The 63,052-nt window shown below is 47.6% G+C and overlaps 1 protein-coding gene and 1 pseudogene across 1 annotated transcript; both read right to left on the reverse strand.

Annotated features, from left to right (window-relative positions):
• Positions 1 to 24,213: 24,213 nt before the first annotated feature.
• LOC143963829 (protein mono-ADP-ribosyltransferase TIPARP-like) lies at positions 24,214 to 27,188 on the reverse strand. Its single transcript, XM_077473559.1, has 2 exons — positions 26,974 to 27,188; positions 24,214 to 24,692 (listed from the first exon to the last, which is right to left on the reverse strand). The coding sequence occupies exons 1-2, from the start codon at positions 27,186 to 27,188 to the stop codon at positions 24,242 to 24,244; spliced, it is 666 nt and encodes a 221-aa protein (XP_077329685.1). The 3' UTR covers positions 24,214 to 24,241.
• A 32,244-nt stretch (positions 27,189 to 59,432) lies between these two features.
• LOC143964635 (U2 spliceosomal RNA) lies at positions 59,433 to 59,523 on the reverse strand (annotated as a pseudogene).
• Between the last annotated feature and the right edge of the window lie 3,529 nt (positions 59,524 to 63,052).

Consider the following 63,052-nt stretch of genomic DNA (forward strand, 5'->3'; position numbering starts at 1 on the left):
CCTCCTAGGAGAGGCACTCTCCCAGGGGGGTTACCTTGCGGGCATGCTCCCGAGTCTAGCATTTGCGCCCATCGACACGAATGCCGAACTTGGCCCCACCCCCCTGGGCGCAGATTTGAGTGGCAGCAGCAGAAGCCAATGGCCGCGCTGCTATCAATCTATCCAATCAAGAGCCGAGATCCCGTGGAGACAGGGACAGCTCGTCCTTGCCAAGGGAAATAGAGCTCAGGTAAGTAAAACAGGGAGGCTAGGGGGCTGGTCACTGCCAGGTGTTTTTTCACCTTAATGCATAGGATGTGAAAAAAATAATAGAAGGTGAAAAAAACAAGCATTTACAACCCCTTTAAGGACCGAGACCGAGACCGAGACTCTCAGGTTTGGTGTTTACAAGTTAAAAACTGTTTTTTTTTGTTTTGCTACAAAATTACTTAGAACCTTCAAACATTATATAGCGGCCACAGCGGCCACACAACGGTCTTACAAGCGCACTTTTTTGGAAAAAAATACACTTTTTTTTAAATTAAAAAATAAGACAACAGTAAAGTTAGACCAATTTCTTTTTTTTTATATTGTGAAAGATGATGTTACGCTGAGTGAATTGATACCCAACATGTCACGCTTCAAAATTGCGCACGCTCGTGGAATGGCGACAAACATTTAACCTTAAAAATCTCCGTAGGAGATGTTTAAAAAATTCCACGGGTTGCATGTCTTGAATTACAGAGGAGGTCTAGGGCTAGAATTATTGCTCTCACTCTAACGATTGCGGTGATACCTCACAAGGGTGGTTTGAACACCGTTTTCATATGCGCACGCTACTCACATATGTGTTCGCTTCTGCGCGTGAGCTCGGTGGAACGGGGTGCGTTTATAGCACCCCCAGCATATTTCCATCTACAAATACAATACACTGTTCAGACCTCAGAACAGAGGGGTATGGGCACATCGGCATGTCCCATCTCAGACTTCCTCCTCCTGTGTACATGTAAACAGAGAGGAGGCGGCTTCAGTCGGCTTCGCTGAGGGAGACAGCCAGTGAATAACGTTCCGAGAGAGAGTGGGAGGAGCTGCAATGCAGAGGGCTGGAGGGGCGGAGTCACCTTCTGAGCCAAAAGCCAGGGGAAACCTATTTCAGCACAACAAAGGAGAGACGCAGATCAGTGGGTTGTGTGGACCATGCCATGCCACTGTCCACAGGTGTCACCCCTCTGGCGGACGTCACCCGAGTGCGGCCCACAACCCCCACACACCCCCCCCATCGACGCCACTGCCTGGGGATTCTGCCAGTAACACACTTCCTGTCCTAGGGTGTCTCCATTCTGGATGGAGGAACAACAGAGGCACCTTGGACAGCAGCATTGGCAATCTAGGGAGAGGGTAGGGTTAGATGTACTTTAGCGATTAAAGCAGAGTTCCACCCGAAAGTGGAACTTCCGCTCGTTGTACCCCTTCCCCACATTTGGCACCTTTTTGGGATGGAGGGGAAGAAGGATACCTGTCTTTCACAGGTATCCTGTCCCACTTACGGAAACCTCAGCCGCAGGCATTGACGTCACCGCCCGGGCTCCCTCCCCGACTGCCGGGCCAGTAGGAGAGAGGAGTGTAGCCTCGCACATGTGCAGTAGGGTTCCCGGTGTGAAGCCCTTAGGCTTCCCTGTCGGGTTCTCTTAGACCCCTTTCACACTGAGGCGCTTTGCAGGCGCTACATCGCTAAAAATAGCACCTGCAAAGTGTCCTGAAAGAGCCGCTGCTGTCTCTCCAGTGTGAAAGCCCTGAGGGCTTTCACACTGGAGCGGTGCGCTGGCAGGATGCTGAAAAAAGTCCTGCTGCCAGCATCTTTGGAGCGGTGAAGGAGCGGAGTGTACACCACTCCTTCATCGTGCCTGCCCATTGAAATGTATGGGTCAGCACGGCTAAACCGACGGCAAAGCGCCGCTGCAGCAGTGCTTTGCATTGGTTTTAACCCTTTCTCAGCCACTAGTAGGGGGGATAAAACCGCCCCGATAGCGCCCAAATAGCACTGCTAAAACGGCGGTAAAGTGGTGCTAAAAATAGGGCCATTTTATTGCCGGTGCCCGCACCACCCCAGTTTGAAAGGGGCCTAACTCGCAATGGCGGTGGCAGCACCCGACAGCTGATTAAAACATCAGCTGCGGTGCCGACATTGCTGGACTCTAGGACAGGTAAGTGTCCGATTATTAAAAGTCAGCAGCTACAGCATGTGCAGCTGCTGGCTTTTAATTTTTGCAGCCGTGGGCGCACCTCCGCTTTAAGATGGACCCGACTAACAAATTAAAGTAGTAAAAAACCCTCAGCTATTTAGTTTAACACATTGCACAAAATAAGATTAACATGCTTAACATTCTTCAGTAAACTATTTTGTTAAAATTCTTACCCCAGCACTTGCAATTTACAGTTTTCCGTGCTGCTGGCTCCGGCTCTCTGAACTTTCAGTCTTCAATAATTAACAGAGGACAGTGCAGCCTCCAACCAGTCTTAGCCCTTGTACACACGGTCGGACATTCCGACAACAAAATCCGACGGATTTTGTCCGAAACTTGTATTGCATACACACGGTCGGACAAAGTTGTCCGAAAATCCGATCGTTCTTAACGTGATGACGTTATTTCGTTAGGACGGGACTATGTTCAGGCTAGTAGCCAATAGCTTTGATCTTGGAATTTGATCTGAGCATGCGTGGCACCAGTGGCGTAACTAGAACCTTCAGGGCCCCGATGCAAGAAACCATAAAGGGCCCCCCTGAACCCCAGCCAGGGCCCTTCCCTCCGAGTTTGGCGGTGGAACTCCAGGGCGTGGTACCAGGTATGACCTTTGTGAGCCCTGTAGTTCCACCACTGGTATCAGTAGTTTTTTTATTTTTATTTTTAAAATTTTTAGGTGCCCCATTGGGGGACTGTCCCTAGGCAGGATGGGGTCCCCGTCCCCAGAAGAGATGAGGTCCTTTTCTCCAGGGCAGATGAAGTTACTGCCCCCAGGTGAGAACGGGTCCCTGTCCCCAGGGGAGGAGGGGGTCCCTGTCCCCACGTGAGAAGGGGTCCCTGTCCCCAGGGGGAGATGAAGGGGGTATGTAATAGTGTGTGGGGGATGAGGTCTTCTCACTCACCATGACCAAGCTGTAGGTCGCACACTCATCCATGTTGGCCTGGGCTCCATCCAGTGTGCTGGACGGGTGATCAGCATATCTCCCAGAAAGACCTTTCATCATCTGTGTATGACGGGGGAGGAGGGAGGCTGGAAGACAAGCCTGCAGTGTCCTCTGGGGGGCTCTCATAGGGCTGCACTGCATCTGCGTGCTTAAAGTTTGTTTACCCGGGAGAAATATGCAGTGTAGTGTGGGCCGGACTCGGGGGGCGGGACTCTGGCTGGGGATAACAGACATCGGACTGAGCGGCAATGCATGGAGCAGGAGAGGGGTACTCTGAGGAGCCGGCCGAGGACACAGGTCATGCGGGGAATGCACAACTAAAGAGCAGCCAGTGCGATAGTCGAGCATGGAGCTCTGCTAGTCACCCTCCACCTCCACCACCTGTGTGCATGGTGCACTGGTACCCCTAGCTGCCTATGCTGCTGCCGGCCATATGTAGAGGGGGCTGCATGGGCCCCCTGCAGCACAGGGCCCGGTTGCGGTCGCGACTGCTGCACCCCCTATAGTTACGCCCCTGCGTGGCACTTTGTCCGATCGGAATTCTCTACACACAATCGGACAAAGTCCGATCGGATCATGTTGTCGGAAAGTTTTATAGCCCAGCTCTAAAACTTTGTCCGTCGGATATTCTGAGGGAAACAGTTCGATGGAGCCCACACACAGTCGGATTATCCGACAACGCAGTCCGATCGGACATTTTACGTTGGAATGTCGACCGTGTGTACAAGGGCTTAGAGTGGAGAAAGAAGGGAGCAGGGGGAGAGTGACGTGCCATCCTAGAATACAGGGTTGTGAGTTTGGCCGCGTACACACGCGGGGACTGTTCGCTCAACTTTGTCCGCTGAACAGTGTTTCAGCGGACAGTCCGCTCGTGTGTGGGCTTCAGCGGACAGTTTCAGCGGACTGTCTGCTGAACCAAGTTTTTCGAAATTTCCGAAAAACTGTCCGCCGAAACTTGGTTTCAGCGGACAGTCCCCTCGTGTGTAGGCTTGTTCGACAAACTAAGTTGCGCGCATGCTCAGAAAGGATTTCCACGTCGGAAGGTTGCATTGCAGTGTATTGGACGTCGAAATTTTCGACCCGTCGTACGTGCCGTATACGTCATCGCGCTAGGTTTCAGCGGACTGTTCGTTCTTCGTGTGTAGTCAAGTCCGCTCATGCAAATTTTGAGCGGACTGTTAGTCAAACAGTTTGACGAACAAAGTTGAGCGAACAGTCCCCGCGTGTGTACGCGGCCTTTCTTTTGATGCAAGGAGACACAAATCTAGTCCCTGCATGCAAGGTGGCTCCGTAAATGCTGGAAGAGGAAGTAGCCACCTTAAAGTGGTTGTAAACCCTTTACAGCCACTTTAACCTACAGGTAAGCCTAGATTAAGGCTTATATACAGTATTCCTAGCTCAAAAATATAATGAAGTTGAAATAATGGCACTAAATGGTGATAATATATCCAAAACTCTATGCCTGTGATATATGCTATAGACCAGTGATGGCGAACCTTGGCACCCCAGATGTTTTGGAACTACATTTCCCATGATGCTCAACTACACACTGCAGTGTAGTTGAGCATCATGAGAAATGTAGTTCCAAAACATCTGGGGTGCCAAGGTTCGCCATCACTGCTATAGACTATCCTAAACTAAACGTGCTAATAAATCATTTGCAAAATACACAAATATAGTGGGTGTTACTCCACCAAACCTCGATACATAATTGTGTACATAAGTGATGAAAAGAAAAGCAACAATGTATATAACAAATAATAAATAGTGATTCCAGTTAAATATAACAACAAAACAATGTGTTAATAAACTAGTGAAGACACCCTGTGAATGACAAGTGACAATATTCCAGTCTCTTATTGAAAAATTAAATGATGAACTATTTATGAAAAACTATTATAAACAGTCCGATGAATGGCGTAGCGAAAAAAAACAGGTGATTGATCTGATTCTAATCTTCCACTACACAAACTGTGCTTGTGCTTCCACTCCCCTTATCCAAAAGAGAAAATTGAAAAAACTATGCCTACTGATAGGTGGCACTGATGAGGAGACACTGATGAGGTTGCACTGATAGGATTACTGATGGGTACTGATAGGTGGCACTGATAGGTGGCACTGATGAAGAGGCACTGATGAGGCTACACTGATAGGGGACACTGACGGCCACTGATAGGTGGTATTGATAGGCAGCACTGATTTACACTGGTAGGTGGCCCTGATGGGCAATGGTAGGTGGCACTGATAGGTGACACTGATGATGAGGCACTGATGGGCACTGATTGACGCACTGCTGGGCACTGATGGGCAATGGTAGACAGCACCCATGGGCACTGGTAGGCAGCACTGATAGGTGACACTGATGAAGAGGCACCGATAGGAACTGATTGGCAGCACTGGTGGGCACTGATAGGTGGCACTGATGGGCACTAGTAGGTGTCACTGATGGGCAATGGTAGGCAGCACTGATGGGCACTGGTAGGCGGTACTGATAGGTGATGCTGATGAAGAGGCACTGATGGGCACTGATAGGTGACATTGATAGGTGACACTCATGAGGAGGCACTGATGGGCACTAATTAGCAGCACTGGTGGGTACTGTACTGATAATCAGGACACTGATAATCAGTGTACATGTCCCTTTTACACCAGCTGATTATCAGCTCTCCTCTCCTCACGCTGTCAGTGTGAGAAATGGAATGCCCATAACCAGCTTCGGTTTACATCGTGATCAGATGTGATCGGACACAGCTGATCATGTGGTAAGGAGCCGCCGATTGGCTCTTTACCTCAATCTGTGATCAGCAGTGTCTGGAGGACAGGACATATGATGCCCTCCCAGGAACTGAACTGTATCCATCATTGGGCAAGTGGTTAAAGTGAAAAAAAAAAGTTTAAACATGTATACATTAAAAAAAATAAAAAATAAAAAACGGATCTAAAACCAGCAAAGTTTAATTCAGAATACAAACAGCAGTAAATATAAATAACCTTCAGATTTTCTCCCATAAATAGATAGATTTTATATTTCATATAAAAATATAAAGCAACTTTCAAGTAATTCCAGACGACGGATCAACAAAACACCCTTGGCAGTTCATTCGCAGGCTTCTTATAAAGCAGGATGAAATTCCAAACATGACCATTACGAGAAAGTCTCACTCCTTTTCCTGCAGTTTCATTTTAGTACAACGTATTTAATTTCACAAAGAATATATTCAAAACAATGTCCAGTCTCGTCTTGTTGGTTACAAGAAAATGATAACGGTTCTGGGATTTCCCGCTGCTGGTAGACATCTAAAGCAGTCACAAAACACTTATTTGAAGCGGATCTAAACCGAAGAACAAAAATGCAGTACAGTACAGTAGAGCAGGTCATTAGTCCCTGGATGTGATGGCCGCATTTATTTTCTTTTTCTTCCAGGCATTTCCACCTTGAATTTCACTTGGTGGTTCTTCCAGAAACACACTTCATGTCCTAAGGGGACAACGCTAACTTGTTTGTACTGCATTTATGCAATGTTGTCTTCCTAGGACAGAATGCGTTTAAGCCCTTGTACACACGGTCGGACATTCCGACAACAAAATCCGTCGGATTTTGTCCGAAACTGGTGTTGCATACACACGGTCGGACAAAGTTGTCGGAAAATCCGATCGTACGTAACGTGATGACATTATTTCGTTACGATGGGACTGCGTTCAGGCTAGTAGCCAATAGCTTTGGTCTAGGAATTTGATCTGAGCATGCGTGGCACTTTGTCCGATCGGAATTTTCTACAAACGATCGGATCATGTTGTCGGAAAATTTTATAGCCCAGCTCTAAAACTTTGTCGGTCGGATGTTCCGACGGAAAAAGTCAGATTGAGCCCACACACGGTCGGATTATCCGACAACACGGTCCGATCGGACATTTTCCGTCGGTGTACAAGGGCTAAGACTTCAGAACACCACTATAGCCATGAAAGCCTTGTTAGGGGACTTCCTTCAACTGGTTGACAACTTCCTAAAAATGAAGCTCCTGGGGTGACTACAAGCGGCTTTGATGTCACACACTTGTCACAGATATGGTCCACTTTTTAGTGAAGTGCAGCGGACCCTGGAGCAAGTGTATGTAGACAGTAAGTGCTGAAAGAAGCCTCCAAGTGAAGCAGTGGTAATGAGAGTGTAGAAGGAGTATGAGCCATATCAGAACATCAGGAGTTACTACAAGAACATAGCTACTACTAAATGTTATCCAGTAATGCCGCGTACACACGATCGGAAATTCGACCAGCAAAAGACCAACGAGATTTGGATTTTTGCTGAATTCTCACCAGTAAAAGATTGAGAACATGTTCTCAATTTTTTGGTCGAAAAAAGTTTCGATCAGAAATTCCGATCGTCTGTAGCAAGCTCGTAAACGATTCGACGCATGCTCGGGAGCATTGAACTTAATTTTCTCGGCTTGTCGTAGTGTTGTGAGTCACCGCGTTCTTGACAGTCAAAAGTTCAGCGAACTTTTGTGTGACCGTGTGTATGCAAGCCAGGCTTGAGTGGAATTCCGTCAGAAAAACCATCCAAGATTTTTCAGGTGTAAAATCCGCTCGTGTGTACGGGGCAAAATGTAAATGACCACAAATGGCATTTTCTGTTCACAAAATGTCAGTTTTTGCTGCAGTACACTCAACACATGCTAGGGGGTGCACCACTTCACTGGCATGTTTAGTGCATCCCCCCAATCATCCTTATTAAAAGAATTTTGCTTTTTTAACCACTTCAATACTGGGCACTTAACTACCTCAGTACAGTGCAGTTACACCCCCTTCCTGACCAGACCAATTTTCAGCTTTCAGCGCTATCACACTTTGAATGACAATTACTCAGTCATGCAACACTGTAGCCATATGAAACTTGCGTCCTTTTTTTCACACAAATAGAGCTTTCTTTTGGTGGTATTTAATCACTAGTGGGGTTTTTTTTTGTGCTATAAATAAAAAATGCCGTAAATTTTGTGAAAAAAATGCCTTTTTCTTTTTTTCCATCAAAATTTTTTGCAAATTAGTAATTTTTCTTCATAAATTTTGGCCAAAATTTATACTGCTACATATCTTTGGTAAAAATAACCTAAATTAGTGTAAATTATTTGGTCTTTTTTAAAGTTGTAGAGTCTACAAACTATGGTACCAATCACTGAAAATTGATCACTTCTGATCAGGCCTTCTGATCAGTACATCAGGTGTATCTCATTTCTTGAGACACTAACAAGTCAGGAAAGTACAAATACCCCCCAAATGACCCCTTTTTAGAAAGTAGACATTCCAAGGTATTAAGTAAGTAGCATGATTTTTTTTTTTTTTGTTGTAATTTTTTCCCACAATTCTTTGCAAATTGACGTTTTTTTTTTTTTTTTTTACAAAATTGTCATATTATCAGGTTATTTCTCACACACAGCATATGCATACAACAAATTACATCCCAAAATACATTCTGCTACTCTTCCCGAGTACAGCGATACCACATGTGTAGGACTTTTACACAGCCTGGCAACATACGAAGGTCCAACATTGAAGAAGCATCTTCAGGCGTTTTACGAGCATAAATGACACATCTCATTTCTCAACCTCATATTACACTTTTGAAGGCCCTGGAGCACCAGGACAATGGAATTGCCCCCAAAATGACCCCATTTTGGAAAGCTAACACCCCAACGTATAATCTATGAGGCATAATGAGTCTTTTGAATGGTTCATTTTTTTCCAGAAGTTTTTGGAAAATGTGGGAAAAAATGAAAACGCATTTTTTTTTACACAAAGTTGCCCATTTATCAGATATTTCCAACACATAGCATGTACATAGCAAAGATGACACCCCAAAATACATTCTGCTACTCCTCCTGAGTATGGCGATACCACATGTGTGAGACTTTTACACAGCCTGACCACATACAGAGGCCCAACACTGAAATAGCATCTTCAGGCGTTCTACGAGCATAAATGACACATTTCATTTCTCAACCATCTATTACACTTTTGAAGGCCCTGGAGCACCAGGACAATGGAATTGCCCCCAAAATGACCCCATTTTGGAAAGCAGACACCCCAACGTATAATCTATGAGGCATAATGAGTCTTTTGAATGGCTCATTTTTTTCCAGAAGTTTTTGGAAAATGCGGAAAAAAATGAAAACGCATTTTGTTTTACACAAAGTTGTCCATTTATCAGATATTTCCAACACATAGCATGTACATAGCAAAGATGACACCCCAAAATACATTCTGCTACTCCTCCTGAGTATGGCGATACCACATGTGTGAGACTTTTACACAGTCTGTCCACATACAAAGGCCCAACACTGAAATAGCATCTTCAGGCATTCTACGAGCATAAATTACACATTTCATTTCTCAACCACCTATTACACTTTTGAAGGCCCTGGAGCACCAGGACAATGGAATTGCCCCCAAAATGACCCCATTTTGGAAAGCAGACACCCCAATGTATAATCTATGAGGCATAATGAGTCTTTTGAATGGTTCATTTTTTTCCAGAAGTTTTTGGAAAATGTGGAAAAAAATGAAAACGCATTTTTTTTTACACAAAGTTGTCCATTTATCAGATATTTCCAACAGATGGCATGTACATAGCAAAGATGACACCCCAAAATACATTCTGCTACTCCTCCTGAGTATGGCGATACCACATGTGTGAAACTTTTACACTGCCTGGCCACATACAAAGGCCCAACATTCAAGTAGCACCATCAGACGTTCTAGGAGCATAAATGACATATAGTTACCTGGCAACCTATCATTTTTGAAGGACCTTCGTATTTCTAACACATAGCATGTACATACCAAGAATTATAATCCAAAATAAATTCTATTGTGGAAAGGGTAAAAAAAAAAAGCATTACCTGTGTAGTATCCACCAGAGCGCTGGTCCAGGCAGCAGGCAGGGATGTACTTAGCGACAGCAATGGTAGTTATCAAGGCAGCCGGCAGGAATATTGTCTATAGTCAGCACAAGGATATTGTCAGCATGGCAGTCCATAGAAATTGTCCAGACAGAGAGAGCCATAATATTGGTCCTGGTACACCGTTACCTGCAGACACTCATTATCGCACCGCTCTCCAGCCCTTCATAAACATACTGCCTCTTGCTACAGCTAATTATTTGCATAGTCCAGGTAGCGGTGTGGTCCGTTCATGCGGCAGGCAGAGGCATGGTGGCAGTAAGTCAGCGGCAGGCTGAGGGCCGCAATCACGTAAGACCTGTGCACATGGGCACAGGGGTAGAGGCTTCGACCCTCCCAAATCTCTATGAAGCCTCCGGACTCCAGACCCTATTCCGAAAACCGGAAGAAACAATAAAAATTGTTTCCTCCATCCGGAAAAACATTTCTGGAGCCCCTCACATGGGAGACCCCTGTGTCCTAGAGTAGCAGGGCAACAGATCAGTCCAAGCGGTAGGCAAAAGCATAGTCCATAAAACAGGCCAGGGTCAGATGACGTGAAAGCAGTCCAAGCGGTAGGCATAAGCGTAGTTGGTAAAACAGGCCAGGGTCAGTTCACGTGGAAGCAATCTAAACGGTAGGCAAAGGCATAGTCACAAAACAGGCCAGGGTCAGTTCACGTAGAAGCAGTCCAAACAGTAGGCAGAGGCATAGTCAAAAAACAGGCCAGGGTCAGTTCACGTGGAAGGCAGTGGCATGGTTATTTGGGGAAGCATGAAAAATGGTCAGCACAGATAATGAAAATGGGGAAATGGTTAAAAATATGGGCTAATATTTTAGGGATGTATGATAAAGTTTGAAGCATTCACCAATGCAAAGGCCAGGTTGGGAGGGACAATCGGGACAATGGTAGCTGGTATCTTTTCGAAACCCTTTTTTGGTGCACACGCGACATTTTTTTTGCCGTCTTCGGCCTGTTTCAGATGCTGGAATTCTGAAGGGGAAGTGGCGCTCACGAAGTCGGCAAACAGCCTCAGAGCGAAGGTCAACTAGGGGGGGTCTTTGGTGATAGATGAGGGTCATGACAACTTCTTCGATGAATTTTAGGAAGGGGGCGGGGCTTTCCATGGATTTGGTGTAGACTATGTAGGAATTATAAATGGCCAAATGGATTAGATAGATTGCTACTTTCTTGTACCAGAATCGGGACCTCCTTATTGACAAATAGGGCTGAATCATTTGATCGTTGAAATCCACTCCCCCCATGTAGAGATTATAATCTTGGACACACGTTGGCTTTTCAGTGGGACCTCGTCTTCTTTGAACATCAATTGTAGTGTCCTCATGGATGGTGGACATCATGTACACGTCCCTTTTATCCTTCCACCTCAAGGCCAGCACTTCGTTGCATCTCAGTGATGCTCTTTCCCCCCTTCGCAGCTTTTTGTTTGCCAGTGATTGTGGGAAGCCCTTTCTATTTTTTCTGGAGGTTCCGCAGGCAAGGGTTTTTGCAATGTATAAGTGTCTGAAAAGGGGCAGGCTGGTGTAAAAGTTGTCAAGGTATATGTGATATCCTTTGTTCAGAAGTGGGTATGCCAGGTCCCATACAATCTTTCCAGTTGTGCCCATGTAGGCCGGGCACTCAGGGGGCTGGAGCTGGGAATCTCTTCCTTCATATATGCGGAACGCATACAGATATCCCGTGGCTCTCTCACATAGTTTGTATAATTTTATTCCGTATCTGGCCCTTTTGCTAGGTATATATTGCTTTATTCCTAGCCGGCCTGCAAAGGGTACCAGGGACTCATCGACACATATATTTTGATCGGGGACATAGAGTTCTGCAAATTGTTGGGAAAAGAAATGTATCATTATGACAAGTTTATATAACTTGTCATAATTTGGATGATTGTGGGGAAGGCACTCGGTGTTGTCGCTAAAGTGAAGAAAGCGCATTATCTTCTTGTATCTGGACCTGGACATTTCGGCAGAATACATAGCCATGTGGTGGATGGGTAGGGTGGACCAATAGGCATGTCCTTCACTTTTTTTTGTTATCCCCATGTTCAGGGTGAGGCCCATAAAAATTTTGAATTCCTCCAAATTGAGATCTCGCCACTCAAAGGGACGGGCATATGATGAGTGGGGGTTATTGGCAATATACTGCTGGGCATATAAATTTGTCTGGTCCACAACTAATTGCAGAAATGTGTCGGGCAAAAACAGATGAACAAAATCGATCTCTGAAAAATTTTGGGTGTTGGTCTGCACACCTGGCTGTGCTGTGAAAGGGGGAATAATTGGTGATGCCGAGTTGGAAGGCAGCCATGTTGGGTTGGCAAGACCATCTGGCATAAATGTAGAGGCCCTGGCTCTTGGGGGATGTGACACTCTAGTAGTCGGATTGGAATTTCCTATGCTGGTACTCAGGCGTGATGTGCCAGCACTGGTACTGGGTCTGGGCAATTGTTGGTGAGGCCCATCGCCGGCGGCAAAGCTGGTACTAGGCATTTGATCCCGGGGCCTAACGCTGACAGCAGCGCTGGTACTGGGCCTGGGAATTTGTTCTTGGGGCCTATTGCTGGCAGGAGCTCTGATACCGGGCCTGGGAATATAATCCTGGTTTTCAGAGGGCCTTGCCCTTTTAGGAGGGACCCATTCTTCCTCCGAATCAATTTCCGATTCACTATTCGGGTTAAATGCCGAATTTGATTCGGAATCAGAATCGGAATTGGAATCTGATGAGAATTCCCCGTTGCTCTCATCGGTCATGGAGAGGATCTGGAACGCCTCCTCGCTGGTGTATACTCTTCTGGCCATGGCGCTGATGGCTGTGTGACAGGTGACGTTCACTGATGGGCTGTGCGATGGGTGGCAGGTGATGACGGTGTGACAGGCCACGGATTGTGACGGGTGATGGTCACTGATGGCTGGCAGTCACTGATGGGTGATGGTCACTGATGGCTGGCAGTCACGATGGGTGGCGGTTGATGGCTGGCGGTCACTGATGGGTGACGGGTGACGGCTAGCGGTCACTGATGGCTGGCGGTGACTGATGGGTGGAGGGTGATGGTTGGCGGTCACTGATGGGTGACGTGCAATGGCTGGTGGTCACTGATGGGTGAAAGGCGATGGCTGGCGGTCACTGATGGGTGACAGGCGATAGATGGCGGTCACTGATGGGTGACAGGCGATGGCTGATGTGTGACGGCTGGTGGTGGCTGATGGATGGCGGGTGAAGTCTGGCGGTCACTGATGGGTGACGGTTGATGTCTGGCGGTCACTGATGGGTGACGGGTGACGTCTGGTGGTCACTGATGGATGACGGGTGACGGATGATGTCTGGTGGTCACTGATGGGTGACGGGTGATGTCTGGCGGTCACTGATGGCTGACTGCAGGCGGTGGCTGATGGGTGACGGGTGACAGCTGGCGGTCACTGGTGGGTGACGGGTGACAGCTGGCGGTCACTGATGGGTGACGCCTGGCGGTGGCTGATGGGTGACGGTGAAGTCTGGCGGTCACTGATGGGTGACGGTTGATGTCTGGCGGTCACTGATGGGTGACGCCTGGCGGTGGCTGATGGGTGACGGGTGACAGCTGGCGGTCACTGGTGGGTGACGGGTGACAGCTGGCGGTCACTGGTGGGTGACAGGTGACAGCTGGCGGTCACTGGTGGGTGACGGGCGACAGCTGGCGGTCACTGATGGGTGACAGGTGCACCGCTGACGGTCACTGATGGCAGTCTCCTATGTGACAGGTTCACTTTATTGGGTGACTGTGGTGACTGTTGGGTGACAGATGACAGTGGGGGGGGGGGGGGCGATCTGACAAGTGTGGTGTTGGTGTAGACACTACAGAACACAGATCGATAACTCACTGCTCCAGGCTCTTCTCTCCTCACACTGGAAACTGGCAGTTACCGCTCTGTGTTTACATTTAGTGATCGGCTGTGAAAGGTTCACAGCCGATCACATGGGTAAACAGCCAGCCAATGGCTGTTTACCGGCATCGGTGACGAGCAGTGTTCCCGGGGAACACGCCACCACCGATGTGAACGAGCAGCGCGCTCCTGATCCCGCGCATGCGCCGTTTACAGGCGACGAGCACTTGCTGTGATCGGCCGTGATGAAGTCACGGCCGATCACGTGGTAAACAGCCATGACCAATGGCTGTTTACCACCCTCGGTGGTGAGCGGTGTCTCCGTGACACGCCGCCACCGAGGGAACGGGGATGCGCGCGCACGATCGCGCGCATACCCTGTTTAAACGGGAGGCCGTCATATGACGGCCTCCCGCCGCGAGAGCTGCGCCGCCTGGCCGTCATTTGACGGCCGGCGGTCGGCAACTGGTTAAACACCTTCCTGCCCAGACCAATTTTGAGCTTTCAGCGCTGTCGCACTTTGAATGACAATTGCGCGGTCATGCTGCACTGTACCCAAACGAAATTTTTATCATTTTTTTCCCCACAAATAGAGCTTTCTTTTGGTGGTATTTGATCACCTCTACGGTTTTTATTTTTTTGCGCTACAAATAAAAAAATACCAAAAATTTTGAAAAAAAAAATGTTTTTTTTTTGTTTCAGTTTCAAAACTTTGTAAATAAGTACGTTTTCTCCTTCACTGATGGGCACTAATGGGGCTACACTGATGGGCACTGATAAGGCGGCACTGATGGGCACCAATGATGTGGCACCAATGAAGTGGCACTGATGAGGTGGCATTGATGGACACTGATATGTGGCACTGATAGGCGGCACTGATAGGTGGCACTGATAGGCGGCACTGATAGGCGGCACTGATGGGTGACACGGATGGGCGACACGGATGGACACTGATAGGTGGCACAAATTGGCACTGATAGCTGGCACGGGTTGGCATGGATGGGCGGCACGGATTGGCATGGATGGGCGGCACAGATGGGCATGGATAGGCGGCACAGATGGGCATGGATAGGCAGCACAGATGGGCATGGATAGGCGGCACAGATGGGCATGGGTGGGCACTGATAGGCGGCACAGGTGGGCACTCATAGGCGGCACAGGTGGGCACTCATAGGCGGCATTGGTGTTATACTGTACTAATGGATGCCAATTAGTGCCAAACAATAATGCATGCCAATCAGTGATGCCCACTGTGGGCTCTGATTGGCATCCATTATGGGCACTGATTGGCATCCATTGTGCTCACTGGCATCCCTGGTGGTCTAGGGAGGATTACCTTTTCCCTGGTGGTCTGGTGGCATCCCTGGTGGTCCAGTGTGGGCATCCTCGGGGGGGCTGTGCTGATAATCGATCAGCACAGACCCCCCTGTCAGAGGAGCAGCCGATCGGCTCTCCTCTACTCGCATCTGACAGACGCGAGTGAGGAAAAGCCGATCACCGGCTCTTCCCATTTACACTGTGATCAGCCGTGATTGGACACGGCTGATCACGTGGTAAAGAGTCTCCGTCGGAGACTCTTTACCGAGATCGTAGTTGCCGGGTGTCAGACCGACACCCTGCAACAACGATCGCCGCGATGCGCGCCCCCGGGGGCGCGCAGCGGCTCATAATCCTGATCACGTCATATGACGTCCGATCAGGATTATGAAACCACTTTGCCACTGTCAATTCCCTATAGGGCGGGCGGCAAGTTGTTAATGTTTCACTTGAAACATTATTAAAACCCCTTCATCCTGTTGAACGGAATGTTTTTTCTTATTGCATTGGCACATATCCCTTTTGGCACTTGAAAATGGCCAGAATAGATTCAGCCCCCATTGACGTCCCACTAAACAATCCTGGGCCCATTGTATTATTCAGAACCAAAATGTCTCCCAAATAAAAAATGCTTGGCACATTACAGAGAGAAAAAGGCTCAGGCGGTTAAATTATATTAATGCCCCTTGTGCCCCTATCCCTTCCCCCAAAACCTATGAGTTCCTTTGAAAACGTTTGTTGTGGAGCTGCCATAATTGAAGGACAATGCCTTTGGAGGCAGACAGAAATATGCAGCAACGCCTTGGGATGGAACGGGGTTGACCTCTCATATGGCCACCAACGTTGAACAATCCAAGAAGAAGTCGGTTTTAGAAGTTTAGCAAGCTCTATAATGCCAAAATGAAGTGGGGGGGAATCAGCATGACAAAGGTCAAGTTGTAAACCCTCTACTTACTTCACAAAAGAACTAAAAATGTAAAGTAGATCTACCAAGAACTAATAGAAAAAAAAAAAGAAAGAGCCACCACCCACCAGAATTTAGCCCTCAAGCAGAACTTCAGGCAGATAACCAGTTTTCTTTGTCACCTAGCCCATCAAACAACAAATAGAAAATGGCTAGCTGCTACCGAAGATGAAGAGGTGACACAGGATGCCGCAAGGCATCACAATGAAAACAGCAGTGTCACCTCAGCAGTAGTGATGAGTGAATTTTGATGCTTCAGATTAAGCACCAAAATTCCCTTTGAACTTTTCATCTCTTTTAAACTGTTTTTATTTTCTGAAACTGAAAAAAATTTCTGAAGATTTCTGAAAGATCTGAAGATTTCTGAAAAATGTAATTATCTTTCTTTAGCTTTTCCAATAACTCAAAGAGGGAAAGGAGCTTTGTTCGGTGATAATCAGCTCTTTAACTTTCATAAAAGACCTGTGTGAAGTCCAAACTCCTAAACTGAGTGGCCGAAAGTGCAGAGAAGTTGGCGGAACTCAGTGAGGAGAAAAAAAAGCAGATCACCAGCTTATGATGTGTCTATCACTACCCCCTGCCAGTGCCACCTGCCATTGCCACCTGCCAGTGCCCACCAGTGCCACCTATCAATGCCCATGAGTCCCACCTATCAGTGCCCACAAGTTCCACCTATCAATGCCCACCAGTCCTGCCTATCAGTGTAATCGATCAGTGCCCATCACTGCCACCCATCAGTGCCCATCACTGCCACCTATCGGTGCCCATCAGTGCCGTCTCTTCAGCATACATTAATGAAGGAGGAAAATTTTATAACAAAATATAAAAAAAAAAAAAAAAAAAAATAATATATATATATATATATATATATATATATATATATATATATATATATATATATATATATATATATATATATATATATATATATATATATATATATATTTTTTTTAATTCAATGATTTTAATTTTTTAACAAAAAAGAAAAACCGCAGAGGTGATCAAATACCGCGCCAAAAGAAAGCTCTATTTGTGGGAAAAAAATGATAGCTGGACAGGAGGGAGCTTTAAGCGCCCAGTAAGCAAGTGGTGAAAAACGTACATATAAACTTGGATGTATATTTTAAAATATAAGCAGCATTTCAGAGATAAGCGGGTTGGACTATATTTCAACACATTTCGTAAAGCAATGTTCACTTCTTCAGGAGATAGTCAAATCCAGTATATACACCAACATAGGAATCAAGGGGGTAACAAGATCCATAGGATTGTTCCCAGATAGGGCAGAGGCATAGAGGGGCACCCAAGGACACGCTCAGTTCGGGTGTTGAAGATAGGGTGGGCCAGCCAGTCCGGGCGCACAGGGGGACCCAAGAAGACAGGACTGAAGTAGGTAAAGGGCTGTGTAAGAGCCTGTAGTACAAGTAACAATTGAGAAGTGACATCAGAATAGTGTGTCAGCAGCCCAAAGTAAAAATGTTTAATATCATGACATATGTTATGTTCATTGTGTCAATTTTTAACTTGAATATTTGAATATTTAGAATTTTATGGAAAGTGGTATTAACTTTTTTTTTTCCTAGGCGCAACTCTAAAAAGTCCCATGGGCACATTTTTTCTCTTGCTATTTTGAAGTCTAAACTCATCTCTAGAATAAACTGTGCTGAGAAAAAAAAAAAACATTGGGGGATATCTCCCGGACTGCCTATTCAGTTCAATGAGCATCAAGGCCATACCTTCTCTAACAACCAGTTTGTCTCAGATAAAACCTCAAACTTTAAACATTTCCATAGCTCTTTCATAAAGGTTGAGGAGCTAAGTCCCATAAACCAGTGGTTTGCAACCTCAGTTCTCAAGTACCCGCAACGGGCCATGTTTTCAGGTATTTCTTTACTTTGCACGGCTGCTTTAAATCAATATCAATGACATGGTATTGATAAGAGCTATTTTATCTAAGGGAAGTTCCCAAAACTTGGGGGTACTTGAGGACTGAGGTTGAGAACGACCTCCGTAAACCGCAGTGTGTAAATGGAAAGAAAATAAGTAATTACATTGAGGCCTTTATAATTCTAAAAACACGTTTTGCACTTTTAGATATAAGACAATTAAATATTAGTACCCCTGGTCATTGTCAAAAATAATGAGTTACGTATAGTGATGGTGATTTTCACTAGGAACTATTTTCAGACAATACTTTAGGTTTTATTCATACTACAGCTCATCCATGAAAGGTAAGAACCAGTCTGTCCTGGATAAGACCTCAAACTGTACACATTTTCACAGCTCTTCCATAAAAGTTGACAAGCCGAGTCCTGTAATTCACTATGAGTCTACTGTTAGGGACTTCGGATAATGAGTCTGACTTAGTGGAAGGGGAACTCTCTTACGGCTCTGGTTCGGGTCTCGCTGGAATGGGAACAGGAAGACCGGAGCGCAGTGGGGTAGGAGAGTCCAGCCAGGTGCAGCAGCAGGTGCTGGGTAGATGAGGATCCTCTGGAGCAGGAGCTCTCTGTAGCAGGGAAGCAGCTAGGAGAAGGCCGCAGACCGTGGAATCAGGATGGATGGGTCTTCTGGATGCGAAGGTAGCAGACACAGAAGTCAGCAGAGGAATCAGGTACAAGCAGAGGTTCGGCAACAGGAAAACAGTCCAAGAAGGGTCAAACAAGCCGGGGTCGGAGCAGGAGAGGTCAACAAGGTCAGACGGAGCCGGGTCAGGTATCAGATAGGTAGCAGGCAGATAAGCAGGTTACTTCGAGCACAAGCTGCAGACAAGACAGCACAGAACCCCTGCAACTGTGCCTTTAAAAAGGGCCACTGGCGCCAATCGAACTAACGCTCGCCCGTGCGTGCGTGTACCGCGCGCACATACGAACGACGTGCACCCACGCGCGTCGGAGAGCCGATCGCACGGAACGGGCGGATTCCTGACATTGCCCCCCCACAAGGGGCAACCTCCGGGTGCCCCTAGAGGCTCTTTTCTCCGGGTGTGCAGCAAAGAAGGCCTGGATGAGTCTATTAGCATGTACATTAGAAGCAGGTTCCCAAGAATTATTCTCCGGGCCATAGCCCTTCCATTTAATTAGAAACTGACCTTGTCCCCGTCGTCTTCTGAAATCCAGAATGGCCTCCACTTCAAATTCCTCACTGCCATCAATCAGCACAGGGTCGGGTGGCCTTGTTTCTCTACCAGGGAAGGGATCAGGTACAGCAGGCTTAAGTAAAGCTACGTGAAAGACTGGATGTATTCTCATGGAATCAGGCAGGGACAGTTCATAAAACACCTCGTTAATTTTCCTCTTAACGGGAAACGGGCCCAGAAACTTGGGTGCCAATTTCCTGGAGGGACATGCTAGTTTTAAATTAGAAGAAGACAGCCATACCTGGTCCCCGACTTGAAGGATCAATTCTCCCCTTCTTCCTCGATCAAAGCTCCTCTTGCTGTCAGCCTGAGCCTTGGTTATGACCTCCCGCAGGGTCCGGTTATTCTGCTGGAGAAAGGATACCGTATCCTGTACTGCTGGAACATGAGATTCTGTAAGGATATCGGGAAGAAAAGACAGGTTAAAACCGTAATTGGCGAAGAACGGGGACTGCCCAGTGGTAGCATGGCTGGCATTGTTGTAGGCGAATTCCGCCAGCGGTAACAGAGAGACCCAATCGTCTTGGACAAAGGAAGAAAAACATCTAATATATTGCTCGAGGGTTGTGTTGGTGCGTTCCGTTTGCCCATTGGTCTGTGGGTGGTAGGCAGAGGACAGGGCCAATTCTATTTTTAAAGATTCACACATAGGGCTCGCCAGAAACGGGAGGTGAACTGAACCCCTCTATCAGATACAATATTGGTGGGTACCCCGTGGAGACTGATTATTTCTTTGATAAAAATATGGGCAGTCTCGGTCGCGGAAGGGGTTCCCCTTAAGGGTAGGAAGTGGGCCATCTTGGTCAGACGGTCACAAACTACAAAGATAGCAGTGCAGTTCTCAGAAGGGGGAAGTTCCACAATAAAATCCATAGTAATCATCCGCCAAGGGCGGTCGGGTGCGGGAAGAGGTTTAAGCAGCCCCCAAGCCCGATTTCTGGGGACCTTATTCCGACTACATACGGGGCAGGAATTTACATACTGTTTGCAGAACTCCCTCATGCCTGGCCACCAGAAGGAGCGCTGTACCAGTTCCAAAGTCTTGCGGACACCAAAGTGCCCAGCGAGCGGATGGTCATGGAGGAGACCCAAGACCTTAATTCTCACATCTTCAGGGACGAAGATCAGGTTGTCCTTCCAAAGCAGGCCTTCCCTGGATGCTAGTGAGATTCCCGGGGGACAGGAAGATGTGGAGGAAGCACTTTTTAGCAGAGACACTAGGTCTGACTGGATGAGTAGAAAGGTGTTAGCAGGGAGGATGGTATCCGGGGGTGCGGTGTCCTTGGGGCTGTCAAACATACGGGAGAGTGCATCTGGCTTAACGTTTCTTGATCCAGGGCGAAAGGTTATGTGAAAACAGAACCGGGAGAAAAAGAGGGCCCAACGAGCCTGCCGAGGTTTTAGGCGTTTAGCGGTACGGAGGTACTCGAGGTTTTTGTGATCCGTGTAGATGAGCACGGGGTGTACCGCCCCTTCGAGTAAGTATCTCCACTCCTCCAAAGCAGACTTAATGGCAAGTAATTCCCGATCGCCCACATCATAATTCCTCTCCGCCGGAGAGAGTTTTCGGGAAAAGAACCCCACAGGGTGCATCAGGTCGTCTTTACCTAAGCGCTGGGAGACCACCGCCCCTACTGCTATCTCAGAGGCATCTATCTCCAGAATATAAGGTCTAGATGGATCCGGGTGACTGAGGATAGGAGCAGAGGTGAACAAGTCCTTGAGTTTTTTGAAGGCGGCCTTGGCTTCAGGACCCCAAAGGAAGCGCGTATTTTGCTTGGTGAGCTGGGTGATGGGAGAGATAATGGCTGAGAATCCTTTAATGAATTTTCTATAAAAGTTGGCGAAGCCCACAAAGCGTTGGATGCCTTTCTTGTCAGTGAGGGCTGGCCAATCAAGGACCGCAGCGACCTTTTGCGGGTCCATCCTGATGCCTGCTGGAGAGATTTCCAGGCCGAGGAATTGGATCTCCTGTTGTTCGAATTTACATTTTTCGGCCTTAGCGTAGAGTCCATGTTGCCGGAGCCGAAGCAGTACTCTGCCGACGTGTGCCCGGTGCTGTTCCAGGGACCTGGAGAAGATCAGGATGTCATCAAGATATACGATGACGAAGATATCCAAGAAGTCCCGGAAGACATCATTAATCAAGTGCTGGAAGGTGGCTGGGGCGTTACACAACCCGAAAGGCATCACCAGGTACTCGTAGTGCCCAAAACGAGTCTGGAACGCAGTTTTCCACTCGTCACCTGCTCGTATGCGGACCAAGTTATAGGCTCCTCTCAAGTCCAACTTAGTAAAAATAGTAGCCGACCTCAGTTTTTGGAAGAGTTCTGGAATCAGGGGTAGGGGATAGCGGTTTTTAATCGTGACTCTGTTCAGCTCCCGATAGTCCACACAGGGTCGAAGGGTCTGGTCTTTTTTAGTAACAAAAAATATTCCAGCCCCAGCAGGAGACGTGGAGTGACGGATGAACCCCTTCTTGAGGTTCTCGGAGATGTATGCCTTCAGAGCCTCTTGTTCCTTCTCGGATAAAGGGTAGACACGTCCAAATGGGATCTCTGCCCCAGGAAGGAGTTCAATGGGACAGTCGTAGGGGCGATGCGGGGGTAAGGAGTCAGCCCCCCGTTTACTGAAAACATCCAGAAACTCATGGTAAGGCTCGGGGACAGATTGACATAAATCCAGGTCTGGGTCTAGACAGAGAAGTGTTCCGGATTGTACAGAAGCCCCAGAAAGGCAGTGGTCCTGGCAGTAAGGGGAGAGGAACCTCACTTCCCCTGAAGTCCAGTCAATGGAGGGATTGTGGGCCTGCAGCCATGGGATGCCCAGAATCACAGGAAAGAGTGGGGATGAAATGACCCCAAAATAATCAAGAATTAACAGTTCCGTATGTTGGCAGGAGGTGGAGGTGGGTAGTGGAAGGGTCTCCTGGGTGACTCGACCGGACTTAATCTGGGAGCCATCGGCCAAAAAGATGGCGAGTCCATGAGGTTTTTTCTGGAGTGGAATGGAATGCAGGTCGGTGAAGGCAGCATCAATGAAGCAACCGCAGGCTCCGGAGTCAAGGATGGCGTTGACGTAGATCGTTCTTCCCGAAAGCTGAAACGAGAGTAGAAGGGCAACATGGAGAGAGTTGGAAGGCAGGTTAAAGGAACTGCGAGACACTGAAGAGAGGCACTTACGTGACTTCACAGGACAGTTGGCCACATAATGTCCGGAGCCGCCACAGTATAGGCACAAGTTCATTTGACGGCGGCGGGCTCGCTCTTCAGGAGACAGGGAAGGTCGGAGTAGTCCAAGCTGCATAGGTTCCTCAGGAGCAGGAGACACACTGGCAGGTCCTCTTTGAGGGGGAGGAGAGAAGAAAGGTGTGGAAGACGGGGTTCTGGCCGTCATCCAGGCAGGTCTCAGTGGTTGGGAAGAGCGTTCGGCCCTACACTCGCGAAGTCTGCGGTCTATCTGAATGGCCAGAGCAATTAAGTCCTCTAAGGCGTCAGGAGTGCCAACACGAGCTAACTCGTCCTTAAGGCCTTCAGACAGGCCCATGCGAAATTGGTGTCTAAGGGCTGACTCGTTCCACTGGGTATCTGCGCTCCAGCGTCTGAAGTCCGAGACATAGTCCTCAGCCGTCCTACGGCCTTGCTGGAGCGCAGTTAATGCGGATTCTGCGGTGGCAGCCCGTTGGGGATCGTCATAAAGTTGTGCCATCCCCTCGAAGAAGGTGGAGAGAGTCTGAGTAAGGGGACTGTCGTTCTCCAGGAGCTGGTGGGCCCAGGACTGAGGTTCTTGTAGGAGAGAAATAACAAACCCCACCTTAGTTGCCTCCAGGGAGAAAGTCCTGGGCTGGAGGGCAAAGTAAAGCTGGCAGGCGTTGCGAAAAGCCCGGAACTTGGAGCGGTCCCCTGAAAATCTTTCCGGAATGGGAACCCTAGGCTCAGGCGGGAGCATCATGATTGCCGAATGAGCAGCTGGCTGAGCAGGAGGAGGCTGAGGTGTGGTGTCTGGTGACCCCGGGGTAGAGAGATGCTGGACACGCTCCTCCAACCTGGTGTAGCCATCCTGAAGGGACTTCACGGCCTGGGTGAGAGCCGCAAGGTGGGAGCAAATCTCTTTCATGGCGGAGGCCCCTTCCGCAGACTCAGACATGGCTGTCTCGTACTGTTAGGGACTTCGGATAATGAGTCTGACTTAGTGGAAGGGGAACTCTCTTACGGCTCTGGTTCGGGTCTCGCTGGAATGGGAACAGGAAGACCGGAGCGCAGTGGGGTAGGAGAGTCCAGCCAGGTGCAGCAGCAGGTGCTGGGTAGATGAGGATCCTCTGGAGCAGGAGCTCTCTGTAGCAGGGAAGCAGCTAGGAGAAGGCCGCAGACCGTGGAATCAGGATGGATGGGTCTTCTGGATGCGAAGGTAGCAGACACAGAAGTCAGCAGAGGAATCAGGTACAAGCAGAGGTTCGGCAACAGGAAAACAGTCCAAGAAGGGTCAAACAAGCCGGGGTCGGAGCAGGAGAGGTCAACAAGGTCAGACGGAGCCGGGTCAGGTATCAGATAGGTAGCAGGCAGATAAGCAGGTTACTTCGAGCACAAGCTGCAGACGAGACAGCACAGAACCCCTGCAACTGTGCCTTTAAAAAGGGCCACTGGCTCCAATCGAACTAACGCTCGCCCGTGCGTGCGTGTACCGCGCGCACATACGAACGACGTGCACCCGCGTGCGTTGGAAGACGCTCGTGCCCACGACGACCCGCGGCACGAACGCGCGTACGCGTGCGGAGAGCCGATCGCACGGAACGGGCGGATTCCTGACACTACAGAAAAGAAGTATTCGTGTTAAGGTCTTCTTTAATCCAGAAGGATTACATCATGCAACTTCTGGTATTTAATGATAAAATATGGGTAGAACTGGTCATTGTCAAAAATAATGAATATTGTTGGGTCTTTAGCTTTGTTCACGCAAGAGTCATAGAGAAGGCTTGAGGCACACTCTTCATCTAACGGTGGTGGTCGGGTGTAAGAGTTATTACCCAATGTTGTACGCCCCACCAATACCTTGGCAAGAAACATAAAGTGGTGACCTTCGGGGGAGGCGGGAGCATAAGTGTGAGAGTAACTGGCATCCTTGGCAAAGTAGCTCCCTTTACCGTAAACTGTTCCGTTCTTGCCTGACACACGTGGATCGAAGTTCTGATTAAAAATGGCCTCTATGTGGTTTGATTTTGTGCCGTGGAAGAGGTAGCGCTCCAAGCAACCGTCTTTGATTTCTCTAAGCATGCTTTGCATGAATTTTTTCTTCCTGTAAAATTTAAAAAGATAAACATATGACTGTTTGTATTAATGAATTTTACAAACAATGTATTCTCTAACGAAACTGCCCAAAAACTACATTTCAGTTTTTGGTAGATGCTGTGGATTTTAATTACGGCAGACATTTCTATGTTAGTGTTGTTTCTGGTGGTAAGGTTTTAAATTGCTATCTTTGTCCTCCTGCCGATAGAGAAGCACTTTCACTTTTGCTCACTTCATTAGCTGAGTTAACTGTGTTTTGTGTACTATTTTCTCCACTGCAGTGTATGGAATAAAAAGAACCTTTTTCTTGTTATCAATTTGTACTCACTGTCTCATCTGAAAGGTCTTGATTGAAGACTCCCTAACATGATTAGCCGCTTGCCAACCAGCCGCCGTATAGCGTTCGTTATACGGCAGCAGGCCGGCACTCCTGTGAAAATCGCCGCAATATACACCTATTGCAATTTTTTTTTACCATAAATATGTAGAAGAATTAATATCGGCATAAACTGATGAATACATTTGTTTTTTTATTTGTTTTTTTTAGATGTGTATTATAGCAAAAAGGAAAGAAAAAGTATTTGCTTGTTTATAGCGCAAAAAATAAAAACCGCAGAGGTGATCAAATACCACCAAAAGAAAGCTCTATATGTGGGGAAAAAAAAAGTACATCAATTTTGTTTGGGTACAGCGTCGCACGAATGCGCAATTGTCAGTTAAAGCGACGCAGTGCTGAACTGCAAAAAATGGCCTGCCCATTAAGGGGGCAAATCTTTCCGGGGCTGAAGTGGTTAAATAATACCAATTACCGATACCTACCGACACTTTTTTGTTTACACTTCAGCTGTCAACAATGGAGAAAAGCGTTGAAAACTTATTTGCAATTTAAATAAATTTAATTTTTTGTTAATTTTGCACTTTTTACATGTGAAACATGTAAATATATGTTAAAATGGAAGTAAGTAAAGACAACAAAAACATAATGAGCTAGTATGCATAGCATATTAGCTCATTATGTATTACTTACCTCAGATTGAAGCCCCCGAAGCTGTCCTCGTCTCCCCCTCCCGCTGCTGACATGTCACCCCGGAGTTACTTCTGGCCAATCACAGCGCCGGAGCCACAATGATGTCACTCCTGCACATGCGTGTGGGAAACACGGGTAACGGCACGCAGACTGATGCAGCGGCACATAGGTGCCATTGTGTAACTTTGCTCTAGTGCGCATGTGCCGATGTCATCGGCACATGTAGGGGACAGGGGATATCTCCTAAACCATGCAGGTGTAGGAGATATCCTGGGTAGCTACAGGTAAGCCTTATTATAGGTTTACCTGTAGCATAAAGATTAAAAATAGGTTTTACAGCCACTTTAAAGGTTTCAAAATATTAACAAAGCAAACAAAAAAATACATTATTATTAATTATTAATAGTTTATGAAATAGAAGTGAACAAAAAATAAATCAGCAGCAAAATAATAATTAAATGGAGAAGGAGAATAAGGAGTTAATTCGGCTAATTCAAGTAAATTAAGTGTTAATAAGAGGTTAAACAAAGGAACAATTTAAGAAAAAAATAAGAAAAAAAATATTTTTTTAATTGACAGGTTGCTTTAACTGCTTGCCGACCACCCCATGCATATGTACTGTGGGGCGGCAGCTCCTACAGGCGAAATCACGTACCTATACATTATCTATAAGAGGTTCTTTCACACAGACCGTGACCTCTTTTATTCATATTTATTTCATGAAACACTGCAGTCAATTCTATTTATGTGATTTATGTGCACTATTGCCTCTTGTTAAATAGTCCAATACCTCCTTTACCCACTCCCACACCCTATTTTCCCGTATAGCGCAGCACTATTCTATTCGTTGTGCGATCGGATCGTGTTGTCGGAAAATCCGATCGTGATGGGCTCCATTTGACTTTTTCTGTCGGAATTTCTGACACACAAAGTTTAAAAGCTGGATCTAAAATTGTCTGACAACAAAATCCAATCGTTTAAATTCCGATCGTGTGTAGACAATTCCGACGGACAAAGGGCCACGCATGCTCAGAATAAATTACGAGACGAAAGCTATTGGCTACTGGCCTGTTTATAGTCCCGACATACTTGGTTTACGTCACCTTGTTCTGAACGATCGGTTTGGGCCAAAATCCGTAGGAAAAAATCTGACGGATTTTGTCGTCGGAATGTCCGACCGTGTGTACAGGGCATAATAGTTCTCCTTGTATAGTGACCAAGCATCTTCACAGACTGATAAGAAATGATAAGACGGACATACTGTGAGTATTTTATCCACTGGAAGTAGTTCTGTATTCGGAAGACCTCCAGGATGACGTAATTGGATTCTGCCATGGTCTTGTGGAAGTAGGTGTAGATGTATGCGTACTCGCTATCTGTGTGGGTTACAAGGCTCTTTTCGTAGATAATGTTTCGATTGGTAATGATCCAGGTCTTGGGGTAGTCATTAGCTTCATCAGGATGGCTTCTAAACATTTCCAGCAGGTTCCGAGGTCAGAGAGAATGAGATAAGTTTCTATAAAAGAACAATAAAAAAAACATGCTGAGACATGGAAATACCTGTTTTCTTCTTCGTTCAGCTGGTCATATTGTAGGACCAAAAAAAGAAACCAACCTGAATATTCTTTTTATGAGCAATATACAGTGCCTTAAAAAAAGTATTCATACCCTTGATATTTTCCACATTTTGTCATATTACCACCAAAAACGTAAATGTATTTTATTGGTATTTTTTTTTTCACAAAGGTTTTTATTGGTTGAACAGCAAATAAAAATCTGATGAAACATTACAGTAAGTAAGTCGTACAAATGTGTTACATAAGGTGTTTTTGAACTAAACAAAATTTGATATGAACAGATAATATTGAGAGGGTATGCAGGATTACCGTTGTGCATTACTAATTTTTTTTTTTTTTCCAGTAGAAAGGTACTCACTCTCCAAAAGAGAGAAAGGGAAGGGAAGAAAAAAAAAAAAAAGGGATGTAATCAGGAGTAGACGGGTAACAGAATACATTGTTTGTTTATTGTCACATCTCTCGTATCTTATCGTGTAAGAGTAGACCGTAAAGAAAGCATTTAGTTATCCTATGGAGGACTTATAAGCCTGAGAGTTTTTGTAGTCGATCCAGTTGGACCATGTTGCAGTAAAGTTAGAGATTTTCTCTTGTGAGATGCTTATGAGTTCCTCTATAGTTTCAATGTTGTTGATCCTATGAAACCATTCTTTTTTTGTTGGTGTAACATGTTCACGCCAGTGGCATGGAATACAGTGTCTTGCTGCGTTGATCATGAACATTGTTAATGATTTTAGGTAACGTTTTTTGGGGGTTGTGGTGTGATGTAAAAGGTATTGCTCTGGTTTAAATTGTATGACTTCTGAAGTTACCAGGGTGATGGTTTCGTGAACCATCTTCCAAAAGTCCTGAATTAGTGGGCAGGACCACCAAATGTGTACCATCGAGCCTTCTTCAGTAAGACATCTCCAGCATCTGTCAGAGACTTGGGGGTAAAATTTGTGCAAAAGGATGGGGGTTCTGTACCATCTAGAGAGTATTTTAAAGCCGCACTCTTGTGTGGCTACATTTAGTGAGCCTTTATGTGCGTAAGAGAATATGGTTTCCCAGTTGTCGTCAGAGAGATTTAGACTTAGGTCTCGTTCCCAGGCTTGGCATGACGGGATGGAGAACTCTGGACCATTCATGAATAGCGAATTGTAGAGTTTTGATATGTTATGTCTTTGTGGGTCTTTTTTTGTACACAGATCTTCCAATGTCGTGGGAGTTCTGGTCCAAAGGCGGGCTGTTTCAGTTCTGGTCAGGAAGTGTCTTATCTGTAGGTAGTTCCACTGTGTAATTAGAATTGGATTTTTATCTTTGTTGATGTCCTCAAAAGATATTAGCTTCTTGTTATCAAAAAAGTGTTTGACAAGCACATCCTTGTGAGGCCATGAATCTTTAAGAAATCTCCCCTCAATACCTGGGGGGAAATCTTGGTTATTTCTTAAAGGTGTGAGAGGGCCTATCCATGGGTAAGGGACACTTTTTTTGTAAGCTTCATGAAATATTTCCAGAGTAGGTCCTATAAGAGGATGGGATTTAATGTCTTTTGGGTGATGTGTGGGGTTTATCCAAGGTAGGTATCTAATTGGTCTAGTAAATTGTGATTGTTCTAGCGTCACCCAGTCTTTAATATTTTGGTGAATGTTCCAATCGACTATACGCGTCAGTAGGGCTGCCTGATGATATTTTCTTAGATCGGGGAGTGCTATTCCCCCTCTGTTTTTAGGTAAGTTTAATCTTGTGAATTTAATTCTGGGGGGTTTGCCCCTCCAGATAAAGGATGAGCAAGCTTTACGGAAGGAAGTAAAAAGAGATGATGGTAGTCTGATGGGAATTGTTTGCATTGCATATAAAAATCTTGGTAAGATTGTCATTTTTATTAGTGAAGCTCTGCCGAACCATGATATGTTCAGGGAGTTCCATCTTTTTAGATCATCTCGGGTGTCTTTTAAGATGGGCAAAAAATTCAATTTGAAGAGGTTGTTTAGGTTTGTTGGGATTTCAATTCCGAGGTAAGTTATACTTTGTTTGGCCCAGGAGAATGAGAAGTTTCGTTTGCATAGGTCAACAGTATTTGGGGGCAGTGATATGTTGAGGGCTACAGATTTAGTGTGATTTATTTTTAAATTGGATATGAGTTGAAAATATTCGAGATCTTGAATGACATTGGGCAGTGAGATATGTGGCTGTGAGAGAAAAAGGAGCATATCGTCCGCAAAGGCAGCGATTTTGTATGTATGATTGTTGATTTCTATGCCTTTAATGTCAGGATTGGATCTAATTTTGTTTAGGAGGGGCTCTAGTGTAAGAACAAACAATAATGGCGAAAGGGGACAGCCCTGTCTTGTTCCGTTTCCCAACTTGAAGGCATTCGACAGGTGGCCGTTAACTCGTACACGTGCTGTAGGGTTGGAATAGAGTGCTTTGATATAGGCTCTCATCTGAGGTAAAAGACCTATGCGCATTAGAACTGCGTCCATAAAGTCCCAGGCCACTCTTTCGAACGCCTTCTCTGCATCAAGAGACAAGAAAAAACCTTGTTTGTTTTTGGAAGTTAACCAATGATTAATGTTTAGGGCTTTGGTTGTATTATCTCTTCCCTCTCTTCCAGGGATAAATCCTACTTGGTCAAGCGAGATGAGTGATGGGAGCAGAGGAATGATTCTATTGGCTAAAATTTTTGCGTATATTTTGACGTCAACATTTATTAAAGAAATTGGCCTGTAATTTGTGACTAGAGTCAGATCTTTTCCTTCCTTAGGTATAACAGATATATGTGCTTCAAGTAATTGTTTTGGGGGATGTTGTTCAGAGTGGAGTGATTGGAATGTTTTCAGGAACCTTGGTTTCAATATATTAGTGAATGTTTTATAGTATTGTAGGGGAAGGCCATCGGGACCTGGTGCCTTGCCCACTTTCATATCTTTAATAGCTTTATCAAATTCCCTCTCGGAAATGGGGGCTTCTAATTCTTGTGCCGTGTTCTCATCTATTTGAGGTGAGCTATATTTTTCAAGAAAGTCTTGGATGAGTTTTGTTCTCTTGTCGGAGTTATGGGGACATTGGGGATTAGAGGGAATATTGTATAGAGATTGATAGTACGCTTCGAATTGTTTAGCAATTTCGTCATTCGAAGAGTATGAGTTGCCTTGTTTATCTCTTATCTGATGAATTGTTGTGGCAACTTTTTTATTTTGAACAGCGTTTGCTAATAGTCTTCCACTTTTATTGCCCTGCTCGTAATAAATTTTGTGTCTTAATATATATTGCCTCTTTGTTTTCAAGTTCAGTTCCTCTGAGAGTAATGCTCTCATTTTTGTCAATTCTTCAAAAGTGGAGATTGCGACATTCTGTTTATGTGAAATTTCTAATTTGTGGATTTGTTCTATTAGTGATTTGATTTTGGCTTGTTTCATTTTTTTGATTTTAGTTAGTTTATTGATAAATTCACCTCTGATGACGCACTTGTGTGCTTCCCATTGAGTCAGGGAGGACGTTTCCCCATTTTCATTACGTTCAAAGTATTCTTTTAGTTTGTCCTTGAAATAGAGTACGTCTGTGTGGTCTTTCAGGACAGAGGTGTTGAGTCTCCAAGTCTTGGTAATGGTAGTTTTTCCTGGAAGGGTCAGGGTCATGGTAATAGGGTGATGGTCAGATATGGTCATGGTTTCTATAGAAGAATGTTTCAGTAGCCCAAGATCAGATTGGGACATAAAGAAAAAGTCTATTCTAGAGTATTTTTGGTGAACTGTAGAGTAGTAAGTAAAATCTTTAGATTGAGGGTTCAGAGTTCTCCATGTGTCGTGAAGCATTAGTTCTTGTAGTTGGAGTTTGATTTGTTTCAATGCTCTATAGGGTAGGCTCGATGTACCATTTGAGGTGTCTATCAGGGGATTAAGGGGAACGTTAAAGTCTCCCCCTAGAATGAGTATGCCAGAGGCGAAATTCGTTAGTAAGTCTTTTATCTTTCGGAAGAAGGCCACTTGTTTCGTGTTGGGTGCGTATATGTTCGCTATTGTAATGGGATGGTGGTCTAATTTCCCTTTGAGAAAAATATATCTCCCCCCCGGGTCTTGCATAGTGTCTTGGATCTTTAAAGAAGTTTGTTTAGAGATGAGGATAGATACCCCCTTGGTTTTTCCTTCTGGGTTTGTAGCATGGAATGCAGTTGGGTATCTCTTGTCGTGCATCTTGGGAACGCTATGAGTTTTAAAATGGGTCTCTTGTATGCATACAATATTTGCTTTTAGTTTATGAGCTTCGTTTAAAAGTTTGGTTCTCTTTGTGGGTATGTTGAGCCCTTTGGCGTTTATTGATACTAGTTTGATTGATGGTGAGATTGTTTTTTGTTTGGGGATAGACATTTTGATTTAATTCTCGTATTGTAATAATAAAAAAAAAAAAAAAAGGGGGGGGGGGGGTCGGGTGAGTTAGGGGCGGTTACCTTTAAAAAGGGTAACGGTTAAGAGAGCCGGAGGTAAGATTAGACCAGCTAATTGTTCCTAAGGGTGGGGACCGGCAAGTTCAAGGATGGAGAGGGGGATCTCCTCCTTGCAGGGGTGCGAGGTCCAACAGAGGTCAGAATGGATCCCAGTCTCTTTCTTCCTAATGTTATTTCAAATTGAGCGAGAAGTATGGATCTCTTTTGTTTACTTTTGTTTGATTTATAATGAGTTAGGGCACTCAGGGGCAGTCCTCTATGATGAATAGTTGTGCGTCTATTACAGGGCTTAAAAAATTTTGAAATTTTTTTTTATGGGATGTAAGCACGTTTCGGAGTGTTTGAGGGTAGATTGGGCGGCTAATGGTATTTGTATAGATATGGGGAATTATTCTGTCTTTCAACCAATGGGCTGATAGGCCATATGAGGTCTAGGAGGGCAGCGATGGCGAACAGTCAGTTACATTTTTTGTGTCTGTGCAAAATGGCCATTAAGTTGTGTTCTGGCAGTTAGGGATGGAGTTTGAGGTGGGGTTTTGAGAGTAAAGGAATGTGAACAGGGGTTTGGCTTGGATTTGAGGATGAAGCACCATCTTAGATATCTTGTTAAACAAGTTTGGTTATAACCTTGAGTCGTTGAAAAACCTTTTATTTCAAACAATTCCACAAATGTGGTTCAGTAAGAAAACAGAGTGTAGCTACGATCCAGTCCTGTCACATAGTGATCATAGATAATCTCTAAGTACAGGTAGCTGATGCATGTGATGCTTAGAGGTTCCGTTTGTCTCCCGATAGAATTGACTATAGTTTAGGGAGAAACATCTTGCATCGCTAATGTCTTCTGTACCGATAGGGTAGGTAAGCACATTAAGGATCGTCGATAAGCTCAGTTTGGTCAATTAAAATATATAACAACAGAAATATGCAAACAGCTGTAACAGTACACAGTTATGAACAGTCTTACTATTCAGTATTTCCAAACGATATCTGTGTATTTTTTTCATAGTCATACAGTAGGAATACAAAACTAGACTATATATAAAGTCCTTTAACTGTAATTGGTAGAAAAGTGGTTTCTATAACTGGATATCGGCCTGAGGCCTGAAAACACAATAGAAACACTAAGCATTGTAAATAACATCTCTAAAATTATGTCCTTCCCTTTCTTTATATTACTCACATCTCTCTGCTAGCTTTAAGATAGCTTTTCTCTACTATGGGCATGAGGGGGCACTTTATAGTATAGGTAAACTAGAAAAAGGTCGTTAGTAATATAAAAAACAAAAAAAAAAAAAAAAAGAGAGAGAAAAAAGAAAAACAAAAACAGGTTCGTTCAATAAGGTAGATTATCCTGGCCAGGAAAAAAAGAGATTGGGGGCGGGAGAAGGGTATGTCAGAACAAATTCTCTTCTCTCATTAAATTCTTGGGTGTCTGGGTTTGTAAGACATATACCAGTTGTACTTACAGTCACACTTTTAGATGGTTCATAAGGCAAAGGCATCAGCGTAACAGCGGGTTATGCTGGACATACCGTATATAAGTTGGTGACTCTGTTGATGTATCGAGGCCTGGAATTCCACGTTCAGCGATGCTGTAGATAAAAGCAAGACAAAAGCAGGAGAGGGGGAAGTAAAAAGCGAAAAAAGAAAAAAGAAGTTACAAAAAAAAGAAAAAAAAAGAGAAAAAGGGAGGAGGTTCGCAGCTTATTAAAGTGGTTTGAAGATATCTTGGTAGAGCAGTTGCAGAGTAGATTTGATTGCTGATCGGAGGTTAATATGTGTTTCTTCATAGCTGCGTCAGTGGTCAATTAGGGATTTTTGAACTCAGGTATCCATCTGATCCTGCCTCTCGGTATGATCTCTTCGTCTGGGAGGAGAAAATCCAGGACTTCCGTGGTTTGGTCCTCTTCTATGTTGAGGAGCTGAAGGTGATCTCCGTCTGCGGTCTCTATTTCTTTGGGTTCTGGGAGTAAGGTTGTTAGTTACTTCAATCCAGGTGTCATTAATCCTGAAAGAATTGTACCATTCAGGAACCTCAGTTGGAGGAATGTTCAGTGTATCGCAGAATGATTGTAAGTCATCAGGGGTGCGTAACAAGGCTGTGTGACCTCTCCAGTTAGCCGAGAGGCAAAAGGGGAACTTCCACCTATAGGGAATCCCTCTGGAGCGTAGTTGGTCAAGAAGTGGACGAAGTGCTCTACGTTGCTGTAATGTGATGTTGGAGAGGTCTTGGTATAATTTTATCTCATTTCCATTGAATAGAACTCTGTTTTTTTCTCTCGCTTTTTTCAAGATGGCTTTTTTTAAAGGAAAGTTTACCAAGCAACATATTATGTCCCTTGGCGGGTCGGTGTCTCTTCCCCTAGGTCTGAGGGCACGATGGATTCTCTCGAATTCTATGGGGGAGTCGGCGGGTCTGTCAAGCAGATCATTAAATATCGCGTAGCTGAATGCTCAATTGGGGTTTGGTCTGCATGTGTGATAAGTGCATGTCTGAATTTCTTTGCACTTGTTTTAAGGCCTCTGCATGGCGTGCAGTTGTTTGTTCCACAGCCCCCATCCTTGCTGCTACATTCTGGATGTCAGTCTTAAGATCTGTGATGGCTGCTGACAGCGTGGCTTTTATGTCCATGGTCACTGCTTGAAGGTCAGATAAGCAGAGTGACTGTGGTGTTATCATGGTATGTGGGCTGATGGGGCTTGCAGGGACATTGATGGAGGTGTAGGGAGGTTGTTTGCAGTATTTAGGCCGTTTGCGCCGTCCACCGCGCCTCCGGAACCGCCGAGCGGGGTGAGCGGTTTAGGAAAGACCGCGGCTTTGAGGCCTTCACTTTGCGATGTTCGGAACATCGCGGGGATAGTGCTAGGGGGTTGCGGATTTGTCTCGGGAGGTTCCCGGGGAGCGGAGGGAGCCCGATCGCTTTTCCCCATAGTCCGGTTCGTTGTTTAGAGCCCTTGTGTGCTTTTTACCTGCCCGTGAGTGCCGGAGAGACAGGGCTAGGCGTCCATTCAGGTCCGGAGTTAGGCCACGCCCCCTATTGGGATTTTATGTGATAGGCCAACACATAGTGGCACATAATTGTGAAGTGGAAGGAAAATGATAAATGGTTTTCCCATTTTTTTTTTTCCATAAAGAATTTTATTTTATTTATGAAAATGTAAAACAATACAGACACGGCATTCCAAGGCAAAACGGCTCCATTTGGAACGCCAATACAGATTACACTTTAACATGTGGATTCAAAAACCACCAGTTCTGTAAGGTTGAGAGCATTCTCCAACAGTTATGTTTATGTGGTGTCTTCAAAATTCTCCCATCCTGAGGGTTGTGTATGATCACAGTTCTTCCTGCCTATTTGACTACTGCTCCCCCAGGATGGGTCTCTGCTCTATAGTAAAATATGCATTCCGTATGTTTATTTTAGAAGGTGGCATGCACTAAGGGAGCCGGCCCCAAGGGCCTCCCCTCAGTCCATGCCCCCGACCCTTAAAGGTTAATGTAAGAGAGGGAAGAAAAAAAAAAGAAGAAGAAAAAAAAAAGGAGGGGGGGAGAGACGGGGAAGAAAGTAGAAAGGAAGAGAAGAAAGGGGGATGAGGGAAACAGATAGAGAAGCTGGGGGGAGGGGGTACGTGGAAGGGAAACAGTTATTGGGGGAGGAGGTGGAAAGGCCACCAACTACCCTCCCCATCTGCTCCTCATAGCCCATCATCAGAGGCGTTCACCCAAACATGTAGTTTGGATATCATTATGTCAGTTCTTGAACAGTGAGCGCTCCTAGCCAGTTTCTCGAAGTAGAATTTGGTATTCTTGGGTGTTGCGGTATTTAAACCAAGAGTCCCAGGTCATTGTAAAGTTGGAAGCCCTATCGTGGGAGATGTATATCAGCTCCTCTATCTCTGACAAATGATTAATACGTGATGCCCATTCTTTCATTGAAGGAGGCGACCTAGACTTCCAATGAACCTGTAGGCACAGCCTAGCTGCGTTTATGATATACATAGCTATCGATTTCTGGTATCTTTTCTTCCCATTTTTTTTTTTTAACAAATAAACATGTGAAAAGTGTGGCGTGCATTTGTATTCAGCCCCCTTTTACTCTGACACCCCTAACTAAAATATGGTGGAACCAATTGCCTTCAGAAGTCACAAAGAGGAAAGAGCGGTCGGCGGTGAGATGTTCGCGATGCTATGCTGACATGATTTTAAAGTCATTTTATTATTTGCATATGTAAGCGCATTATGTAAAAGGGGGAGAGGATAATTTAAATAAAAGGTATGACACTATACCAGTCCCCTTGTATTTCTACATGCTCACGAGTAATGAGGAGATTATGCTAGAGAGTGGAGGAGTAAGGAGCATTGAAGAATCAGTCATACTGAAAGACCCAGTATATACAGGTCCATTTGCAGAGGCGTTCTGGTAAGCGGCCACCTATGTGGGAACGCACGCTGGTGGAAACGGTGATGGTGTAGGACAGTCATCTACCACTTCTGAAATATAATCTCACGGGGAAAGACGTTGCTCTATTTATATTACTTTCCGCTAGAAGGAGTCTTTTTAATTGAAATATGATAATCATGTTTGGCATGTGATGTATATTGGTATAACAAGAGTTTTTTTTAGTTGTAAGCTCTTTTAGAGATCTGAGTAACCACTCGGATTGTGTAATGGAGCGCTGTTAGTGTTTGACTCGTAGGGTCAACCACATTGTATAGTATTGTCTTTGTATTTATAACAGCTGCTAAGCACTAAAGAGGAGAGAGCACCTTATGGTGCTAATTGTTTAGAGTTTGCAAGTTCAGCTGAACCCATAGGTGCGCTGGGTTCAGGTTTATATTTTATATATTATATTTTAGAAATCCCTGAAATTGTGTTTAGCACTAACAACAACTTACTAAGCCATCCACAACTCGGCCCCCAGCTACAACACTAACCGTGTCTCAAAATATCAACCTACTTGTTCTCTTTGTTTCTCCCAAGACCTTCTGCTCTCTAGTTCCCTCATCACCACCTCCCATGCCCGCCTCCAAGACTTCTCCAGAGCCTCTCCTATCCTATGGAACTCCCTACCCCAGTCTGTCAGACTATCTCCTACTCTGTTTACTATTAGACGACCCCTCAAAACCCCTCTGTTCAGCCTATTCTGCCTTCACCTAACAACTGTACTTTCATTTTCTCCATCAGCTCACCCCCCCCCACTACCTTTTGTATCACTTGGGGGGGGGGGGGGGGGTGTTGTGCTCGAAGAGGAGATGTGGTAGAGGCTAGGAAGGAGGATGGGGGAAATTTGTGCTGGGGGGTGGGGGAGGATTTGTGCTAGGAAGGAGGATGGGGGGAAATTTGTGCTGGGGGGGATTTGGAGTTCGTGCTAGAAGGAGTGATTTTCTTTGGAGGGGGGGTGAAATTTGTGCTGGGGGATTTGAGGAGAGAGAAGATTTAAGCTGGAAGCGGGGATGGGGGGGATTTTCGCTGAGAGGGGGGATTTCAGCATGGGGGCGGATTTGTCCTTGGAGGAGGTATAATGCCCATACATCTTGAGGGGGGTGGCAGTTTCACATGTTCTCCCTGGGCTCTAGATGACCTTGTCCTAGCACTGAGTACATTGTAGCCGATAACGGTCAGTACAGGAGGTTATTAGCTGACAAGATGTCGGGCAAGATCAACAGGTATTTTTTTGCATTTATTAAACAAACATAACAAAATGCCTTCAGTGGTATATTTAACAGACCAAAAGGAAGCAAATAAGGGAAGCTCTTTTTTTTAGCGTTTACATATAGTGGAACCTTGGATTACGAGCATAATCCATTCCAGGAGAATGCTTGTAATCCAAAGCACTCACATATCAAAGCAAGTTTCCCCATAGAAGTCAATGCAAACGTTCCGCATTGACTTCTATTGCATGCAATACCACATGTGGCCAGAGGTGGGGGGGAATCAGAGAGCCTCGGAAATACTCGGGGACAGCTCGGCTGAACTCAGAAACCCTCGGAAAGGCTCGGAAACACTCGGGAATGGAGCATTTCCGAATGGCTCCGAACCGCCCCCGCACCTCTGGCCAAATGCATAGCTGCACACCACATTAGCTTAAATTCTGCTCGTTTTGCAAAACAACACTCGCAAACTGAGTCAGAATAAAAAAAAAAACGTTGCTCGTCTTTCAAAATGCTTGTTAACCGCATTACTCATTAACCAAGGTTCCACTGTACATTGTGAAGTTTGTATGTTACAAAAGGAGACACTATCAAGGAAAAAATTATTTTGATGTGTGTTTTCACCCTAAGGGCTCATTTACACTTGCTTCAACTTTAACACGCATTGACAACTTCCCACCCAAGGCCATCATATGATGTTTGGTAATTTGAGTGGAGATATCGGTATGATGGGTGCAGCTGTAGGCATCATTCAGATATCTTCTTTTTTCTGCCGGCGATTCCCTACACGGTAAAAACAATCATAGTAGCTGTTTAGCCGGTTGCTTGTTTTTACAGGCGGCGGGAGGGGACTCCCCCCCTACCACCACCCTCCAGTGCTTCTACCATCTCGACTGTGCAATCGGTGAGCCGGAAAATGAGTCAGCTGGTAGGGGCCGTTTACCATAGAGAAGACTGAGGACCAGATGGTGCCCGGCAGTCTCTATGACCTTCGGGGGCCAGCGTGATGTTATGATATCACACATAGGTCCCAACTGTCCCTGATTTCGAGGGACTGTCCCTGGTTTGGAACAAAGTCCCTCTTTCCTCTTCATTTGACCCTCATTTTGGTCTGATCTATATAGTTGTATATGAAAGTATATAAAATGCACTTTTTATCATTCAAAAAGGGTTTCCCAGTGCTAAACCTTTCATTTAATTTCTAAATTGTTGCATTTGTAAAACCCAGTATAAAGGAATAGCAGTGGTAAAAAAACAAAAAAAATACATTTGTGGGTATAACTAAGAATTTTTATTTGTATTATTCCCCTTTAAGGGGCCGTGGCAAGGGATGTGCCCTATCCTATGCCTACATACAGTACTTTTTCTCAGGGCCGAGATGGGGGGGGGGGGGCAGGAGGGGTGGCTGCCCTGGGCACTGTAGTATCATATAAGGAGGGGAGGTGCCACAAGGAGATTGGGGGGATTGTGCTGGGAGGGAGATTTTAGGGGCAACAGGGGGTATGTATTGTTTTAGGAAAAGGAAAGGATGATAGGAGAAAGAAGATTTGTGCTAGGAGGGGGGATTTGAAGTGGGGGAGAAGATATGTCCTAGTAGGGGACATGTTAAGGGTAGAAGTTTTATGCTAGGAAGTTTTGTGCTAGGAGTAGATACACCTGTATCTACCCTTTATTGCTGGTGTTCTTTAATACAGGCATCTGCAGGAGTTAAAGTGGGTGTTGTGTGCCTCCAGCACAGTATACACCTCTATCTACCCTTTATTGCTGGTGTTCTCTAATACAGGCATCTGCAGGAGTTAGTGGGTGTTGTGTGCCTCCAGCACAGTACAGTATACACTTGTATCTACCCTTTATTGCTTGTGTTCTCTAATACAGGCATCTGCAGGAGTTAAAGTGGGTGTTGTGTGCCTCCAGCACAGTATACACCTGGATCTACCCTTTATTGCTGGTGTTCTCTAATACAGTCATCTGCAGGAGTTAATTTGGGTGTTGTGTGCCTCCAGCACAGTATACACCTGTATCTACCCTTTATTGCTGGTGTTCTCTAATACAGGCATCTGCAGGAGTTAGTGGGCGTTGTGTGCCTCCAGCACAGCACAGTATACACCTGTATCTACCCTTTATTGCTGGTGTTCTCTAATACAGGCATCTGCAGGAGTTAGTGGGTGTTGTGTGCCTCCAGCACAGCACAGTATACACCTGTATCTACACTTTATTGCTGGTGTTCTCTAATACAGGCATCTGCAGAAGTTAAAGTGGGCGTTGTGTTCCTCCATCACAGTATACACCTGTAGCTACCCTTTATTGCTGGTGTTCACTAATACAGGCACCTGCAAGAGTTAGTGTGTGTTGTGTGCCTCCAGCACAGCACAGTGTACACCTGTATCTACCCTTTATTGCTGGTGTTCTCTAATACAGGCATCTGCAGGAGTTAGTGGGTGTTGTGTGCCTTCAGCACAGCACAGTATACACCTGTATCTACCCTTTATTGCTGGTGTTCTCTAATACAGGCATCTGCAGGAGTTAGTGGGTGTTGTGTGCCTCCAGCACAGCACAGTATACACCTGTATGTACCCTTTTTTGCTGGTGTTCTCTAATACAGGCATCTGCAGGAGTTAAAGTGGGTGTTGTGCGCCTCCAGCACAGCATACACCTGTATCTACCCTTTATTTCTGGTGTTCGCTAATACAGGAATCTGCAGGAGTTAGTGGGTGTTGTGTACCTCCAGCACAGCACAGTATACACCTGTATCTACCCTTTATTGCTGGTGTTCTCTAATACAGGCATCTGCAGGAGTTAAAGTGGGTGTTGTGTGCCTCTGGCACAGTATACACCTGTATCTTCCCTTTATTGCTGGGGTTCTCTAACGCAGGCATCTGCGGGAGTTAGTGGGTGTTGTGTGCTTCTAGCACAACACAGTGTACACCTGTATCTACCCTTTATTGCTGGTGTTCTCTAATACAGGCATCTGCAGGAGTTAGTGGGTGTTGTGTGCCTCCAGCACAGCACAGTATACACCTGTATCTACCCTTTATTGCTGGTGTTCTCTAATACAGGCATCTGCAGGAGTTAGTGGGTGTTGTGTGCCTCCAGCACAGCACAGTATACACCTGTATCTACCCTTTATTGCTGGTGTTCTCTAATACAGGCATCTGCAGGAATTAAAGTGGGTGTTGTGTGCCTCTGGCACAGTATACACCTGTATCTTCCCTTTATTGCTGGGGTTCTCTAATGCAGGCATCTGCGGGAGTTAGTGGGTGTTGTGTGCCTCTAGCACAACACAGTGTACACCTGTATCTACCCTTTATTGCTGGTGTTCTCTAATACAGGCATCTGCAGGAGTTAGTGGGTGTTGTGTGCCTCCAGCACAGCACAGTATACACCTGTATCTACCCTTTATTGCTGGTGTTCTCTAATACAGGCATCTGCAGGAGTTAAAGTGGGTGTTGTGTGCCTCTAGCACAGTATACACCTGTAGCTACCCTTTATTGCTGGTGTTCTCTAATATAGGCATCTGCAGGAGTTAGTGGGTGTTGTGTTCCTCCAGCACAGCACAGTATATACCTGTATCTACCCTTTATTGCTGGTGTTCTCTAATACAGTCATCTGCAGGAGTTAATTTGGGTGTTGTGTGCCTCCAGCACAGTATACACCTGTAGCTACCCTTTATTGCTTGTGTTCTCTAATACAAGCATATGCAGGAGTTAGTGGGCGTTGTGTGCCTCCAGCACAGCACAGTATACACCTGTATCTACCCTTTATTGCTTGTGTTCTCTAATACAGGCATCTGCAGGAGTTAGTGGGCGTTGTGTGCCTCTAGCACAACACAGTGTACACCTGTATCTACCCTTTATTGCTGGTGTTCTCTAATACAGGCATCTGCAGGAGTTAGTGGGTGTTGTGTGCCTCCAGCACAGCACAGTATACACCTGTATCTACCCTTTATTGCTGGTGTTCTCTAATACAGGCATCTGCAGGAGTTAGTGGGTGTTGTGTGCCTCCAGCACAGCACAGTATACACCTGTATCTACCCTTTATTGCTGGTGTTCTCTAATACAGGCATCTGCAGGAGTTAAAGTGGGTGTTGTGTGCCTCTGGCACAGTATACACCTGTATCTTCCCTTTATTGCTGGGGTTCTCTAAAGCAGGCATCTGCTGGAGTTAGTGGGTGTTGTGTGCCTCTAGCACAACACAGTGTACACCTGTATATACCCTTTATTGCTGGTGTTCTCTAATACAGGCATCTGCAGGAGTTAAAGTGGATGTTGTGTGCCTCTAGCACAGTATACACCTGTAGCTACCCTTTATTGCTGGTGTTCTCTAATATAGGCATCTGCAGGAGTTAGTGGGTGTTGTGTGCCTCCAGCACAGCACAGTATACACCTGTATGTACCCTTTTTTGCTGGTGTTCTCTAATACAGGCATCTGCAGGAGTTAAAGTGGGTGTTGTGCGCCTCCAGCACAGCATACACCTGTATCTACCCTTTATTTCTGGTGTTCGCTAATACAGGAATCTGCAGGAGTTAGTGGGTGTTGTGTACCTCCAGCACAGCACAGTATACACCTGTATCTACCCTTTATTGCTGGTGTTCTCTAATACAGGCATCTGCAGGAGTTAAAGTGGGTGTTGTGTGCCTCTGGCACAGTATACACCTGTATCTTCCCTTTATTGCTGGGGTTCTCTAATGCAGGCATCTGCGGGAGTTAGTGGGTGTTGTGTGCTTCTAGCACAACACAGTGTACACCTGTATCTACCCTTTATTGCTGGTGTTCTCTAATACAGGCATCTGCAGGAGTTAGTGGGTGTTGTGTGCCTCCAGCACAGCACAGTATACACCTGTATCTACCCTTTATTGCTGGTGTTCTCTAATACAGGCATCTGCAGGAGTTAGTGGGTGTTGTGTGCCTCCAGCACAGCACAGTATACACCTGTATCTACCCTTTATTGCTGGTGTTCTCTAATACAGGCATCTGCAGGAATTAAAGTGGGTGTTGTGTGCCTCTGGCACAGTATACACCTGTATCTTCCCTTTATTGCTGGGGTTCTCTAATGCAGGCATCTGCGGGAGTTAGTGGGTGTTGTGTGCCTCTAGCACAACACAGTGTACACCTGTATCTACCCTTTATTGCTGGTGTTCTCTAATACAGGCATCTGCAGGAGTTAGTGGGTGTTGTGTGCCTCCAGCACAGCACAGTATACACCTGTATCTACCCTTTATTGCTGGTGTTCTCTAATACAGGCATCTGCAGGAGTTAAAGTGGGTGTTGTGTGCCTCTAGCACAGTATACACCTGTAGCTACCCTTTATTGCTGGTGTTCTCTAATATAGGCATCTGCAGGAGTTAGTGGGTGTTGTGTTCCTCCAGCACAGCACAGTATATACCTGTATCTACCCTTTATTGCTGGTGTTCTCTAATACAGTCATCTGCAGGAGTTAATTTGGGTGTTGTGTGCCTCCAGCACAGTATACACCTGTAGCTACCCTTTATTGCTTGTGTTCTCTAATACAAGCATATGCAGGAGTTAGTGGGCGTTGTGTGCCTCCAGCACAGCACAGTATACACCTGTATCTACCCTTTATTGCTTGTGTTCTCTAATACAGGCATCTGCAGGAGTTAGTGGGCGTTGTGTGCCTCTAGCACAACACAGTGTACACCTGTATCTACCCTTTATTGCTGGTGTTCTCTAATACAGGCATCTGCAGGAGTTAGTGGGTGTTGTGTGCCTCCAGCACAGCACAGTATACACCTGTATCTACCCTTTATTGCTGGTGTTCTCTAATACAGGCATCTGCAGGAGTTAGTGGGTGTTGTGTGCCTCCAGCACAGCACAGTATACACCTGTATCTACCCTTTATTGCTGGTGTTCTCTAATACAGGCATCTGCAGGAGTTAAAGTGGGTGTTGTGTGCCTCTGGCACAGTATACACCTGTATCTTCCCTTTATTGCTGGGGTTCTCTAAAGCAGGCATCTGCTGGAGTTAGTGGGTGTTGTGTGCCTCTAGCACAACACAGTGTACACCTGTATATACCCTTTATTGCTGGTGTTCTCTAATACAGGCATCTGCAGGAGTTAAAGTGGATGTTGTGTGCCTCTAGCACAGTATACACCTGTAGCTACCCTTTATTGCTGGTGTTCTCTAATATAGGCATCTGCAGGAGTTAGTGGGTGTTGTGGGCCTCCAGTAAAGCACAGTATACACCTGTATCTACCCTTTATTGCTGGTGTTCTCTAATACAGGCATCTGCAGGAGTTAAAGTGGGTGTTGTGTGCCTCCAGCACAGTATACACCTGTAGCTACCCTTTATTGCTGGTGTTCTCTAATACAGGCATCTTCAGGAGTTAGTGGGTGTTGTGTGCCTCCAGCACAGTATACACCTGTATCTACCCTTTTTTGCTGGTGTTCTCTAATACAGGCATCTGCAGCCTTTACAGTGGGTGTTGTGTGCCTCCAGCACGATATACACTACCCAATTGCTGGTTTTCCTATCTCCCTGAAGGCCATTACTATGTCTGGAAGGCCAACAAGGAGAGGCAGACAGGCATGAGCCAATAAAAGAGGGCAAGCAGGCTCTGTGTCTAGAGAAAACAGTGCTGGTCGTGGACGCAGTGCATCGTCATCAGCACGTGGCCATGGGACACGCTTGTCCTTATTTTCGGCAGTTGGACATGTTGAGCCGCATCATGCTGAAGACTTGGTAGAGTGGATGACCAAGCCCTCCTCATCCTCTCTCACCCAGGCTCAGGGTACTAGCAAAGCAGCTGCCAACGCATCCTCTTCCCTCGTCTCAATGTCATCAGTCACTCCTTCCCTAGACCCACCATGTCCTCCTGAGGAGTCCCCCAAACTGTTTGAGCACAGTGTTGGGTTCATGCTCCAGGAGGATGCCCAGCATTTTGAAGGCTCTGATGATGATACCCAGCTAGAGGAAGGCAGTAGCGTGAGTGCAGAGAGAGGGGATGCTCAAGAAGGACAGCAGTCTGGAAGTCATGTTCCACCAGCTGCATCATACTGCCAGGTTTTCTCCAGTGATGAAGAGGGAGCGGATGATGAGGTCACTGACTCCACGTGGGTGCCTGATAGGAGAGAGGAGGAGGCACATCTCCAACTAGGCAGGATGCCCTCCGGGGGCCAGCCTAGGGGCAGCACACCGACTGAATCACACCACAGAGCTCTGCCTGTGCAGGGCGCTGCCTCTGCTTGTTATTCCAAAAGTTCTTTGGTGTGGGCCTTTTTTGAGACCAGTGCATCAGATCGCACATTGCTATTTGCAACATATGTCTCAAGCGTATCTCATGTGGCCAAAATATCAGCCGCTTGGACACCACATGCTTGACCAGACATATGTTGACCTGCCATGCAGCTCGTTGGCAAGCGTACCTTAAAGACCCACACCAAAGAACAAAGCGGACCTCTCCTTGCTCCTCATCAGCTGGGATCTCCACCCCACTAGTACTTCAGTCCTCTCTGAAACCTGCACTGAGAGGAATGAAGGTGTAGAATTAGGTGTGTCACAGCCAAGTACTTGTGGGCACTCTGCTAGCAGTACACCCACGTCCGATTGTAGCAGGCAAATTTCCCTGCCCAAGCTGCTGGACCATTGAAAGAAGTTCACTGCCAGCAATCCACATGCCTAGCTGTTGAATGCTAGCTTGGCTAAATGGCTAGCACTTCAACTGCTGCCTTTTCAGTTGGTAGACTCAGCCCCCTTCCGTGAGTTTGTGCAATGTGCGGTTCCTCAGTGGCAGGTCCCCAAATGCCACTTTTTCTCACGGAAGGCGATTCCGGCTCTCTACCGGCACGTGGAAGGCAATGTCTTTGCCTCGCTGGACAGGGCAGTCAGCGCTAAGGTGCATATTACCGCTGACTCATGGTCCAGCAGGCATGGACAGGGACCTTACCTACCTTTCACGGCTCATTGGGTCACTCTTCTCGCAGCTGGGAAGGATGCAGGATAAGGTGCAGTAGTGTTGGAGGTTGTTCCGCCACCACGCCTCCAAAGTGCTACTGCTGGTTATGACACACCTCTCTCCTCCACCCCCTCCCCTTCTTCTACCTCCATGGCCTTTTCCAGTGCTCTGTCCTCGGAACCAGAGGTGCTCCGTAGGCGTTCAAGGGGCTATGCAAGTATGCAGGCAAAAAGATGACATGCCGTGCTTGCGCTAGTTTGTTTGGGGGACAGGAGCCACACTGGGGCAGATATTTTGTCAGCTCTGCAGGGGCAGGCCAAGAGGTGGTTGACCCCACGCCAGCCTAAGCCAGGAATGGTGGTTTGCGACAATGGCACCAACCTCCTCTCCGCCCTCCGACAGGGACAACTGACTCATGTGCCCTGTGTGGCTCACGTCCTTAACCTGGTGGTGCAGCAGTTCTTGGGCAGGTACCCGGGCTTACAGGATGTCCTGAGGCAGGCCAGGAAAGTCTGTGTGCATTTCTGCCGATCATTTAATGCCTGTGCTCGGCTGGCTGAGCTCCAAAAGGAGTTGAACCTGCCCAAAAACCGCCTTATATGTGACATGCCCACCAGATGGAACTCAACGTTAGCCATGCTGCAGAGGCTGCACATGCAGCAGAGGGCCATCAATGAGTACCTGTGCGACTACAGCACCAGGACAAGGTCAGGGGAGCTCAGTTTTTTCACCACGCCAGTGGGGCATGATCAGGGATGCATGCACTGTATTGTCACCATTTGAGGAGGCCATGAGGATGGTGAGCAGTGACAGTGCATGCATCAGTGACACTGTACCTCTTGTCCACCTGTTGGAGTATACGCTGCGTGGAATAATGGACAGGGCACCTGAGGCAGAACAGAGGCAGGAAGAGGAGGACTTCCTTGCCTCTCAAGGTCCCCTTTATCCAGACAGTGTTCCTGCTGTTTCACCCATCACACAGGAAGAGGACGAGGAGGAGGAGGAGGCTTGCGTCAGCATGGAGGTGGAGCCTTATATGTGACATGCCCACCAGGTGGAACTCTACGTTGGCCATGCTGCAGCGGCTGCACATGCAGCAGAGGGCCATCAATGAGTTCTTGTGCGACTATGGCACCAGGACAGGGTCAGGGGAGCTTGTTTTTTTTTTCACCACGCCAGTGGGGCATGATCAGGGATGCATGCACTGTATTGTCACCATTTGAGGAGGCCAAGAAGATGGTGAGCAGTGACAGTGCATGCATCAGTGACACTGTACCTCTTGTCCACCTCTTGGAGCATACACTGCGTGGAATAATGGACAGGGCACCTGAGGCAGAACAGAGGCAGGAAGAGGAGGACTTCCTTGCCTCTCAAGGCCCCCTTTATCCAGACAGTGTTCCTTCTGTCCCACCAATCACACAGGAAGAGGAGGAGGAGGAGGAGGCTTGTGTCAGCATGGAGGTGGAGCCTGGCACTCATCATCAGCAGCAGCAGTCTTTTAGGGATGATTTACAGTCCCAAGAAACATGTGGACTTGTAAGTGGCTGGGAGGAGGTGGCTGCGGATCATGTTGTCCTTAGTGACCCAGAGGACTCCGGACCGAATGCCTCAGCTAACCTACGCTGCATGGCCTTCCTGATCCTGCAAAGCCTGCGGAAAGATCCTCGTATTCTTCGGATCAAGGAGAGGGACCATTACTGGCTGGCCACTCTCCTTGATCCACGGTACAAGGGTAAGGTTGCGGACCTTATCTTGCCACCGCAGAGGGAGCAGAGGATGAGACATCTCCGGGAGGCCTTGCAGAAAGGTCTGTGCAATGTTTTCCCAGAGACTGGGAGGTTACAAACTCCTTGTCCTGGACAACGTTTTGCTGAGACTTCGGTCAGTCAGAGAAGGAGCGATGGAGAAGGTGGCCGTCTGACTGATGCGTTCAGACAATTTTTTACTCCACAGCCCCAAGGTATGATTGGTTCCAGCAACCATCGCCAGCGTCTGATTTACATGGTGCAGGAATACCTAGGGACAAGGTCAGACTTGGACACCTTTCCCACCGAAAATCCTCTGGCTTACTGGGTCTTGAGGATGGATCACTGACCAGAGCTTGCACAGTATGCAATCGAGCTACCAGCCTGTCCTGCATCCAGCATTCTATGGGAACGCACCTTCAGTGCTGCTGGTGCGTCTGTCCACCGCCTCGGTTGATCGACTGACCTTCATAAAGATGAATCAGTTTTGGATCACCACCAGCTACCAAGCACCTGAAGCTGATGTAACCGAATAATTTTTTTTGAAATGTCACATCCCTTCAAGACTGCCTATGCTGATGTTGAGTGACTGTCCTGTTATGTTGACTGACTATCCTCTTCCTCCTCAATGATCCTGCTGAAGATATCTTGGAAGAACACTTTTGGTTCTGGGTGATGCCACCAGCCTAATTTTTCAGCCCCTGTTTAACAAGGGCATGTAATTAAAATTTTTGATGCAATGCTATGCAGCAGGGCTCATTCCTGCACTCCAACTAGAGTATATGGGAGAGGTTGCAGTGTTATGGCACCAGCACCAGTGCCTAAGGCCCAATTGTTCAGCCCTTGTTTATCAGGGGCATGTAATACAAATTTTGATGCAATGCTTTGCAGCAGGGCTTATTCCTGCACTCCAACTAGAGTTGCTATGGGAGCACTCATGTGCGCAGCTCACTACAGAACGGGCTCTGGGAGTCCATAAGACACACAAAGAGCGTCTCCGCCCGCCCCCACTCCCTTCTCACTAGCCACAATTGACAGTAGCAAAAGCCAATGGCACCCACTGCTGTGTCTCAGCCAATTAGGAGGGAGAGACCCAGGAGAGAAATTGCTCTTGTGTACATTCCTGGATAGAGATGGGTCTCGGGTAAGTATTGGGGGAGTCTGGGGTTGATGCTGCACACAGAAGGTACATAGAATGCATGTAGGTAAAAAAACCTTCAGCCTTTACAACCATTTTTAACCATTTTCCAGTCTCCCTTACCGGACTATATTCCACCCATTTGTTCTCTCCTTCTTCATAGTAATATTTTTTTTGTAATTCCTTTATTGAATGCAAGAAAAAAAAAACAGGCACATGGACAACAGTGATATAACAGACATAGTTCCAAAACAAAAACATCCTAGTATCCTAATAGCACCTGGGTGGGAGATATAGAGACCATCCCAGATTTAAGCTTAAACATAACCTGAAAGCATTCCTGGACAGGGGGCAAATTTCCCTCTACGACCTCTGACACCAATAGGCAATGTGAACCCACCCAGCATGCAGTATAGTGAGATGCACAAAATGTTGTCATTTTATAAAGAAAGGGAAGAGGAGGGAGATGGGCGATGGGCCGGGCCCCAGGCGGGCAGAGCTTACACTAATAAAAACTAGTCATTTCCGGAGAGGCCCACAACCCACCTTGTCCTACATAGATTAGCCGGTAAAATCAACTGTGAAGGAAAAAGGATTGAATAGGTGGAGAAATAGAGGGGAAGGGGTTGTTGAAAAAGGGGGACTACAAGGGTGGACAAGTGGAAGGGGGGTCAGAGAGAAAGGGAGAGAAACCAGAACAGAGAGACAGAACAAGTATAGGAGACTTCAGGCAGACTGCAGCAAAGGAACCTGACACAAAAGAAAAAAGAGCGGAGTAAAGACCGTGGGCGTCATCCGGCTGCAGGGGGGGGGGGCAAGGGGGCCCAGGAACCAAAGAAAAGAGACCCTCTCTCAACGGGCATCCATAGCAACCTCCCGGAGATAAGCCTCAGTGTAAGTAAAATGTTGCCATGGTCTCCAGGTCTCACGGAAGGCCTCCTCCCCATTATGAAGCGTCGCTGTGAGGTCTGCCATATCTCTTAATTCGTTCACTTTAGAGAACCATAGAGACTTAGCCGGCGGGTTCTCCGATCTCCAGCACAAAGGGATGCAGGCCTTCGCCGCATTCAGCAATTGAATAGTCAAAGAGTTCCTATACTTCTTAATGGACCGCTCCGACAGGTGCAGCAGACAGGCCGCAGGGTTCCCTTCCAGGGAGACACCCGTCAGACGACCGATCGTGTTGGTCACCTCACGCCAAAAGGGGACCAGCTTGGGACAGGCCCAAAAGACATGCAACATGGTTCCCTCCGCCTCCCCACAACGCCAGCAACAATCAGGCACCTGAGGGAAGATGCGGTGAAGAACGGATGGGACCCTATACCACCTGGTTGTGATTTTGTAGCACGTCTCCTGGACTCGTGTGGCCATAGAGGACTTCTGCGCAAAATGGAGAATTTTCTGCTGTTGCTCTGGAGTAAATCGAGTGCCGAGCTCCGCCTCCCACTTAGCCACGAATGGTGGGACATACCCCTCAGCTGGATGGATCAATGCAGAGTAAAAAAACGAGAGGCAGTGCCGCACCGGTTCCCCCCGATGGCAGATCCGCTCTAACTCCGTGAGGGGGCGGGAGATGCCCGGCGTCCGCAAACAGTTACGCAAGAAATTCCGCAATTGAAGGCCGCTCCAGAAGTCCAGTGGCGGGTCCACTGCCCGTGTCCCCGCCTCCGGAGTGAGCCGACCATCTGGACCAATAAAGTCACACAACCGCGGCCTTTCGCCCGTCTGTAGACGATGGAAGCAGGGACTCTGGAAGCCCGGAAGAAAATCCGGGTTGCCCAGGACCGGCACCATAGGGGAGGGCACCGGGGACACCGACGAGCTCCGAAAGGCCTCCCTCGCCACCCGCAGGGTACCGCCCAATGTGGGGTGATCTAGTATAGCCCTTGGTAGGGGCGTTGATAGCCATGGCCTGCTCCCGATCGTGCCCCCAGAGTCCTCCCCCTCCATGGTCACCCAATACTTCGCCCCGCATGACAGTGCCAATCCACCAACCTGGTCAGGTGAACTGCCCTGTAATATGCTTTCACATCCGGAAGACCAACTCCACCCCTGTGCTTAGGCACGTGCAGAAGTTGTAATCTAAGACGTGGTTTCCGGTGTGACCAGATAAAAGCACGGAACAGGGAATCTATCCGCTTGAAAAAGGTGGGAGGGAGGTAAATGGGCAACGCCTGTAACAGATACAGAATTTTCGGCAACAGAGTCATCTCAAGGGCACTGCACCGGCCAAACCACGTCAGCGTAAGTGAATGCCAATGCAGGAGATCTGCCCTTAAGCGATCCACCAAGGGCACAAAATTGGCTGAGTAGAGGGTCGCCGGGTCGGGGGTAACATCTACTCCGAGGTAGCGGATATGATCCGTAGCCCACCGCAGCGGGTATGTCCCCCGCAGACGCCGAACCACCTCCCCCCCCCCACGGTGATGTTAAGGATGGAGGATTTAGTTAAATTGATTTGAAATAAAGAGAGGGAACCATACTCCGCCAGAGAGGATAGCAGGGTAGGCAGTGACGTAAGAGGGTCCGTTAAAAAGAAAATCAAGTCGCCCGCAAATGCGGCCACCTTGTGAGTGCCCGACGCCTTAGCATATCCAGCAATGTCCGTATTTGACCGAATATGGCACAGAAGGGGTTCAAGAGACAGAATAAAAATCAGTGGGGACAGGGGACAACCCTGGCGGGTACCATTCTTAATAGAGAAGTAGGGAGACCTCGTTTCATTGACCTTAACCGCCGCAGTGGGGCCTGAATAGAGGGACAAAACCCAGTGGAGCATGGAGTGGCGCAGTCCAATGTGCTCCAGGGTCGCTCGGATAAACGACCAGTCCACGCGGTCAAAAGCCTTTTCCGCGTCAGTTGACAGCAAGAGAAGGGCTCGCCTAGAGATTCTGGCCGCGTGGATCAAGTTGAGGACTCTGATAGTGTTGTCCCGGGGTTCACGCCCCGGGACGAACCCAGCCTGGTCCCTGTGGATAAGGCTAGGGACGTGCGGGAGCAACCTGTTCGCTAAAATTCTGGCAAAGAGCTTCAGGTCCGCATTTAATAGTGCAATCGGTCGGTAGTTTCCACAGCACAGTGGATCCTTCCCCTCCTTCGGGATGAGGGAGATATGAGCCCTGAGGGAGTCCACCGGAAAGGAATTGCCCTCGGTGAGGGAGTTGAGGGCAGCAACCAGGGGCTTCCCCAGTATCCCAAAGAAGGTCTTATAGTATGTCGGCGTGAAACCATCGGGGCCCGGAGCCTTCCTAGGCTTCGACGCCGCCAGTGCCGCCCCCAGCTCCTCGACCGAAATGGGTTCCTCCAACTCATCCTGCACCTCCACAGGGAGGGAGGGCATACCCGAAGCAGCCAAATACGACCGAGGGGCCAAGCCCTCCACATCGTGGGAGTCAGGAGCAGGCGGCCCTTTCAGGTTATAGAGGCCTTCATAATAGGCCTGGAACTCGGCCGCTATTTCCTCTGACGAGCTCAGTTTCTGACCAGACGCCGACTTAATATGGGGAATGTAAGTCTGGGTGCGCGGACCCCGCAAGGCCCTTGCCAGCAGGGACCCAGGTTTGTTGGAGTACTCAAACATAGTCCGCCGGGCCCAAGCCAGCTTTTGTTTAGTCTTCTGAAAGAGAAGAGCGCGCAGTTCTTCACGGGCCTTCAGAAGGTCCTGAAGAACAGCCTGTGCCAAGTGCGCCTTGTGCTGGGTCTCCAGCCTCCGGATCGTGGCCAGGAGTTCCTCTGTGCGCTGCATCCTCTCCCGCTTAAGACGGGCCCCTACCTTCATCAGCACGCCCCTAATCACCACCTTATGTGCCTCCCAAACAGTAAGGGGGTTAGCCACCGAGGCCCCATTAATAGAGAAGTATTCTCGCAACGCAGTCTGGATCTCCAATCGAGTATCCTCTGACTGGAGCAAGGCCTCATTGAGTTTCCACGATGGCGGGGGGCGCGACATCACTCCCAACTGAAGGGTTAGGTGGACCGGCGCATGATCAGAGAACGAGATAACGTCGATGGAGGTGGACAGCACCGCGGACAGATCCCTATGCGAAACCAACAAATAGTCCAACCGAGAGTACGTATGATGCACCTGCGAAAAGAAAGTATAGTCTCTGGTTTGCGCGTGCAGCAACCGCCATGGATCAACCAGGCGCAGTGCCTGGAGATCCATTTTCAGCCGCCTCAAGCGCGCGTACGACAAGTGGGAGGCCCCCCTAGAGACATCGAGAGCTGGGTCCATGGCAAAGTTAAGGTCCCCGCCAGAGACCAGCAGCCCTTCTGCAAACTCCAGCAACTCAGGGATAAGACTCTGCAAGAACTGCACCTGGTCAGTGTTCGGGAAGTACACGTTGGCAAAGGTAACCTGTCTACCAAAAACTGTCCCCCTGAGAAAGATAAAACGGCCCTGTGTGTCCGTCCGCTGCGCCTCGAACGACCATGGAACAGATTTAGCCACTAAAATACTCACCCCCTTTGATTTGGAGATCGGAGAAACACTGTGATAAGCCCGGGGGAAGGCCCCATTGGTAAGTCGGGGTGTGCAACCTGCGCAAAAATGCGTCTCTTGCAAAAATGCCACTTGCGTCCCACTTTTACGCAGATTCGTCAACAGCTGTGATCGCTTCTCCGGGGTGTTGAGGCCCCGCACATTGAGAGAGGTAACCTTAAGGAGACCCATCCCACCGGACTGGAGACCAACGGCAAGGGAGCACACAGATACCTGACCCACAGGCCCCCCCCCCCCCCCCCACAGCACGGGAGCAACCCACAGAAACACTGGAAGAGAGTGGGCGGAAACTACAGGGGGGGAGGGAAAAGAAAACACAAAAAGGGGGGGGAAGAGAGGAGAAAGGGATCACCGGGAGAGGGGGAAGAAAAAGAGTGGGGGAAGAAGGGGCAAGAGAGAGAGGGACCGGAGAGGAGGGGAGGAAGGAGAGTCGGCGGTGATCGCTACTCAAACTTGTAGCCCTTCGATAGGGCACACTAGGTGTCCTCACCAGGGCCTACCCTAATGGGGGGGGGGAAGAATGCTGAGATTCCCGATGACGTGCAATCGAGAAACAGTAAAGAGACAAAGCTCAGTAACATTGGAGATGCAGGAGACCAGCCAGTGAGCACAAAAATCAGGGAAAATACATAACAAACATAACATTAATATATGCAAACATAACAGCTGTCAATAGGAGCATAACATATCATAACATAACCGGCCACCCAAGGCACTGTCCCAGGTTCCCTTACAGGGACCGGAGACAGTGAGACAAGTACAGCCCAAACAGTGCAGAGAAGTTCTCCTCGTGGTCAGCATTCCGGGGCTGATCGGTGAGTCCACGCCCACGGCAGTATAGGTAGGGTGGGTGACTCCTAAAACTCTGATCAGCTACAATTGCAATCGGGGGAGGGGGGGCAAGAGGGGGCGGAGGGAGGGACCAGCGCCCCAAAACCTGCCGGGGGAGGCCCGAGAATGGTAGGGTGACTGAGAGCACCATGGAGGAACCAGGGGCACACCAACTACCGGCCAACAGTGGGAGAGGGAAAGATCACAGGGTCTCTAACTACGCCGTGGGCGGGTGGACCCATCCATCTCCCCGCAAAACACCCCCCCCACCGAAGGTACAGCCCCCCCACACCCCCCCCGAAAACCCCCCCCAAACACAGAGGAGCAATCTCACCCCCAGGCAAACAGCAACAGGAGATACGTGTGAAAGGACAGGTAATATAAAATACAATACAATAATATCCCACAGTTCATGTCTTATAGAGCCATGGGCAAAAATGAACGAACTGAGGAGAACAGTGGCAATGATAGAAGAGTTCGGCTGCTTACCCAACCCCGGACAGGGGTAGGATCAGTCCTCAGGAGCCAGCGGATGCCGTCTAGAGTCCTCTCTGCTGGGTGCACGGGAGCGGGGACGACGTACCCGCTGCGGTCTTGGCAAAGGTGGTCCGAGCGCCTCCTGGGAGAGCAGATAGTCAAACCAATTCGGAACCGGAACGGCTGGCTTGCCAAGAAACTCGAAGAGGGACGGCAACTGATCAGGTGATCGAAGAGAAAATTCTGCTCCCCTCCTGCGGACGTTTAGATGAAAGGGGTGGCCCCATCGGTAGGTGGCTTCAGCCGTTCGGATCACATCAAGAAGGCTCTTGTTTGCCTGGAGACGTCTGGGTAGATCCTAATGAGAGCTCCATCAAAGTCAATAGGGCCCTTTTCCCATGCGAGACGTAGGATGTCTTCCTTTACAGTAAAAAAGTGCACTCTGCATAGGACATCGCGGGGCAGATCCGCTGCTCCTGGGTCCCTGGAGGCTGACGGGGCCACTCTGGGGCCTGGAATCCGGTGAACCCGGTCTAGCTCTAAGTCAGAACCTGGGGGCTTCCCGAGGACCTGGTTCAGCAGGGCCACCACTGTAGCACGCAGGTCAGGTCCCATGGTCGCCTCCGGGATGCCCCGGAGGCGCAAATTGTTCCTCCGGCTTCTGTTTTCGCCATCATCTACACGGAGTTGCATCTCAATCAGGTGTCGCTGCAGGGCCTGCTGTCCACACTCAAGGGCAGCCAAACGGTTCTCTGAGGAAGAGCTGGAGGCCTCCAGGGCGGTAACCCGTTCGTCAACAGTGTCCACTTGCTGGCGCAGGTCGTGAAGTTCGCGAGACAGGGCACTGACTATGGAAGCTGCCATCTCCTGCAGGTCCTGCTTGGACGGCAGGCCTGCCACTAAGTCCCGCCAAGAACCCTCCGCTCCAACCCCCGCGTCCCCGCCACCTGTTAAACTGCAGGGAATGTCCATGTTTGGAGAGGCCGGTGAGGCAGGGGCGGGGACCAGAGGAGATGATCGTTCTGCTGGGGGTGGGTCCGGACGGGATGTAGCTGCCCCCGCTGCGCCACCAATTCCCAGCGTAGTGGAACCTTGAGAGGAGGAAAGACGTTGAGGCGCCATCTTGGTCGGTGTGGCCGGGGAGGCGAGCCCGTGCTGGCGAAGAAAGTAATTGCCAATGCCGTGTCCTGACGGTGTCCCCGAACCCCGCCGGTGTCTGCGCGCTCCTGGCATGTATTTTCACTGCGTCTGGCGAATCTACGGCCGGTTCACTGGCTAGCTCCTGCAGAGCTCCAATCAGATGGTCCTTACATGTCCATCCTTACGTCTCGTCCCCCAGGACGGCTACCAAGCAGGGCAAAGTCACTGTAGGAGGCCGGACCGGCCTCGGAGCACTCCCGCGGGCAGCTGGCCTCAGGAAAGGCCCGGGATCCTCAGGCCTTACTAGGCCGCACCAGGCCGGAGCCTGCCGCGTCTTCCCCGTGCGATGTACGGGCCCAAAACCACCCCCGGAGCGTTCCCTGGCAGTAGATGTGTGGCCAAGGAGGGTGGATGGCAGTCTCTTACCTGCCCGAGCGGCCCGATGTAGCGCGGCCGGGAGGCCTCCGGGATGCAAGATGGCGGCGGCGGTGCCGATTCTCCCCGAGGATCCGCGGGAGGTCGCCGTCCAAGGATCCCCGCAATAGCCACCTGGGGGGTTGCAGGATGGAGTCCCGGACCCGATGGTGTGGGTCCCGGGCGAAGATCGTGCAGCGGAGGTGCGGATGGCGACGGATGCCGAATCTCCCCGAGGATCTGCGGGAGGTCGCCGTCCAAGTATCCCCGCAATAGCCACCTGGGGGGATGCGGGATGGAGTCCCGGACCCGATGGTGTGGGTCCCGGGTGAAAATTTTTCAGCGGAGGTGCGGATGGCGGCGGATTGCTCCGTGGATCTCAGGAGCCAGCCTCAGACACGTCCGCCGCCATGCACGTCAGGCCTTCATAGTAATATTTGTAGTTAGTGTGGAACTCGGTGGTGGGACAGGCTGAGGTAGAGAGACGTCGGATACGATCAAACACTTGGCTCTCTTGGATGGACATGGTGGTGACGTCAATTAGAATTGGCATTTCAAACCCATTGCTAGGAGAAAGAAGATCAGCGTGAGATTGACAAGAGAGCAGACAAAAATGAAATCAAAGTAAAAAGTAGATGTGATCCCAATCGTATAATCATATAAAAGCTATAAAACTGAAATTTAATCTGCTTCTTTTTTTGCCTTCCGTGCTTTCATTCCCCTCCCTCAATGAGCAAATTTTTATTTTTTTTATTTTAGGCCCATTGATGTCACGTAAAGACTGTGCATCATCCCAACAAGGACACAGGCCGCAATAAAATATTTTTTTTTGTTCATCTTCTATGCCCCTATTGAATGACCCTCACTTTCTGTCCCACTGATGGTGGTCAATAAGTCAGGAAGTGAAGGTAAATCTCCCCAGTAGTATACGCAAACAGCATTAAAAAGAAATTGCAAGCAGTCTGGCCTCTATCATAGGAGGATGTAGCTGAGGGCCGGTGCTTCCACGAGAAAAAATAGGCAGCCGCCTAGGGCGCACTGCTTCCTAGGGTGCCCGGACACTGGTGTTCCTACTCTCTTCTCTCTGCAGCAAGCAACTAAGTCTCAGCATCAGCAGGCAGCCGCCGCTCCATTCACACATAGTGTCAGAGGCGCAGCAGAGGACTGTGTCTGGGTCCCGACTCCTAAATGAATGGAAGCCAGCAAACATTCATTGATGGGTGTTGGTGAGGCTGCATTGATGGGTGTTGGTGAGGCTGCATTGATGGGCGCTGGCGAGACTGCATTTGATGGGCACTGGTGAGGCTGCATTTGATGAACACTGTTGAGGCTGCATTGAGGGGCGCTGGTAGGCTGCATTTGATGTGTGTTGGTGAGGCTGCATTTGATGGAAACTGGTGAGGCTGCATTGAGGGGCGCTGGCAGGCTGCATTAAGGGGTGCTGGTGAGGCTGCATTTTATGGACACTGGTGATGCTGAATTGAGGGGCGCTGGTAGGCTGCATTTGATGTGTGCTGGTGAGGCTGCATTTGATGGACACTGGTGAGACTGCATTGAGGAACGCTGGTAGGCTGCATTTGATGGACGCTGGTGAGGCTGAATTGAGGGGTGCTGGTGAGGCTGCATTTGATGGGCACTGGTGAGGCTGAATTTGATGGGCACTTCATTAAAAAGGTAGGGTATACATGGGCAGGTCAAAGAGAGTGGAGTCAGGGGTGGAGCCAGTGGGGGGGGGGGGGGGGGGCGGCAAAATTAGGTTTTCGATTAGGGTGCCAAAAATTCTTGCACCAGCCCTGGATGTAGCTCACGGAAAGGGAGAACAGGGCGCTAACAATATGCTGGGCTGGAAGGGTTAAGTGGCCACGCCTTTGTTCCCTATTAATTGTAGTCCCCTCCCACCAGATGACATCTGTGGAATACAAATACGCCCCCCCCAAGCCTTTAGCCTGGGCTGGTAGTAAAAATATAGCAGCGGGAAAGGGAAGGGGGTAATTGTCCATTCCTACAGGAAAAAAATGAGGGGTTATTTCAATATGAGTGACTCAAAAGATAAGGCAGCAGCAAAGAGGGCTTCCACAGAGGAGATTGAGAAGTACGGTAGAGGTCGTCTATGGAAGAGGCCACAAGCACAAACTAATGCAAGAGCCAAGTGGTTTTTCCACCACCACACAAAAGGTCCAGGTGGTTGCCCTAAAGGCAGTACAAAGAAAGGCAGCAATGAGACCTCAAATAGTAAGAAATCTAAAAGTGGGAAAACCAGTGGTATAAACGAAATTGCTAAGAAACAAGGAGAGGAGGATGAGGAGGAAGAAAAAGAGGGGGCACAGCAGAGTCATCAGAAGACCAGAGACCTCAATAATAAGGCAAAAGCCTACTATGTGAATATGAATAGTGTAACAATACAAACGATTCTATTGTATCTCCAACCAAATGGAAAAAATAAACCAAAATGCATAAACAAATAATGTAAAAAACCCTTAAAGCGGGAGTCCGCCGGGAGTTCCGCCGTTTTTTTTTTTTTTTAAAAGCCAGCAGCTACAAATACTGCAGCTGCTGACTTTTAAAATAGTGACACTTACCCACCCAGCACGCCCGCGATGTCAGCACCCGAAGCCGATCTCTCAATCGTCTCTCGGGTGCTGCCGCCGCCATCTTGGGTATGGGAATCAGGAAGTGGTCATTTCCCGGTTCCCTACTGCGCATGCGCGAGTCGCGCTGCGCAATAAGGATGGTCCCCGCTGTCTCTGGGATCCGTGTGTTTCCCAGCAGGCAGCGGGGGACTTTCGGAAAGGGGCGTAGATTCTGCGGAAAGGGGCGTACCTTCTGCAAAATTTACGCCGGAAGTGGGTGCAGATTTTTTTTTTCTATTGAAAAAGCCCATGGCGTGCAAACACACCCAAAAAACTTCCACCCGGTGCATAAAAAAAGTGCACACACATAAAGAGTGACACACTAAAAAGTGCAGACGGGTGTCTGATGTCCTCCAAAAGAAGGACCATACCCTGATCCCCCGGAGCGTTAGGCTCCAGACAGGGACTGAGGTACCAGACTCAACATGTGGGCCCCGGACAAAACCGGAAGCCCTCCTTTCCCCGGGAGGACTGCCGAAACAGAACCTCCTAGGTACTTGGTACTGTGGGGGCTTCCCCGAAGGAAGACCCCCCCTCATGGAGATTGGACCAAGCCAAAAGGCCTATGTCCGCTCTCCCAGAGACTTTCAGGATTGGTCCGAGGACCGACACCCTACTCATCAAACGTGCAGTGACAAACAGTGACAATACATACAATCAAAAAAAAGTGAGGAAAGGGATAGTGAAGGAGTGAGTGAAAAAGGTGGCCATTGTGTAATACAATGACCGGCCCTCCGGCCAGGAATCAAAAATTCCTCTGGTCCTAGCCAAAAGGCCGGGCCCTAGAGGCAGGTGTAAAAAAGCGTGTATCTGGTGACGTGACCTAGGTGCCTAAATCAAAGTGCAGGACACACAGTGAAAGAAGGCACCCCTGGACTGCCACTCCAGGGGCACATCACCATGGGCTTTCTCACAGAAGCGTCCCTGGCCCCCAACCCAGACCACAACAGCCCCCACCCTAGTCAGGAAGGTATGGAGATCCAGGAGCTTAGTGAGACCCGGATACTTCAGGTCGCACATCACTCCCCCTAATTATATTCGGGACGTACTGGCCGCTCCCCCCCCCCCTCTAGAGGGGAACAAACGTTCCAATCCCGAAAGACTGACCGGAGCTAAAGCTGCCACAATCCAGGCCAAAAGGCCAGGGTCCCCTCCCCTGGCTTCGACCAAGCGGTTCTCCGTCCCCATCAGAAGGCTTCCCTTTCGGCTACGAACGGCTCCAGGTCACCTTTACACCAGCAGGCTTTGCATAGCAACCGCCAACCCTGCTCCACCTCGCCGTAGAGACAGGGACGGAAGCAAGCGCCACCTCCCGGTAACTGATAAGAACAGATACTACACTTGATCTTAGCCAAAAGGCCGAGAAGTGGGTGCAGATAATGTATCCAGCCTTTTATACCTGAAAATGGTGATCCAGACGATCAATAAAGTATTCCTTTGGAGTGGGGGACAATCACATACCTAGATGCTCATTGTGACCCTCTGTATTGGGGGGGTCATTAATTTCTGGTAAGAAGTGAATTCAGACATATGGTGGTGGATTGAATATTGTTCATCTATGGAGGATTTTGCGTAATCTATTACAGCAGGACTTTTTTTCTGTTCATCAATTTTTCTGTTTATCAATTTTTTTATAGAGACTTTTTTGTGTTTCACGGGGTGTTTTCCCAATTTAATTAATTAAAACACGCTGTTTGTATCACTCTTCACTTAGGTGGTCTCCTGCCCACTTAAGGGTAGGATAGAAAGAATTTTACATTATTTGTTTATGCATTTTGGTTTATTTTTTCCATTTGGTTGGAGATACAATAGAATCGTTTGTATTGTTACACTATTCATATTCACATAGTAGGCTTTTGCCTTGTTATATAGTGCACTTTAGCGCAGCTTATTTTCTTTTTTATGCAACACTGTACCCAAATCGATCTTATCATTTTGTTCACACAGATAGAGCTTTCTTTTGTGGAAATTTGATCACTGTTTTATTTTTTTATCATATAAAGGAAAAAAGACCAAAGATCTTGAAAAAAAAAAAGGATATTTTCTACATTCTGTTATAAAACATATCCAATAAAATAAAAACATCTAATTTATTTATACATTAAGGCAAAAATGTATTCTGTTACATGTTTTTGGTAAAAAAAAAAAAAAATCACAATAAGTGTATACTGCAGGGGTGGCCAACCCGTGGCTCTCGAGCCGCATGCGGCTCTTTGCCCATTTCCATGTGGCTCTTAGACCCCATTCACACCTGAGCGTTTTGTAGCTTGAAGCCTGAAGCTACAAAACGCTGGAGGGGAAAAAATGTATTCTCAATGGAGATGGTTCACATCTCCACTCCATGTCGCCTGAAGCCAAACGCCTGACGCTCAGACAAGTTCCGTACCCTTTTTTGTCGCTCGAATTGAGCAGATTTGGGCGTTTTTCTTCTTTTAACATTGACCTTTTGCCCTGCACAAAAAACGAATCGCGGTAAAAAACGCAGCAAAATCGCGTGATTTTCTGCTTGAAAACGCTACGCTCTGTGTGTGCTGCATGCTTTCTGTGATGTTTTTTTGAAGAATTTACTGCTAGTTCAGGCTAGAAGACCCATTAACTGTTTATTGTTATCCTGACCAGTTCACTGTTTGTAAAGCCGCGTACACACGGGCGGACTGTATGGCCTACTTAGTCCGTCATACAATCCGACGGACAGTCCGTCATACTTTCGAATGAACGGACTTGACCACACACGGATGCACAAACAGTCCGTCGAAAGCTTGTGCGATGACGTGTACAGCACGTACGACGGGACTAGAAATAGGAAGTCCAATACACAGCAATGCACCCTTCCGCCGTGTAAATCCTTTCTGAGCATGCGCCATTCTTAGTCCGTCGAACTAGCCTACTGACGAGCGGATTGTCCGCTGAAACCAAAGTATGACGGACAGAATTTCGAAAAATCCGAAATACTTAGTACGCCAGACTGCACGCTGAAAAAGTCCGCTGAAGCCCACACACGAGCGGACTGTCCGCTGAAATGTGTTTCGACGGACTAAGTAGGCCATACAGTCCGCCCGTGTGTACGCGGCATAAGACAATTTGTATTTTGGAAATTAGATGAGCTGCTGTCTTCTGTCACATGGATGTACTTTCAAAGGAAGATTACTGACTTGATGAAAATGACTGGCCTGTGGTCTTTGTAGTGTTAAAACAGTGTGTGACATTTACAATAAATCCAGCTGAGCAAAAGTATGTGTGTATGAGGAAGGGATGGGGTGATGTTCATGTGTGCCCATGCGTATGATGTGGCTCTCTGCGGTAACTCGGTAAAAAATGTGGCTCTTGGTCTTTGTCTGGTTGGCCACCCCTGGTATACTGTATTGTCAAAAATATTGGGATGCCTGCCTTTACACGCATATGAACTTTAATGGCGTCCGTAGGGTTCAAAATTGAGTTGGCCCACCCTTTGCAGCTATAACAGTTTCAACTCTTCTGGGAAGGCTGTCCACAAGGTTTAGGAGTGTGTCTATGGGAATGTTTGGCCATTCTTCCAGAAGCGTATTTTTGAGTTCAGACACTAATGTGGACAAGAAGGCCTGGCTCGCAGTCTCCTCTCTAATTCACCCCAAAGGTGTTCTATCAGGTTGAAGTTAGGACTCTGTGCAGGCCAGTCAAGTTGCTCCACCCCAAACTCGCTCATCCATGTCTTTATGGACTTTGCTTTGTGCACTGGTGCGCAGTCATGTTGAAACAGGAAGGGGCCATCCCCAAACCGTTCCCACAAAGTTGGGAGCATGAAATAGTCCAAAATGGCTTGGTATGCTGACATACTTTAAGAGTTCCCTTCACTGGAACAAAGGGGCCAAGGCCAACCCTTGAAAAACAACCCCAACCCATAATCCCCCCCTCCACCAAATGTATGTTAGAAATCATGGGACTCCACAATTTCTAACAGCAGACCTGGTGCCTGTACCTGCTGCCTACTCGCAATATATTTACTGTGTGTGGTCGGAAGGTAGTTAAACTGAATTGGCAAGGACAGTCTCAAATGCATGATGTGTTATGCCCATTAGTCTGTGTTTGTGTTTCTTGTTTTTAAATTGTAGTCATCTCAACGGTTTAAGGCCGGGTTCACACTGATCCAACATGGACAAGCGCCCTCCTCCTGGACAATACCAGGTCACATGCCCTCAACATTGTTGGGTGCCAAAAATGTGTCAATAATAAATAAAACCAGTACACAAGGTCCTTTATTAAAGTAGCTCCAATGTGTCTCTCCCTCCGATTAATTATCCTTCCAGTTCTTCTCTCTCCGGTGATGTCTTCATCCTCCAGGTCTTCTCACTGCACTGATGTCTTCTTCCTCTGATTCTTCCCCCAGTTCTTTCTTGCTGCACTGATGTCTTCTTCCATTGGTTCTTCCTCCTGGTTCTTCTCTCTCCGCTGTCTTCTTCCTCTGCGGTTCTTCCTCCAGTTCTTCTCCCAACACTAGCTCCCGCTGTAGTGTTAGCTCCGCCGTGTGCCATTACTTACATAGCCATGGGATGTGGCCATCCGTTGATGGCATCTTGTGACCCCACCTCTTGTGACATCACTGCCCCATCATGGGAAGTCACAAGAGGTGGGACCATCTGATTACGTCACCAGGTGGCCATGCCCCATGGCTATATAAGTAATGGTACATACTGGAGGAAGAACCAGCAGAGGAAGAAGACTGCGGAGAGAGAAGCACCAGAGGTAAAAACAGCGGAAGAAGACAGCAGCGCAGCGAGAAGAACTAAAGGATGAAGACATGATCGGAGGGAGAAGACACGTTGGAGTTACTTTAATAAAGGACTTTGTCAAAAACCTGTGTACTGGTTTGATTTATTTCTGACACTTTTTTTTTTGGGGTGAATGAGTAGGGGTACTATGTACC

The sequence above is a fragment of the Lithobates pipiens genome, unplaced genomic scaffold (assembly GCF_037356315.1).
Source record: "Lithobates pipiens isolate NorthernLeopardFrog02 unplaced genomic scaffold, aLitPip1_a1.2 Scaffold_8, whole genome shotgun sequence".
In the NCBI taxonomy this organism is placed as follows: Eukaryota; Metazoa; Chordata; class Amphibia; order Anura; family Ranidae; genus Lithobates; species Lithobates pipiens.

Coding starts and splice junctions, on each gene's coding strand:
- LOC143963829 (XM_077473559.1), bottom strand. CDS start 27,188: ATGTTTAGAAGCCATCCTGATGAAGCTAATGACTACCCCAAGACCTGG. Junction 24,693..26,973: donor CAGTGGATAAAATACTCACA/GTATGTCCGTCT, acceptor TAAATTTTACAG/GAAGAAAAAATTCATGCAAA.